The sequence below is a fragment of the Vipera ursinii genome, assembly GCF_947247035.1.
Source record: "Vipera ursinii genome assembly, chromosome: 3".
NCBI lineage: Eukaryota > Metazoa > Chordata > Lepidosauria > Squamata > Viperidae > Vipera > Vipera ursinii.
Window position 1 is genome coordinate 193,347,382 of NC_139516.1, and position 72,089 is coordinate 193,419,470.

The 72,089-nt window shown below is 35.8% G+C and overlaps 1 protein-coding gene across 3 annotated transcripts; it reads left to right on the forward strand.

Annotated features, from left to right (window-relative positions):
* Nucleotides 1-5,469: 5,469 nt before the first annotated feature.
* EMC2 (ER membrane protein complex subunit 2) lies at nt 5,470-47,612 on the forward strand. 3 transcript variants are annotated; one of them, XR_014491896.1, is made up of 12 exons: nt 5,470-5,535; nt 13,686-13,799; nt 15,945-16,009; nt 19,604-19,689; nt 21,121-21,178; nt 29,418-29,503; nt 29,649-29,708; nt 32,257-32,338; nt 32,981-33,091; nt 33,634-33,773; nt 35,652-35,756; nt 43,813-43,831. XR_014491896.1 is itself a non-coding variant. In XM_083357601.1 (12 exons), exons 3-12 carry the CDS (start codon nt 13,688-13,690, stop codon nt 43,897-43,899), a joined length of 852 nt encoding a protein of 283 aa, XP_083213727.1. In that variant the 5' UTR covers nt 5,490-5,535; nt 5,938-6,007; nt 13,686-13,687; the 3' UTR covers nt 43,900-47,612. The 3 variants fall into 3 exon arrangements, 2 of the variants coding, with proteins under 2 accessions (XP_083213726.1, XP_083213727.1); XM_083357601.1 differs by lacking the exon at nt 33,634-33,773 and adding an exon at nt 5,938-6,007 and having other exon boundaries at nt 5,490-5,535; nt 43,813-47,612; XM_083357600.1 differs by lacking the exon at nt 33,634-33,773 and having other exon boundaries at nt 43,813-47,611.
* Nucleotides 47,613-72,089: the final 24,477 nt, after the last annotated feature.

Here is a 72,089-nt window from a genome sequence, read left to right on the forward strand (position 1 = left end):
CATACAATGTGCAGTGTGTGTCTTTATGTCTGTATTAAAAACACACAAGAAAAGAAATCAAACCTCAGATTGCAACTGAAGTGTGATTATTTTCTTTCTTTTTTTTTGTTTGCTTCCTTTTTATTTGCAGATTGCCCAATAAACTAACAGCCTTTTATTTATGGGTAAAACATCTTCTACTAAGGCCACTTGCTCAAAATAATGTCTTTAAAGAATTATTCCAAATGCAACAGCTTTTTGAGGTATAATATTGTTGCCAAAGGGCCTAGTTAAATATGTTACTGGAACTTGTGCTGGATACTTCCAGATGATGCCTGTAATTCCTGCCACTTCTAATATACATGACAACTCTGAACTAAGCGTTCTCAGCTGTTGGTGACATAAACACGTACAACATTTGGATTTCAACTAAAGATTCCACGATCCCCAGATTCACTTATTTTATGATCCTAACAATGGTTTATTCATTGCATATTAGGCAACTCAGAAAGATAATAATGCTATTCTGGATTTTGAGTATGCGTGTGGTCTGTAGTTTTGTTATTTTGCAGTATTTTCTACAGTATTGCCTTAAAATCATTCAAGAAAACATATGTATCATTTGGGGCTGAATTATTTGAGTCTACATCTGTTGTTTTCCAGAAACAGCATCCTTTCCTTGGAGATGCTAGACTTTGTTCTATGCCTATTTAAATAAACCTTGATATCTTAAGCACACCAGGCATGTCTCTGTTAAAAATAATGAAAATATTTCTCAAGATAAAATAAGAATGCTCATAACTAGCCCGAAACATGGTTTTCAGCAATCTCTTTTCTGTTTTTAATTTACAGCCTAAATAAAATAGCATTCTGCTTGCAATTAAACGTGCCAGCAGAAATCAGAACCGGAGTTTTATCAACACTAGGATCCAATCCAGAAACAGTCAATTGAGGCAAATTTCACATGAGTGAACTCTTCTTTTTTTTAGGAAATATGAAGATTATGACCTCATTTTTATAAAGTTCCCATAAGATTGTAGAATAATAACAGTATCATAGAAACCTAGAGTTTCACAAAAAATCATGATAAAAAAAGACATCATTTTTTTTTGCAAATGTGAGCATTTGCAATGAAGAGAATTTTTATGCACTGTGATTCAGCTGCCAGCTTTCCCCCCATTTCCGTTGTAAAACATGGATTGCGTAGGTTAGAAGTGAATGGTGATGTGAAGTTTTTATATTTTTTTTCTATTTTTATGCAGAGCTTCTATGATATCTGGTCATTTTCTTAAGAGTTCCTTCATTGTGAAGTGGCTGAGAAAGGCTGCTGTAGATGATAATAGAGATAAATAGGGAGATATAAAATTCCCATTAAACTTTTCATTGATCATGGGATATAAATTTAACTAATAAAAATAATAAGGATCACATGATAGATCAACACCATTATGAGTAATAATGGTCATTCAGTACAGGTAGTCTTCTACTTACAGCACTTCATGTAGTGACCATTCAAAGTTACAACGGCACTGGAAAAAGTGACTTATGACTGTTTTTCACACAACCATTGCAGCATCTTCATGGTCTTGTGATCAAAATTCAGATGCTTGGCAACTGACTCATATTTATGATGATTTCAATGTCCCAAGGTCATGTGATCAGCTTTTGAGACTTTCTGACAAAGTTAATGAGGAAGCCAAATTCACTTAACAACTGTGTTACTAACTTAACAACTGCATTGTTAAAATAGGGCAAAACTCACTTAACAACAGTCTCACTTAGTAATAGAAATTTTGGGCTCATTTGTGGTCATAAGTGGAGGACTACCTGTAGTCAGTTAATTATCTCAAGACAATTTGATTAGAGCTTATAATAGTGATGACTAAAGGATCTTTGATTCTGCAGTTCATGAATTGACTCAAAAATTTTTTAATGGAAGAGAATTATTTGATTGTAGGGTGCTAAGCAATAATGTGGTTTCTTTGCTTTAGGCTAGTAGTTTATATAAACCTAGTTATTATAACTATGGAGATTCTCAGTCATCCAGTTCACGGTTGAAGAATATGACCTGGATGACTGAGAATCTCCATAGACATTTAGCTATGCACTTTGGGATGGACACCCTTTGAATGGTGCGGAAGTATGAACAGATTTCCAGAAAACATTACAGACTACAGGAACCATTTGCGCTTCAGTTTGAGATGCAGGCAACATAGACTCATCCCCAATAGCCTGTGCCTGTCTTCAACAGTGAAGGGACACAGGGCAGAAAGCATCCTGCAGCCAAGAAGGCTCTACACCCATTTGCACTATTCAGGTATTCCTGAGGACACAGATAAACCTCCAAATGGCCTCATTGACTCTCTAATGCAAATGACCAGCTGTCTGCAAGGAATATAAATCCTTCCATTCCCCACCATCCAGTCAGAGGTGAAGAAGCTTCTTGGATGAGAAACAAAGCATCTTCAAAGAAAAAGCCAAGAAAATCCAGTTGCCTCATGAAAAAGCATCTTTAGGACCTAGTTATTATGGTTTATAAGTTATTGGGGTTAATAGTATTAAAAGAATGAGAACTTCATTGGACTAAGCATGTGGCATAAATGTAGCCACTGTAATTGTGTGATATATAAATTCAGTAATAAACCAATCTGGATTTTGGTTAGATATGATGTATTTTTGGCATGCTTATGGGAAAAGGCTCCCAAACTGCTGAATACCATCTCTAGGGAGTTGTGCCCATAATTTTCCTTTTCAGCTAGGTCTTACTCTTTGAATTGATTAATAATGATTAAATTTTATCAACTATGTGTATTTAATCTTTTATTTATGCCATTATTTGCTCCTTGGAAGTGGCTTAATACAAATATATTTCATTATGAAAAGTAACAAAAGACTTATTTTTATATTAACAATACTATTACTTATACTAATAAATATTAATATTTGTTGATCAACAAAACTGTCCAAGAATAATATTTCTATAAGGCCTCCGCATCCCAGATTAATGGTGTTATTTCATCATGGATTTATTCAAATGTTGTAGTTTATTTATTTTCTGTGGACATGTTTATAAACATCTGCTCTAGATCACTGGCTTTTTTTCTCCACAGCTGATAACAAATGCAAGACATATTTGGGGGAAAAATACTCTATGAAGGAGTAAGTTACTGTATATTATAAAACCCAGATACTCTTTACAGAACAGCACATATTCTTGAAGATTTATTTATTTATATTTACTTAAATTTATTTATTTACTTATTTAAATTGATTATCTATGTACTCAAAAGGAATTTTGACAAGATGTCCAATGTTTGTAAGGAGTTTCCAGAGATCATTCTAACTAGCAAATTCAGTATTAGGAATTAATAGGATTTTCATATATTGCCTATGTGATCTAGGAGTTTCCTTTAAATTATACAATTGTAGACATCTGAGGATTTCGTTTGATTTTTAGACACATTTCGGACACTCAGCAGAATGCAATTAAAATCTGTCTCTGTTCTCTCACTAGGCCTTGTGTAAGTAAGGGGAAAGAGGGACTTTAATTGTGATGGAAGCAGCACAAGCGGATTATCTCTTTAAGCTACATTTTGAGTTAGGAAGATATGTGTGCATATTTGAAAATACACAGAAGCAGCACAAAATAGCTGTGATTTCAGGTTTAAAAAACCCACATTAAGTCCATAAAACAAACTGACCAGTTTTATATTGGCATGCTGCCATTTGTGGTTTGTAAGACATTGGTTATATCTAAACACAAATCTAGGGAACTGTAGCTAATTAAAATAGCTAACGTTCAGCCATCTTTACTGTACTTTAGTGCAGAGGTCCACACCCTTGGCCACTTTATGACTTGTGGCTGAGGAATTCTGGGAGTTGAAGTCCACAAGTCATAAAGTGGCCAAGGTTAGGGACCCCTGCCCTAGTGTCTTTCAAATTTGGCAGCTTTTAAAGAGGTATAGACTTTAACTCCCTGAATGTCCAGACATCTTGAGATCAACACGGTTGGAAAACTCTGCTGTAGACACTTCTCCAGAAAACCCTTTTTCAATGACACCGAACTCTCCTTCGGTTAAAGAAGATAAAAAGCTGATCCCTTCCCCACTCTATGTTGGCACAATGAGGGTCGGGTCTGCTTTGTCCACCCCCCTGAAGCTTTGCACCGGCACGCCACAGGGCTGTGTGCTTAGCTCCTACCTGTACTCTTTATACACTTATGATTGAGTATCATCTGACCCATCCACTGCGATAATCAAGTTCGCAGATGATACAACTGTGGTGGGTCTTATTACAGGTGGGGATGAGACAGCATATAGGATGGAGGTACAAAAACTATCCATATGGTGTAGTAACAACAACTTGCACCTAAACATCGGCAAGACAAAAGAGATGGTGTTAGACTTCCGGAAAAAAAGGAGGAACCTACCCCACTTCACATCGAAGAGAACTGTGTAGAGAGAGTTTCCTCCTTTAAATTTCTGGGAGTCTACCTCTGTGAAGATCTGACCTGGAAAGTTAACACAACTCAGGTGGCTAGAAAGGCCCAACAGAGGCTTCACTTTCTTAGGGTCTTGCGGAAGAACAGGGTAGAACAACAGCTAATTACCCTCTTTTACCGGTCTACTATAGAGAGCATCCTCTCGTATGGTATTGTGGTTTGGTATGCCGGTCTGACAGCCGTGGATAGGAGAGTATTACAGAGGGTAGTGAGCACAGCACAAGACATTGTGGGCTGTTCCCTGACACCACTGGATGACATCGCCAGGGCTCGTTGCCTTGGAAGAGTGAGGAAGATTCTCAGGGATGACTCACACCCTGGATGGTATCTCTTTACTCTCCTACCATCCGGTAGGAGATATAGGAATATAGCCAGCCGTACCAACAGGCTGAAAAATAGCTTTTATCCGTGGGCTGTTAGGCTTTTAAATGGGACATAATCTTATGCAGAATTGACTTGGGAGGCCGGTGTGTGGTGTAGTTGGTTCACATGGTGTGGTGGGATGGAGGGTTTGTTGTCACTGTGTGTTGGGGGGAGAGAGCAGGGGGGGAGAGAGGGAGGCTCAGCTAATCTCAATGTACACATGTTGTACTTTGACAATAAAGGTTTATTTATTTATTTCTTTATTTTATTTCACTTCCCCTGTCATCCTTCTATGTGCTGGTATCCTGGGATCTGCCACCAATCCTATATCAGGGGAAGGGTATCTCCTTTACCGAGCCATGGTGGCGCAGTGGTTAGAATGCAGTACTGCAGGCTAACTCACTGCTCACTCCGGGAGTTCGATTCCGAGCGGCTCAAGGTTAACTCACTCAGCCTGCCTTCCTTCCTTCCTTCAGAGGTTGGTTAAATGAGATCGCACCAGGGAACACCCCGCCTCTGCCCGACTGATCGAGCAAGTCCTCCGACCTAATCTCCTTCTTCCCGCCCTCCGCGAGCCCAGCCAATCAGATCGTGCTTCAAGCACGGGCTAGAAATCTGAAGGCGGGATCACGTGAGCCGGTCGCTCGGCAAGATGGCGAAAGTCTCTGAGATGTACGATGTGACTTGGGAAGGTAAACCCGGCGGCCGTGGAGTGGAGCGAGGGGGGGAGGGGAGGGAGACGTAAAGAGATGGGGTGCTTACGATGTTTCTTTAGTCGCGTGAGGGGAGTTGTTCGTAGCAACGGAGGGGGCTTGTGTTTCACCGCTTGTATTCGTCCCTCTGCTCTCCTCGCAAGGGAAAAGTCGTTTGGAAGCTCTTCCCAGGTCCAATTCTCAAAGATAACTTACGCATAATTCGGAGTAATTAACCCTGTAATCGCCTTCACGTCTTCTCATTTGCCCATCGTAGCGTGTTTCAAAAGTATACGTAACCCTTCACAGTTCTGTTTAGAAGAGAAGGAAAGGTGGTGGAGTCTGATCCACTCGGAAGTTACGGATATAAAATAACAATCCCTACTTTGATCCCCTCCGGAGACACTTGGCGTCTTCCATCCCAAGAATGGAAGGGGAAGAAATTATACGCTGAAGAACCTGAAGTGTGAAGGTGAAGTATTTCACGTTTTCCTGTGCTGAAGATTTTTTCCCCCTCTAGGTTTCTTTTCAAAGCTATCACCGCCTAGGAAGATTTTGTCGGGTTTTTCTGGGTTTCTTGAATGACAGACACTTACTTGGGTTGGCACACTAATGTGAGCCACAATGTTGCTTAGCATGATGTGTAAACCAAGCCTTTTCCTGAATCAAAGTTAATTGCAAAAATGTAATACATAATCAGAAGTGAATTCATGATACTCCCTTATAATATGCAATGAAGACTTTTTTTTGAACAGAATCTGTCTTGCTTTCAGTTATGGGACAGGCAGTAATAATGTAAATAGTATGATCTTGAGTCTGTAAAATTTGAGTGGAGAGAATGGATCTTAAAGTGGATAGGCTGCCTGCCTTTTTTCTTTCTTTTATATATGTATTAATATACTTACCAAAGCTCATTAAAATGAAATGATGGAAATGTAAGTTTTCAGAACAAACTACTTGGTGAAGTATGAATGTAGGCAAGCTATTCAGACAATTTTGCGTAAACATAGGCCTTGAATCTTATGTGGAATGCAGTTTAGGACACAAGACTGATTTTTATTTATTCAGAAGTCTGGGTATATACAGAACTGGGCACAGACCTGCAGATTTTATGTGGGATGTTGTTTTGGTACTTTTTCTGAATTCAGGATAGTTAATAGGTGATTTTTTTTATTACAGATGTATTGATTCTAAGCTAAGAGTGGAAAAAAATAGTTTCAAGTTCAGTTCCTACTCTATAAATACTGGTACAGTCTTTACAATGGAAATGCCGCAGCACTTCCTAAAGAAACGGCTGACTTTCATCTTTCTCCAAAGAGTCTGTGATAGCACCTGTTATCTTCACAACAGCCCTTTGAGGTTAATTAAATAAAAGTGACTACAGTTTGCATAACTGTTCCCTGTGAGACAGAGGAAGACATTGATAGCAAAATACTTTTGCCTATTTACCTGGAGGTAAAATATGGGACATTTTAGTTTTAGGATATTGTCTTTTTATTGTTATTTTGGGCTTGCTTTGGCTTGGGATCATTATGTGAGTTTGTCCAGGATAATAGATAGCTAATATAGGTGCAGTAGATAGGTGTTTTAACTGTAATTATTAAGTTAAATTTCATTATTATATTGAACCAGATTGGTCTATTAGTTAAAGCACCAGACTAGATGCCAAGAGACTGTAAGTTCTAGTCTGGCCTTTAGCATGAAAGTTGGCTGGGTGACTTTGGGCCAGTCACTGTTTCTCAGCCCTAATCCCTTCATAGGTTTGCTGTTGTGAGGAAATAGAAAGATGTTCACTGCCTTGAGTTATATGTAAAAATAATATAGGCATGATAAAAAAATTGGTGTGAGCTAGTAACTTCGAGTTGACCATAAATTAAGATTCTTCCACTTTATATTTGTAATGGCATGTGGGAATGACCTTGAGAGATGAGGGGAAGAGATGCTGTCTAGGGGGTGATCAAATAAAGAGCAGTGGGAGCCTGAAGTTGAATAATGTGCTAAGAAAGATAATAATAGTACTAATCTGCCCTAATTTATCAGGCGGTAAAAAGAAACAGCATGAGATTTGTACTTTCAGACTTGCAAGATTGTGTTAATGTAGCCTTACAATAATGTAGAATTAGCTCATGTGTTTCTTGTCAAGTCTACTTGATTTATATTTATTTTATTTATTTATTTAATCCCGTTTATATCTTGCCCTTCTCCGAAGACTCAGGGCGGCTTACAGTCTAAAGCACAAATCAATGTGCTTAGCAATAGCCTTCATTCTATGTATATGCCTGCTTATTAGGGCTTTCAACCCCCCACAAGCGGCATTTTTACAAAGTCAGCTTATTGCCCCCAACAATTTGGGTCCTCATTTTACCTACCTTGGAAGGATGGAAGGCTGAGTCAACCTTGAGCCTGGTGGGATGCGAACCTGCACTAATCGCAGGCAGCTGGTGTTACTTAAGGAGGCATTAGCCCACTGCTCCACCAAGGCTATTTTATTTTATTGCTATTTTATTGCTGTTCCACTTACTCAGTTTCTTACCACGTTTTCTTCAAGAAATAAAGCAAATTGTAATATTTTTTCCATTTATTTGAGTTAGCCATGTGTAAATATGATTTTAAGATTTTTATATATTTTAGGTATTATATCCATATATATATTCCTATAATTATATATTTATATATATTAGAGCAACTCATCCGGCTAGAAATCAAGAAACTGTTTCTAGCCCTGCCTTAATCATTGAAGCCAGCTGGGTGACTTTGGGCTTGTCATTTTCTCTTAGCCCTAAGAAGGAAATAAAGGCAAACCATTTCTGAAGAACCTTGCCAAGAAAACCTCAGAGACTTATCCAAACAGTCTCCAAGAATCGGACACACTTGAAAGAGGAAAAAAAAGTGTTGTGGGTGTATACATATACATACACACATATGTGTGCGTGTATGCAAGTATAGGTATTGTTAAGCACAGGAAAATCAGGAAGTCTAGGCAATCCAAAATCAATATAAAGGTTTACTGCAAGTTCATGTTCTCTACAAGAATCTTAACAGTCAAAGCAAATAGGTAATAGATAATGAAATTCAAGGTAGGCTTGACTTAGATCTCTTGTGGGCATGAAGGGATGGAAGACAGGATGCGTTTGATCCCTTCCTTGGGCTCAGCCTAGTCATCTCTTACAAGTGTTATTTATTACTGCTATACATGTAATTATACATCAAAAACCATAAAAACAGGATAGGAAAGACTAACTTTGCTATTAAGATAAATTAAGCAACAATTCTGTGTAGATAAACTGTACCAACTTATATGATCCTTGAACTTTGTTATTTCTATATGGATTTCCCATGTTTGAACCTATCTTGTGTATAAAAGTGAGATAATCCTTCACCTATCCACTATTCCTAATTTAAGGGGAGATCAGAGTTTATAGGAGATAGTTTAATAGAAAATAGGGGAAGCAGTTTCCATTAAGCACAATGTTTGTTAAATTCAAATGAGATTATTTTACACATATGTAAAATGGCAGATAAGATTTTATGCATGTGCAGAAGGATATGGAATGCAGGCAGATTTTATCTTTTTTATCTGAAATCCATTAAATTAAGGTTTACTACAGTCTTACAAATTCACTACATTTACTTCTCCCTCCCATTCCAACAACAAAATGCTCTGAGTAGGATTGACCATTTTCAAATTTAGTGTTGGATTTACTAAGAATTATATAGGGCATATTCAGAACTAGAAACATTTTTGAATTTACTATGACTGATACTGCTTAATATTAATCTATCTTCCCATTTATTTTTATTGAAAATATGCCATTCATATATTTGCAGAACAAAATGTCACGAGGTTAATGAAAGGCATGGGATTAATGAATAAACACATGGAGGTGGGGGAGAGGGAGTGAGTAATTTCAGATATTCTGAAATCACTCCATTGTTGCTGTTGTGTAAAGGCTAAGAAGTATCAATTCAGGCCTCACTTCAAACTAGTCTTAGGAAATCTGGTCCCTCTCAACCTTGAACTGGTTTGATGCCTTAACATTAACAATTTGCTGATTTCACCTATCAGGCCAAACCATAAATTATGTTTTACAATTAAAGCAGGTGGATTTATAAACCATACGATTTAATTCATTATTTTTATTTATTTATTTATTTGTTTTATATACCGCCCTTCTCCCGAAGGACTCGGGGCGGTGTACAGGGCAAGGTAAGTATACAGTAAAGCAATAGTAAAACAAATGAAACCCCAAAATCTATCAGGCCAGGCCGGCTTGCTGGAATAGGTAGGTCTTTAAGTCACGCCGGAAGGTGCGAAGGTCGGGGGCCATCCGGATTTCTGTTGGCAAGCAGTTCCAAAGGGTTGGCGCACCCACCGAGAATGCTCTCCCCCTGGGGGCCACCAGCCGGCATTCTCTGACCTGTGGCACCCTGAGGAGGCCCTCTCTGTGGGAGCGCACAGGACGGAGGGGTGTTGACGCTGGCAGTAGGTGCTCCCGTAGGTAATCCGGACCCATGCCATGTAGGGCTTTGTATGTCATCACTAGCACCTTGAATTTCACTCGGAAGGCAACTGGAAGCCAGTGCAGCTCACGGAGGAGAGGTGTAATATGGGAGTATCGGGAAGCCCCCAAAAGTGTTCGTGCAGCTGCACTCTGTACCAGCTGAAGCTTCCGAGTGGTTCTCAAGGGCAGCCCCATGTAAAGAGTGTTGCAGTAGTCAAGACAAGAGGTCACAATTATATAATTATATAATTATATAAATAAAATAAAATAAAAATTATATAAATCGGATCTGTCTCTAATAATAATACAGAGTTATAGAACTATATGGACTACTGAAGTAATGTACCTCATTTGGCTATGTTTAGCATGTCTGAATCCAGCTGATGTGACTTAAGAAACCTTAATACACGGTATAGCAGAGCATAATGTGTTAATCCAACTGATTAATTGGAAGAAACCAATACCATCCTTGCTTCTGAATCGTGTTATGACTAATTTCATGTTATTTTAACATTTGAGAGGAAGCCTATACTTCTCTAACCCTCATAAAGAAGGTAGAGAGAACATCCAAAGACTGGTGCAACTTTTTCTGATCATCTATATCGTTTTTAAATGAAATTAATTTAATTCAGGGTTAAATTATTACCTGAAGTGAATTCTATTACACAGAGGAAATGTCTTAAACTGTTACACTCATACATCATACTTTTAAATAAATAAACCTTAAGAGATATTAGATTATCCCAATCTTTAAGATTAGGAGAAAGTGAAAGTACATTTCAAAGACACATATATTCTTTTTTGGATTAGGACCTTTCAGAGTGGTACAGGGAGTCTGAAGAGAAAAGGAGGGAGGCATTTTTCATAAATGAAATTTATAGAAGGTGCCTCTTTACCAATTGTCATTTTGTAATGCCAACGTCCACCCTTTTTAGTGAGCCTTAAAAGAGTATCCAAACTAATATCTATATGTAGCTAAGTATAAAAGAATATTTAGCTTTCCTTAGCCTTCATTTTTCTGGAATTTCACATTTTTGCTTCAGTGTTCATAGCCACACATTTAAAATAGAGGTATAATGCAAATTTAGTTGTAAATGAGAAATTCTGTAAAGGAGATAAAATTATCAGCTTGAATTTGATGGTTGATTACTATTCTAGCATGAATGTGTATTGTACATTGCTGAATAAAGAGAACCATGGTGGAAATATTAAAATAAAACTCAGAGGATAATCTTTCTTTTTAAAAGCTTATATAAATATACAATGAACAAAAACATAACTAAAAAAACACTCAGAAATAATGTGTGAAGAAAACTATACAGGTGGCCCTGGACTCTCAACCACAACTGAGCTGAGAATTTTGGTCATAAATCATTGTGGTTATTAAGTGGGTCACCATGTGCCCTGTCTTGATTTTATAATTCTTTTACAATGATCATAATCATAAATCAAGCTACCATATGGTATTTCTGTTCTATCAGGTTACTACAAATTAGGCGTAATTTTTACAATCAGGTGCTATAGCTCTCATTTCCATTTTTGAAAGAATTAAATTTATTAAAGTAATTCTAGCTGTGAAAAAACTTTTACATGCTTTGATTGAAGTATATTATCTTGTAATCTCCCTTTTCAAAGTAATTCTTAATATTTCCAATAATTTTGAAAGACTCGCAACAGTGATGAGCGTTGCATCTAATTTGGTAATAGAGAGCCATGTACAGTGGAAAAGATTTCTTCCTGTTTTCTATGTATCTTCAACTCTGGTCCTTTAACTTATCTTAGGCATCAATATTTGTCATACTGCTGGAAATAATTTATTTATTTACCGGTATTTATTATTTATTAATTCGGTTTATATACCGCCCTACTCCCAAAGGACTCAGGGCGGTTTATAATGCTCTTTGAAGACTCTAGTATTAATCTGTGACAAAAATTCAGCGGGCAGAATTTTTCAAGTTACTTCAAAGTTACTCTTTTTCTTTTAAAAAACAATTATCAAATGACAAAACTGGATTGTCTCCTTTTCCCCCCTCCGTATTTGAAATCCTATAGCATACTCTAACATAGATTTTTTTTTGAATTGGAATTAATCTTACATAATAGATATTCTACCAGTGGTGAAGTAAATTCATGAACACGGCTTTTAATATTTTAATCTTAGTCTCCGTAATAGATACAATATTTACTCAGATTGTTTATGTCCATTTTTTAATTTCCAGGGATCATCTTGAGTCAGGAACCATTTAGCTCTACTCAGGCACATGAAACATAATATACAGTGGTTTTGTTGACTTTTAGAATAAAATGCAGTATGTTTCCAACATACTGAGTTGGTTTTTTTTATGTGGGAGAGGGAGGGGTGGAATAGGAGTAGATTGTAGAAAGAGGTTTATTTAACTTAAAACTCTGACCAACTAATTCAGAGATACGGTATTTCATATTAAATATCAGATAAAATAATTCTGCAAGTCTTTTGCATGTATTAATAATAACAGCACCAATAATAAGGCAGGCTCATGAATATTTGATGTTTTCTTTGGTAAGTACTGATTTTTTAATCATAAAATTGCTAGTCTAAAACAAATCTTCAGAGGACTCGGCAGTGCACAGTGATTTTAAGAAACTGGAAAGCCTTCATGATCTAGTCTATACTTTGATATTTTTAAGCTTTTTAAAGTTTTATATTGTTTAGCGGCATATATGACATCCATTATATTATTCTTGACATTTACTTTTATTAGAGCCGCATCTATCATAAACTTTAAAAAAATAAACTGTAGAAAGAAATCCTGCTCTTGCTCTTTTTCACGTATTAGATGATACCTTGTTAATTAAGAAAAACGAATATTTTAAAAATATAAAGTGTATACATATATGTTGCTTCATTAATTCTAATAGTAATATTTTTCTCCTATACTTATATTTTGATTTAGGAAATAGTAAGAAATATAGCTTTATGAGTTAATATTATAGTTTCATTAGTTTTATTAAAATAAGAAAATTATATCCGTTAGCCATTTAATAATTTATTCTTTAGAGAGTTCTGAAAACAACCTGAGAATTCTCAAAGGAAGTGTAAATGGGATGTGTGATAGTGTTGTCTTTTATCCTATAATTGGATATTGTCATTTTAAAATAAAACTGTTCGGCATTCAGAATAAGCTTATTTTACATTTGCAGCAAGAAATGGCTCCCAGAATAATTACCAATTGCAACAAATACTCCTTGGAGAGTTGAAAGAACAATATCATAAAATAGCAATTAAATAGTAAGATGATATTTAGAAATTTACACTTTCAGTTCTATATGATGTTTTTGTACTGCTATGTATTTTTGGCATCAAGAGGGTAGTAATTCAAAATCAGTTTGGAGTTTTATACTCTGTATAGGTTTAGTCATTCCAAAAAGGTAGAAGTATGCTGAACTATAGCAGTAAGTTTCCAATTTTAATTTTTGTTGAAAGGCGGTGTGAGGATAACACGAGAAAGAGAATTATACATATGTGTTCACATGACAGCCATAATCCAGCAATGATTATTTGTTTAAATGAGATATTGAAATAGAAATAATAGAACAATAGAAACAATAGAAAACAATAGAAATATTGAATACTATTGTTATTCTCTTCTAATTGTTTCTTTCTTTCAGAGATGCGAGACAAAATGAGAAAATGGAGAGAAGAGAACTATCGGAACAGTGAGCAAATAGTTGAAGTTGGAGAAGAGTTAATTAATGAATATGCAGCTAAGCTTGGTGATGACAGTAGGTCAAAACTATTTTACTTCTCTTTATTAGTTAATTTTTCTGATGTGCAGTCATATATGTTGTGTTCTATGTTTTAATAGTATCCAGTTAAAATTTGTATTTTGTAATAAAGGCCAGTAAATTCAGATATATGGATTTATATCAAATAAATATCAGATAAAATAATTAGTATACAGGATCCAATCTAGGTTAGTTACAGTTAATATACAGTTGATTTCTCCATCATGCCACTTTTTTGTGCCATTTTGATGCACAGTATGTCCATAAACTTTGAAAGCTTAAAATTGACCAGTATTCCTAGACATATGATTTTTACAAATATAGTGTGTGGCTAGGGAGTTTGTAGCTACAACAGATTAAGTTACTCTTTATTCATAGCTTTGGGAAATATCTTTCCCCACCCCTCTCAAAAAACATTAAACAAATTTCAACTAGTCAAAAGTTTAGGGATTTGAAATAGAGAAGTTTATTATTGAAAATTAAAGCAAGTTCAGAGACATGAAGTCAGTATGAAGGTTGCTTTTACAATAAAGTTGGGCAGTTCACAATACAAATTCTTCCCAGAAAGAAACTTGGCATTCCGTATTTTATACTAGAAGGGAATTGTTGAAAAAGATGTTTTAACGGAGCAATGTATGCAGTGCAGGGTAAAGCATCTGAGTGTACAGGGTTGAAAGATTCCTATGTAGGCTGGAAGGGAGTAAGAAAAAGATTTGATTTTAATTAATTTATTTTGTCTTAATTTTTTTATAGTTCAGTTAACCTAATTCACACAGTATGAGCAATTTATTTTTGGCAGAGGTCTTTGAACTAGAATATTCTTTATTTAATTTTAGGAAGTCTTGATCTTAGTAATACTTAAATTAAACAAAAAGTAGTTTTAGTTTTAGCATTCATTAAATGCTAAATCAAAAAACTTTTAATCTAGGATATTGCTAGAAGTAACCATGAGTAGTGAAATCCTTTTTTCCTTCACAAGAATAAGTGAATAGTGAACTTGTGTGGGATTAATTTCTATTTTGAACCAAAGTAAATTATGTTGGAAAGAGGGATCATCTTATCAGAACAGCTGAATATACTGATTGATCCTTTTTTGGTGAATTACTCTATGAATTTATAGTAACATCTTAATAACATTCATGAATTTAGATAAGACAACATTACTTTGATTACTTTGTTTTAATTCATTTGTGGTATATTTATTTCATTGTTCCAGAGGTTGCAGTAAATGAATTGTCATTTCTTGCTGTCATGCCCTTTATGGCCTGCATTAAACATATAGCTTATACTTTACTACTCAGAAAGCATTTTTATTTTACTTAGAAATTTCATCTATTCTCAGAATCCTTTCAGGTTTTACACAAGAGATTGCAGATATGTACTTGTCTATGATCTTTTTTTTTTCTTAATGGAAGCTAAACGCCCTGGGTTTGCATGGGAATTGAAAGATGTTCAGTTTATCAGATTGGGTTATTTTTAGTCAAGGGGCATAATCTGAATAGCAAATATATGAAAAAGAAGAAATGCAGTATTAACATGGATTTTCATTAACTTCTGTAGCCAGGGGTGAATAATTATATGACTAATAGCATTTTTTAATTCTTTAGAGCAAGATTTCTCGTTGGAGCATCTTCCATGAACTTTAGAATTCAATAAATACAGCAACTTAGGGATTTTACAAAAACATTATTTAAAGGAAATAAAAGAACATTGCACCTATATCAGCAAAGTTTTTTCTGAAAGCTATTATTTGCCAAAACCACAGACTGTTTTTTTTTTGGGGGGGGGGGTTGAGGCTGGGCACTTCTGAATCATTCCATAGTTGATTTGATATCCCATGTTGCTTTTTCAATTCAGCTTTTAAAATAAACCAGTGTATAAAAATACATGAGCAATGAAGTTAAAACATGTTTAGCAAATACTTATACTTTATTTATTTATTATGCTTCACTTATTTTGCCAAGTGTGGTTAGACACACAAGGAATTTATCAAAATATTCAGGTTTAACACTAGTGTAATCGGTTTCCGTAAGATTAAGTATACTAACTTATAAAAAGCAATATTTCCTACAGTTTGCTATGAGCTGATTAGCAGGTATGTGGGGGGAAAATCTATGCTTTACTCTATTTTGTATTATCTAGTTTGGATAATATATGAGCAAGTGATGATCGCCGCGTTGGATTGCAGCCGAGATGACTTGGCATCGGTAAGTGTTCCGACAGACTTCTTATGCAAATCCAGGAAATTTAATCTTTGCTAACGCAATAGGTAGGGATTCTCCTTGTTTTCTTTTGCAGTTCATTACTGAAGTATATTTCTGCAGTCTACCTTTAGGGCTATGTAAATCTTGTGAAATACACTAACTTCCCTTTAAAACATCCATGCCTTTTCTGAGATGCATATGACTGATTTGGAAACTGGCTGTGCAAGGACATATTTCCTAGGTGTCCAGGAGCAACATTCAAAAGTTTTGAATGTTTTCATCATGGCTTCCTGAAACTCCCTACGGAAGAAGGAATCCTATGAAATTGCATTTTATATCAAATAAGAAGCTGCACTGGAAAAGAGGAGTAATTAAAAACTCTGAACTTTTCAATTTTTAACATACTATTTTGAAAATGTACCGAATTTATTCTGGAGAGTTAATAAAACAATGTGACCAGACATTCATTTTTGTGAAGGACGTTATATTGAAATATTTGGAATTTAAAGCAGAATATATTTACTAGAAGAATATAATTACATTTATTTTTTGGACTTTTCAACTTGCATGTTTTAAAAATTGAGGGGACCTCTCAGTGCCTTAAGCATATTATTAATTCAATAGCTTAAAGGTGCATTAATTGTATGTCCCTACAAAGCTATTCCTTTTTCAGAATTATGTACATCGCTTCTTCAGATTTTGTTTTAAAATGTACTATGATGATTTCTTGTTCTATTTTCCATATGTTGGCACTCACATATGACTTAGTTGTATTTTTTTCTAATAACAGTAATGTGTATTCATTCAGTTTTCACAGTTTTTCTTCTCATTTATATGCAGGTTATCTAGCAGGATATATTGAGACTGATATTTTAACTTTAGTCCCTTTTCTATAAAGGATATACTCAAATATTTCATGTACATTTTTTTTGTTTACCTGCTATAGAAATGTTGCTCATTTTCATGGAAATATTTTTCTCTTTTTAGTCAAAAAAAGAAGAATGCTATAAAATCAGTTAATATGTTTCTTGAGTGAAAGAGCAGATGGATATTAAATCTGTACAGTGTTTCCAGTCCAGAATTTTGAATAGCATAATTGTGGACTCATTTTTGTCTTTTATGTATTCTTGAGCTTGTTCTTGGGCACTGCATTTAAATTTAAATATTTTTTTATTGTTTCATTATAAAATAAAATACAGAAAAAAGGTAGAAAACAAAGAGAAAAAGAGAAACTAAAGAAAAAAATGACTTCTGATGTTTTTCAGTGCAGTAAAATAAAAAAATGCAACCCCTACCTTTTACATTTTGCAACGTTTCAATCCATTTCTATAATTACAAAATTATTCTGATTTTCAAAACCTGAAATTAAAGGTTCATTTGTGTAGTTTTGAGCAAAAACACCAGAAGTAGTTTCAAATAGAAATGAAACTCAATAAATTCCTCTTTTTGATTAAAACACTCTCACCATATCTGTTAACTCTTATCACCTTTACCATCCACTCTTCAGTTGTGGGAATTAGTGTGATTTAGAAATTATATATTTTAAAATACTTGATGTTTTAATAAGACATACAGTGAAACCTCTGGTTGAAGAACTGAGTGAGGCTGTGTTGTTCCTCTCAATAGTTGGTTCCATCATAGTTCTCATTCGATCATTTATGTTTAAGTGTAATCTCTTTAAAATAAACCTACCACTGTATTTAGAAAAATTAAGCATATTTTACAGAGTGAAAGTAAGGAAGATTATACACATTGTTCATTGTTTCATTAGCTTATCACATTGTATTGGCCTTCAGTGATAATTCTTTCAAAGTTTTTTTAAATAAATTGGGACAACAATTATATATATTTGTAAGCTGAATTTAGGATAGCTCGTGATGGTAATTCAAATACTGTTTTTCACTGAAACCCCCAATTAGCTAAAATAAAACAGCTGTATAAACTAGCTTTCCAAAGATCAAAGCCAATTGTATAATTAGAAACAAGGAATAAAATCATGCTAAACGAACTCTGATTATATTAAGCCAAAACCACAGAGCACAAGGCCAGGTTTAATAGCAACTTTAACTTTTCAACACCACTTGTTCATTACCTGAGAATCTCTGTATATTGACTGAATTTTACCTCATTTATCCCTGTCCATTCCATACTCATTATAGGCAGTGATTTAATTACCAATATATGATAATATATTATTATTACTATTATTAATTTTATTTGTATACCGCCCTTCTCCCGAAGGACTCAGGGCGGTGAACAGGGCAATGCATGTTAAAAAACAAAATACAAAAATTAAAAGAGATTAAACAGAATGCCCACAACTCTTACAATAAGTTAAAACACAATAAGAAAAGTTAAAACACATTAATAAAACCCAACCCCATCCCATCAGGCCAGGCCAGCTTGTTCGAAGAGGTAAGTCTTTAGATCGCACCGGAAGGAGCGGAGGTCCTATGTATCTCAGATTGAATTATGGAGACCTTGGTACTCACTGAGTTTGGTTGTTTATAGACATTTGGTTACCCAAGTACCTAATATCTTCTACTCTGTATAAACAGAGAACAACCCTTCTAGCATTGAAGATGTTACCGACTCGGGTAACAAAAGTTTGCAAACAAACAAGCTCTGAGATCATCCATGATTTATTTATTCCTATGCTTCACATAAATTTGATATGGAATACACTGGATACACCAACCCAATCCAGTGGCTTTATTTAGATAGAAGTTACAGAAAGAAAATAGAGCTGCATAAAAAAAATAGTTATATTCCCCTCTACCCTTCCCCACCCCGCCCCATGTTCTTGACTTGGATGTGCTTTTTAGCTGTGGGCCTTTTGTTAAAGAGCAGAATCCAACTCTATTCTTTTCACCTTCCTTTGTGTCTGTAATCCCTCATTTAGTCTTTCATAGTCAATTCCAGTCTTTTAATTGGACTCCTTTGTGAGATCTTACCTTTACTACCACTTTTATTCCTTATGATCACATGTCTTGTCAAATGTCTTTTCTGTTGTAGTTTTTATATTTAGAATCTCTGGCTATAAGACATTTAACCTTTTTAGTCTATATAATGTTCATGTTTTATTATTTTTGATAGCTTCTAATCATGTCTCCAAGCACTGATTCCCCGAAGTAGTTGAATTTGGAATTTGTTTCTGTCTAACATGCTATATTGGATTTGCATTTAATAGCTGTGACTGACTTAGGTAAAAAAAAAATAGTTGTTTTCATTTTAATAGATTTACTACAGTAAATCCAAATTAAATGTGATATAAATTTTTATATAAAATTGTGCACAAAAAGCTGAATTACTGAATTCTGCTAGCAATATAAGTTGCATTATATGTTTGAAAAGGAAAAAAAAACCCTGATCTATAATTAGTTATACTGTGTTTTGGTTATGTTTGTAGTCATGGTTTGATCTATATAATGGCTTCTTTCAAATATTGTTGAAGTGTTAATTTGATATTTTGGTTGTACTGGGATGGATGATTGCCAGATGAATCTCTTAGTTACTATATTCAAATAAACATCACTCAAACATTTGAAAATTACATTCTTTACCTACTCATTTTTTGTGTGTGTTTTGAATTTATAGTATTGCCTTCAAGAACTAAGACGGCAATTCCCTGGGAGCCACAGAGTTAAACGGTTAACTGGTATGAAATTTGAAGCCATGGAGAGGTAACTGAATTCTAAAGAATATTTTCCAGATGCAGCCTTAAAAGACGTCTCCCAGAATATATAAATATAAAAGCTATGAAAAAATAAATTATGTAGTTGACAGTAAAGTATGATAATTATAAATAAAGATAAATGAGAATGGAAACATATTAGAAAATGTAATAGAAATGTATATTAAAAATTAAGATTATGAAGCTTCTTAAATTTAACTATCTTTTAGAGACAGTAGCTTGGTCCAATTTGTTTGACATTGTCCTGTATTATAGAACACTTTGTTGAAGAGTCAACTTATAATCAATTATATAAGCTGGAATGTTCACAATTTGTTTCCTTAAAGAAAAATAAATATTACTAGTTCTGAAGGAACATCTTAATTCTTTTTCTGACATCTTTCAAATTTGAAACAAATGGGACAATGGTCTCATTCATATTCTGTTTCTAATTATTTAAGGAACCTTTTTGAATATAAACTGACTAGATGTCAGACCATTAAATATTAAATTTATTTAACATTTCTGATGAAAAGAGTGAAGTGGGATAATCTTACATTTCTGACCATCATAGGGTCCTCATAATCATGTGATCATGCATTTATGACAATTGTATCATTTTACAGTGACATGTTTGCACTTAGTGCACTTTTCAACTAGCTTCTGACAAGCATAGTCAATGAAGAAGTTATCTCACTAACAACCCTGGTAATTCAAGTAATGTGTGAATGGAAAGTAACATTCTAAGTCTGTTGCAGTCATGTGAAGTTTCACTTAGAGATCATGTTGCTGGTCCCAGTTACGATTGCCAAGCAACAACTACCTTTTAATAGAATATGTGTGGCATGACTTGCTTTCTAGAGGATGAGAAGTTGTTATCAGGAGATGTCACTATTATAGTTAAAATAAGTTGCTGAAAATGTTTGAATCTGTTTCTGAAAAAGCTATGTGAAGTGAGAAGAGTCTAGGTATGAAGAAAATTAGACTCTAATAACACAAAAAATATAACATTTCAGTAATATCATATATATATTCTATGTCCACAATTCTAGCTTAAATTCTTAGCATCTCCATGAGTAAATCTGCTGAAGTCTAGTAAAGCAATAAAGATGTATAAACCTCCGGGCAAGTTAAAACAATTTATTAATCAATATAAGAAGTCTGCTCACACATGGTAACAAAAATATTGAGTCTGATTAAAATTGTACTTAAGTGCTGTAGTGTCTGTATTCTGTTTTGGAGCTTCAAATGCTCCAAAATACAATACAACTACTTCAGTGACTTCAGATGAACAACAACATATATATTTATGTCCATATCCATATGTTATTTTCCAGCAGGTTTGCACATCTTATTGGGTAGGGATGAATGGCTTTAAGTATGTAGAGATGTTAGAACTTTGTTAAATTTACCTGCAGGTGTTTTCTGTTCATATTTGCAGCTATGATGATGCAATACAGTTATATGACAGAATTTTACAAGAGGACTCAACAAACACCGTAAGTAAAATAGAAAAATAAGCATTGCCTTTTTTTTCTTTGCCTTTACATTGTAACATTTTCCTTCTTGTTAATACTTTGTGTTAAAATTCCAACATGAAAATCAGATTTAATAAATTTCTTTGATGAGCTGATGCTTCTTGCCTGTGTGGTAATAGAGCATGGGTGTCAAACTCAATCGTATCACATGACGTATCGTGACATATCACAATGCTTTACCTTTGCGGAGCCGGGGTGGGCATGGCCTGCTTGTGATGCATCTGGCCCGTGGGCCTTCAGTTTGACACCCCTGTAATAGAACATTGGAATGTTTTTATAATAGCCTAATATACTTGGAACTTTAATTAAATTTGTAAAAGTCAGACCATAATTTTATATAGTTGTGACATAAAAAGTATCAGCAAGTTTGAATATGAATAAGTTATTTTTATACTAACCATTTATGCTGCACATATGGTGAAGGTTAAAATCTTCAGAATCTTGAATTGGCTCTCGTGAATTAACTGAAGTGAATTAGGAGTAGGGGAGGCCAAGGTCACACCCATATACTCCTTTTTCCTTGCAACATATTAATATTGACTGGGAAATTGGTCTGCAAATATAATTATATAATTAATGTTGCAGCTCACCCATATGTCTACTGCTGATGGCAGATTTGATGTTATAAACAGATTTTGGCACCAGAATTTAGTGCCTAAACCAGCCTCATTATTGATATTTATATCAGTTTCCAAAATCAGGAGACCCTTATCTTTAGTTTGATTTAATGCTTTCTCCAACTGTCAAAGAAACTCAAAGAAACCTGATATTGCCATGGAACACAGGTGCCATAGAAACCATGGCCTTCTGTATTGTCAGTTTTACAGGGATATTTTTCATCAGTTGATTATCTGTCTTTGATTTAAATTTTTAGGGCATTCTCATAAATTTTGTTTGCATTATCCATTAAACAAACAAGATACTTTTATTTCTCTAAAAGTAGCAAACTTCTGCTGCATTATGTATAAGCTTTGTCTGCAAATGGTTGCTGATTATTATTATTGTGAGGGGATAGTTTTGTTCCTTCTCTTGAATGTATTGTTTCCATATATTTTATTGATTTTTTAAAAAACATAAATCACTTAATAGTTGGTAAACAGTGTGTTTGCTGGGTTTGCATTTGTAAAGAAAAATCATTAACAATTGGTTTCTATAATCCATAATCCACATAGTACATTTAGTTGATTTCCCCTTTTCCCCAAAATCTCTTCTTTGCAAACCTTGAAATAATCCAGTTCTTATTATTTTGATAAATAATATTACATATATAATTTTCCCCCTATATTCCTAGAAATAATGATCACATCAATATAATATTTCTTTTCTATCTAATCATTCTGGTTGCCTCATCTTATATCCTGTTACAGTCCTTATTTAGATTTGTTTCTCCCATAAAGTTCAAAGTATTCTTGCTGGTTAAGATTTTCTCAACAGTTAATTACATTTAAAGATTTAAATCCATTTTTCCCATATAAACCATCTCAACACTTTTACATTTCTTAAAGAATAGGTAAAAACAGTAAACAGAAGGAAAAGAGAGCAAGAGTAAAGAAACATAAAAAGTAAAATACTACTTAAAATATATATTCCTCCTAAGCTAATATATATTCATTCCCAAAATTTCTTATTTTTTAACCATAATTAAAAATATATTTAATATTTAAATACTCCATTTAATGAGTCTAGTCATCTAATCCTTTAACTCTTATTCAAAACATTTTTTATACGCTATAATTCCCTAAATTCAAACACATTCAATTATCTAAAACATTTTCTTCATCCAAGCCATTTCAACAGTAATCCAAGGAGTTCAAAAACGATTCTTTTTCCCCCTAAAGTTTATAATTCTCTGTCTGCAACCCAGATTGTTGTCTTTTTTTTTGTCACAGCTGTTCTTTGTTATTAAGGCTTGGAAGGTCACAAACACAGATTAGCTTTTCCCAGGTTTTGGTAAGTTCTCTGTGGAAATCATAACTCATAATCTTCATCCACCGCTAGGTGTCAGCATCTATTTAGTTTTCAATATGAACAGTGGTCTTTAAAGTGAGAGTCTTAACCATTCAACAATTTTAAACTTGTCCAAAGTTGAGCTTTCAAATTTATAAATTTATTTCACTACCCTATATTTTGATCCTCCATGGAAATTTTAATTTGCTGCTTCCGTTAGTATAAGGGTGGAGCGGAAGTCCCCCTCTTTCACTTTTGGAGGTATTTTGCTTCTTGGAGATCTTTTCCAGGAAATTAAGTGAAGAATAGAAAAGGGAAAATCAGATTCCTCACCCAGTTTCAACTACACTGTTTACTGTTGTGCTGGTTAGTTCTTTTGGACTTTGGTTGCAAGTAGCTTGGGCTGATTGGTGAAATACAGCCTTTCTCCTGTCGGGTTAGAAGGCTTTCCTCAAGATGAACGTAGCAACCGCCATCATTCCAGAGTTGCTGGGGCACCCTTCTTTATTTGCTGCCTCTCTGGGGCGGCTTGGACCCATAAGGGTCTCCAGGCGGGACAAAAAGTAGCCGCAGGGGTGCGGCGGTCAGTCCACAAGCCCACGACCAGTTGCTACCGTGCAGGACCGGAAGTCCCCTTTTCTTGAATGTATTTTTATTGGTCAATGACCAAATAATAAATAAAATTTCTGAGACCAGGATTGGTATGGACAAGAACAAATAAACAGAAATGTGACATTGGCTGAATTCTTTTGGATTGGGAAAATCATTCACCTAATATAAGTGCGCATCAGTTTTCAAGTTATTCTTCCTCTGAAGAATCAAGAAAGCAAGTTGGAGTTGCTTCAGCACTTTTAAAGGAACAGCAAGTGACTTCAGGAGTTGTGTTAACTTTGATGTCTCTATTGTCCAACTGAAGAAAAGTGAACCTCCCCACAATATCACCAGAGTGGGTTACTGCAGTGTGTTTTTTATGGGCCAAATTTAAGAACTGTTCATAAATTTCACTCAGTATGTAATGTAGTTGCAAGAACAGTGGGAGAGGCTAAGATTTTGTGTCATGTTACATCAGTTCAGAGACCAGCTTAGATCTCTGGTTGTGGTTTTTCAAGTCCTGAACAGTTTAACATGGGATTATTTAAAGAATAGTCTACAGCAGTAAAAACCTGTCCAAGTGTACATTCAGTGTGGAATTCTGCTTGTTGGTTTGACAGTAAGAGAATATTGCATTAATATGTACCACAAATTGGGCTTCACGTCTTTGGAACTCTCATCTAAGATATGCGTGTGCCCTTTTCATTTTAACTTGCTGATACTTATTTTCTGCTCATGCAAGAAAAATGATTAATTAGAATAGTGTTTTTTAAAATATTTGATTAAAAAAATATTACTGATTAGAGTGAGAATTACACCCAAATAATTCTGAGACTTGAAAATAATGGATTGTTCTGCAATATTTTTGTAATCATATTTAAAAAATCATCTTGAAAATAGTGAGAATCAAAAGTATTAATTTGTTTTTCCTTTTAGATAAATAGCTATTGTGTTAGATACAAGAATATACTGATCAGATAAATTATTAAAAAGTATATATAATTTCAGTTGCTTTAAAGAGACTGCTTTTAAAATTAATATGAAACATAAGAAATATTTGGTTGGAGACACTGAACTTGCATAAACCATGTTTGACTTATAATTAAACCTGAATTAAATAATGAGAGATTAAATTAACTGGAAGACATTTTCAAAATTTCAATATTGATGCTATGTTTCCTGCTAACATTTGTGCTTTCTGTCATGTAGAAATCCAGTTTCTCATATTTCCAATTCAGAAAATTGTACCAAAGCATCTTAAAATAGCCAGATCATTAATATAAAAAGTATACTATTACTTTTATTATATTGCTATAATATTGTAAATATTAGTCCTGAGTACCTTACCTTACTTAAATTTATTAATCTTGACTATTGGGCAAATGCCTTTTTCTCAGTCAAGTATGGGTACTTTGATTTTGTGTGCTGAAGAATGAAGGTTAAGTAAAACGTTCTGATAAATTGTCAGGTATTGGAGTTGTTTATATGTCATCTACCTGTTAATTATTTCCATGTGCACATATGGCTGCTGTAGGAAAATAAATGCTTCATGGTTTTAAACTGAAACTATTTCTGAGTTTGTCTTGGCACTAACCTGAGCTTAAAGCAGTCTTTTATGGTGTGCTGACACATGGAGTTGCTTAGATATATTAAACATTTTCTGTTGTTTGGCAAGTGATACATCAGCTTTTGTTCACATAAGTCATGTAAAGATCACGCATTGCAGGAGCTGACAGTTTGAGACAGGAAAGATAGGGGATGAATAAGGAATAAAAAACAACTTTACTCTACCCTACAGTATTTCCCATTAGAGTACAGAGGGTTGTAAACTTTACCTTATATAATGGAAAAGTACATCTTAAAGGACTTGTTGTATTGCAATTATGAAATGAAAATAGGGGAAAAAATTAAACGTTTAAAAAGAGGCCTTAAAATAGATTTCTGTATTAATACTAACAATTAAAGTCCTAATCCATGTGCTATTCAAGCACTTTCTTAATGGGAGTTGAAAAACAGTCCTGAACAATGTAACTTATGTAAGGCCAAGTTTTGTTACAGTCCATTAGCTTCAACTAAGGAATCCTTGGGTAGGAATTAATCTTTCTTTCCAACTTATGATGTATCTGATAGGTTTCCACTCTGGAACTTTACTGCTTTTAGAGCATTCTCTAAAAAACATTTCTGTATTTGTGCAAGGAAGCACATAGATTTGGAGTATGAAAGTAAATCATCTCATGGGAAAGTGAGCTGGAATGTATTATTATTGCATTTGTTTACAAATGTCAGTGTGGTGCCATTGTGAATTTCTGTCCCATCATCTTAAATATACTGCATGTAAATCTGGACTTACAGCCACAATTAGATTGGAATTTCTATGGCTGAACAATATGGTCATTAAGTGAGTCATCACATGACCAAAATGATTTTATGACCTTTTTTACCATGGTTGTGAAGCAAATCCATCTTTCTTCATTGCTTGTTGGAAGCCAGCTGGGGAGGTTGCAAGTTGCAAGCACGTGACCACAGAACGCTCCAACTGTTGTAAATGAGATGTAAATGAGACCCAAATTGCGGTCATGTGATCAGGGATGGTGCAGTGGTTGTAACTTCAACGTCAAGCCATAAGTCGCACTTTCAGTGCAATTGTAACTTCAAACAATTGTTAAACAAATGGTCATAAGTCAAGCAATACCTATATGGACAATGGACATATATGTAATTTTCAGACTGCCTTTTGTTGCTTTCATAAGCTGGAAGGTTTAAGCAAGCCAGAGGAATTGCAAATTCCAGGCTAGCCAGCAGATAAGTAGCTGCTTCTGGGTGGGATAGAAAGCCAAGGGGGTTAGAAGGGAAGGTTGGCGAGGATGTGGATGAGAGGTGCAGTGCGGGTCAGGAAAGTGCTGAGAAGTGTGTGCATTGGGGAGAGTGTGAAGAGTATGAGTGGGTGAGCAAGAGCAGGTTGAGGAAAGTGCAAGTGGATGTGTGAAAAACAGGGTGAGCAGGGTGCAAGGAGGTGCATGAGAGGCAAGGTTGAGGAGTGCAAGGGAGGAGTGCAGAAGAAGCACAGGTTAGAAAGGGTGCACAAGGGTGTGCAGGATAGTTAGGGAAGGGATGTGAGGAAGTGGGCAACAGGAAGTGTGTGCAAGGATGAGGGAGGTCAGGAAGGTTGCCTGAAGGTGTGACATAGATAAAAGGAGGGTGTGAGAGAGGAACAGAGAGGGTTGAGGTGGATGGGCAGGAGTACGCGAGTGCAGAAGGCTGAGGAAGAGGGTGCAGGTAGGGGAGACCTACCTAGTGACTTGTGACTGCTGATTTTTCCATTGACTTTCTAGAGAGGTTGGCGGGGAAGATTGCAAACCACAATCACCTGATTGCTAGCTGCTGTAGGCTAGTCATAATTCTGAGCCAGTTTCCAAGCGCCTAGACACGAGCACAGGGGTGCTGGGATTGCCAGAATTCTGAGGGCCAATCATAACCAACATCTGCTCAGTGCCATCATAACACAAAGTGGATCAACATACAAACAGTGCTTTGATAGACAACGGAATTCTTTTTGAATGAAAAGGAGGAAAAAAATAACTCAAGGTAGTTCTCAGGATTCTTTTCTTTTGAGAGGAGTTGCAAATATGTGTACAAATACAGTATAGAAGAATATCCCTGTCTGTCAAACCATATAGTACATAAATTGGTATATTTATTTACGAATATTGCATCTTTCTTATTTTTATAAGCAACTCATGGTGGCAAACATACCTAATACTCCTTCTTCCCGTTTTCCCCACAACAACAACCATGTGAGGTGGATTGAAATAAGAGAGACCAACTGGCTTGACATGACAGCTGGCTTTCATGCCTGGGACTAGAACTCACAGTCTCCCAGTTTCTAAGTCAGCATCTTAACCACTACGTCAAATTGGGTCTTTTGGCTGCTGGATGAACACAGATAAATCTTTCTCTGATTTCTCTAATGTATTCAACTGCTTTGCATTTAATATGGTCAGTATGGAAGCATTGTGTGGTGGGACCAAAAGAACGTGTGTAGGTTTAACTCCACAAGTGTCTCTGAAATCTATTTCTATGTAGTCAGTGCAATACAGCATTCACTTGGCTTGAAAAATTTCCTGCCGGTAAAAAATTATTTTTATTATACAGTACGGTATATGCTGCCCCTCTCACTATCCAAAGTGACTTTGATAAATAGAACATATTGCAGTGAATGGCTTGACTTGGTGGGTTAAAGTTGCCAATTCCTGTTTATACCAGTGCTTCTTCAACTGGGCAGTACCTATAATTTAGTGATAGTCTGAGGTATAATCAATTTTTATATCTGTTGGGATTTGGGTAGTAATGACGTCTATAGGATTGCTGAAAAAATGATGCCATGTATTCAGGAAACATATGATTTATAAGTGTGTTGCTCTTATGGTTCTAGATTTTTTTGAACTGACAATGACAACAGTATAAGGGAGAAAAGATGGGGTAGAAATTGGTCAGTGTGCTAGTGGGATGTCAGTTTATTAAGTACAGATACACAGTTATTAACTTCCCAAGTTTTAAATTCCAATTTCTTGGAATTTAAACTTGGAAGTCTGCAACTGAAGAAAGGTAGTATAAGGAATTTCATGCCCTATTTAATGCAGGCGATCTTAGAATGAGATATCGTACACACTTCACCAAGTCCATCGTCTTCTGATGTGATCAGATGTCTTTTAGTAGTTGAAGATAAAGATCAGTTTATACACGGATGCTTGGAAAAGCATATAATGTTTCTACTGGTAGGCAGCTTAGGAGCCTGAATGGCTTCTTTTTGTGTGGGAATACTGCGGTTTACAAATACAGCAGCAGTGACTGGAAAGTCTTAATTCCAGATCATTTGAGGAGGCCCCTACTTGTGTATTTTTGAAGGAAGAGCATTCAGAGATGAAAAGAAAAAAAAGCCTTCTCATGGCAGTGAGCTGTCCTCTCAGCTGCTGCAAATGAAGTTTGTTTTAAAAGGGGGAAGGTAAAGAATCAGCAATGGCACCTGCCCCAGATTGTTAGGGCATGCCTTTTGTTTACCTGTTATGAAGCTGTTAATTCAGTGGAACAGCTGCCAGACAACTTAGAATTTAAGTTCAGCTGATAGCAGTTGAAATGTTCTTAGAGTTGTTATACTGCCAGGAATCGTGTGCATAATATTGGCTACCTTTTTTCCCCCTGTGATTATTGCAATGTGCAGAGACCGCTTCAGCAAATACAAATTTCTGCTTTGAGATTTATGGAACATTGCTTCTAAAAGGTTCTTAAACCCAGAAAGAAAAAAGAAATATATTGGGAACCTGGAAGTACAGTGGCTGTCTCACTGTGAAACAAAATGCATAAATGGTAGGCTGAACAACTTCGGGGTTCTTTAATGGTTGTAATTATCAGAATCTGGACAACCACTTACGATGCATACGGTTTGTGTATATAAGTTAAAGCATAACATCAAAGCAAGAAAGGCATTTAAATCTCTCTGCAGGATGTCGTTGTGTCTGAATCTATGAAAACTCCTGTCATGCAGTTGCTCAGCAATGCAGTTTTTTTGGTCAATAAAATGGTTTGCAGAGTCAAATTGGCTGTTTCTCAAAAAACCCAAGAGGGGTGTACAAGCACATAATCCTCTGTAAATTTTAACCTATAGGCAGCCCGAAAACGTAAGATTGCCATTCGGAAAGCCCAGGGGAAAAACGCTGAAGCCATCCGAGAGCTGAATGAGTATTTGGAACAGTGAGTGTTTTATAAGAATACGCATTGTGTTGCTTTATCCTAATCTCTTTTTTAATTAAAAAGGCATTTGCATATGACTTTTTTTTTCTTTGCCTCCTTGCTGTTCATTTTATAGAATCTGTTTTCTCCATCTTCCTTTGTTCAGATTTGTTGGGGATCAGGAAGCCTGGCATGAGCTGGCTGAGCTCTACATCAATGAACACGAGTAAGTTGTTTGCGAAGTCTAATTCATAAAGGACTGAGAAGGGTTTTTTTTTCCCATACAAAAAGGGATTGCTTTCTTAAAGCGATTATTACATACTCTTATTTCCCAGTGGCCATTTCCCCCCTTTTTATAAAAAGTTTCTCATTTTTTTTTTATTAGAATGCATTTTTATGGACTTGTCAAGCACATTTTATTCAGCTGACATGGTTTTTGGTAGCTTGGTTAATAAAGGTTAGAATTAATGCCATATATTTAAAAGCATTTTATTAATATTGTCTGATGTAAGTACCGATCTCCTAAATTCAAGAAAAGGCATGCATGAACTGTATTTAAAATTTTATCACTCTTCTCTGAAGAGACAGGCTACATAGGATTTGCAGCAGAGACAAATATTTTCTAAACAATAAATAGAAAATAAGAATGTTGTCTCTTGGATAAATAGCAGCATGCACTCAAGAATGTTGGCACTTTTCTGTTGGAATCTTGAATGTTTTTGTTCACTTTGTATTGCTTTAGTGACAAGGGAAAATCCCAGCATGAGCGGATTAGTGTACAGCTTTAGTTCACTTTTTTAAATATATGGCATTAATTCTAACCTTTATTCCAAAAGGAAATTATTGTATATTTTTTCTCTCCAACTTTACTTCTTAGGCCAAATCTTACAGTGTTGTTGCTTTCTATGCATATTTCAAGGAATAAGAAAGTACAGTAATGAGGTTCTCAGAAGAAAAGCATCTATTTCTATAGAGTTAGCAAAAATTGCTTTATTTCTCTTTTTAAGAACATAGTTTAAGTTTGTTGAGTGTTGTTTGTTGGTTTATTTATTTGAATTTATATGCTGCCCATCTCACAATTAAAGCAACTTACACATTGCTTTTAGTGTATTAACAATATAAGTGCAATATATGTATAATAATTTATAATTAAGGGATTCAGAAACAAAATATTGTTTTCTTATTAGCCTCTTGTGGCATATTTCATTAACATTTTTATTATGACATACTCTGATATGGACTATATCCTACTTTATCAAATGCATGGATAAAACTGGCAGGTGACAATTAAAAATACATATTTCTATAAATTTAATAGCAAACTTAAACAGGCATATTGATAAAATTAGAAATTAAAAGGATCCAAAATTTTAAAACAGAAGTTAAATATTTTCACAAAATCCGTGAAGAATACATCATCTAAGTATTTTCTTTTTGGTAAAAATGTTAGATAAAATCAGCTTTAATATAAGAGATGATAAAAGCTACAGTTACATAAAAATATAATGGTTACATATATTATGTTTTTAGGCAGATTACAATTAAAGTGAACCCAAAAGGTAAAGGACAAGGGATGCATGTGGAATTTTGTGGAGGGAATGGTTGTCAGAATAATTAGTATTAGAAAGAGGAGTATATTTGTAGCTCAGTTGGAATGAGGGATCTTTGATGCACTTTAAGCTTGGTTGTTATTTTGCAGAGATTTCACTACCCAAACAAGGTAACATCGGTAGTATACTGCTGATGTTACCTAGTTTGGGTAGTGAAATGTCTGCAAGAAAGCAACCAAGCTTGTGCATCAAAAGCCCCTGGAATCAGTATTTCCGATTTTTCATTCACTCCTCCCCAAGCCAGATTCCAAGAAGTAGCACAGACAGACTTGTGAATTTTCAGGGTTCAGTAAATGCAACACAAGGGGTTAAGAATGTATTAAGATCTACAAATGAAATTCAGTTGTGATCGCTCTAGATTATAGTTATCAAGTTGCCTTAAACAAGCAAACAAGGCTTTTGGGGGTTTGTTATAATATTATGACAGATTCTTTGTTTGCATTTGTTTTTAGGTGCGGTTTTATAGGATAGACTGAAGTCTGATTTTGTAATAAAAGTTGTAGTTTTTGTTGTTGTTTTTTAAAAATGTGGGTTTGGAACACATGCTTAGTAGTCAATCTACGCTAACTTAACTGAGCATGCACTTTCTCTTGCTATCGTATGTTAGAAGTCAATTGCCACAGTTTTTGAAAGCTTGTAGAAGTTGAGTATATTTTATAAAAAGCATGTGTTTGAAGGATGCGTATTGAATCTTCAAAATACATAAGTTTAGTGACATTATTGATCATATTTAGCTTACACAAACTACTATAATGAAGCATCACTTAAAACCACATTGTATATGAAAACACTATGTACTATACTGTATTCTTCATTTTTTCCCATAACTTTGAGAATTGAGAAATTTGGTACTATACAATCCTGAGAAATTTCTCTTCCTTTTGCTAAACAGAACTTACAATTGAAATCTTCAGTAATATTGTGAACTGCAGATGCTCCAAGGACTAATATATCTGCTTGTGGATAAGATTTTTGTGAATCCAACCCAATCCAATCTTATCCAGTTTGCAAAACCTTACCCACATAAATTTCTTTGTCACTTAAATGCTTTTTCTTTTGCCTGTTCTATAAAAAAATCAATCTATTTTTTAATATTGTTTTCATCCTGACATTATTATAAACCCCCGAATTGTCTGTTTTTCTTTAACTCTCTTTTGTCTTCAGTTATGCAAAAGCTGCCTTTTGCCTGGAGGAACTCATGATGACTAATCCTCACAACCACTTGTATTGCCAACAGTTTGCAGAGGTGAGTATTTTAGAAGACTAGGAGAGCTAGTAATTGTCCCAAAGGAATGGTCAGTTGGAAAGATATACTCTCTTCATAACTTGTTTGTTTGTTCTCTCCTGTGGCTAGCATTCAATTTCTTCTACCGTGATTTTCCATCCTTTTCCCCCATGACATGTCCCTTGTTTCCGAATTCAGAAGCCTTTATTATTTTTTAAAAATAATACATTTAAATTATTTTTTAAAATCTTAAATTTTAATTAAGTTTTTAATCTTTTAATCTGTTATAATCTATAAAAGGAAAGCCCACGAAATACCTTTCTTGTATATTAAACCTAACTAATCTTATATATTTGTGTTATACAGTCCAATAAAACCACTAATAACTGGAGTGAGTTTATGTAATTATAGGTAAAAATAAGACGCAAAATGGAGACTGGTAAATACAGGCCAAATTACTAGATAGCTCTTCAGATGGACCCCTGACAATGCCTGAATTAAATATTTAACATCAACTGTCTCAACTATCTCACCTGGTAAAAATTTCTTTTTAGGGGGAAAATTTGCCTAACTTTTCTATATATGTAATGCATGATAAATTATATATTCCTTTAAAAATGGACATCTTTAGAAAGCCTGTTAAAATAAACGTTTAATTTACAGGTTAAATATACTCAAGGAGGGCTTGAGAACCTTGAGCTCTCACGAAAATACTTTGCACAGGCATTAAAACTGAACAACAGAAACATGAGAGCATTGTTTGGTCTTTACATGGTAAGTCCAGAAAGCAGGGTATTTTTGTTCAAAAATGATTTGCCTTGTTATTTAAATTTGGAAAAGGAAGGTTTCTATTTACTAGTAGAAAAGAAAAAAGATTCTCAAGATCTATTGTGAAAAAGCTTGGATTGGCTCAGTTCTTTCTCTACTAATAAGTAGATTTACTTAGCATTAGTAGCATTTATATTTTCTATCCATTTTGTTATTGTTTGGCCAGCATCAGCATTTTCAGCAATGAATTGTAGTGGTGCCATAATCACGCTATAACATTTAAAGTGGAACTGAAGAGTTGTATTTGTTAATTTATTCTACAGTACAATATATGCAGATTTTCTGATAAATTAGTTTGCCTTAAACTAATCCATTGGAAAGATGACTTTGAATAGCTTTGACTTTAAATGTCTTTTCAGCTAACAGCTAACCTAATTTGCATGAATATATCTTCTCTTAAAAAAACATAAATACTGTTGCATTGTCCTATTCCATTGTAATATTGTGGGCATAAACAGTGAAATATATACTTGTAATGTTGTTTACAGGCACTTCTTGACTTACCACCGTAATTGGGACCAGAAATCTGTCATAAGTCATTATGACCATAAGTCAACGCACCCATGTGATCCAAAGCAATTTGGTTGATGTTTTTAACCCTTGGGAACCATCTAGAGTCACTTGTCAAGTGAGCAGCCATATAAATTGAACACATACAATGTGGAAAAAAATTATTTGATCCCCTGCTGATTTTGTATGTTTGCCCACTGACAAAGAAATGATCAGTCTATATTTTTAATGGTAGGTTTATTTTAACAGTGAGAGACAGAATAACAACAACAAAAGTTATAAATTGATTTGCATTTCAATGAGTGAAATAAGAATTGGATTCCCTATCAATCCGCAAGATTTCTGGCTCCCAGGTGTCTTTTATACAGGTAACAAGCTGAGATTAGGAGAACTCTCTTAAAGAGAATGCTCCTAATCTCAGCTTGTTACCTGTATAAAACATACCTCTCCACAGAAGCAATCAATCAGATTCCAAACTCTCCACCATGGCCAAGACCAAAGAGCCGTCGAAGGATATCAGGGACAAGATTGTAGACCTAAGGCTGGAATAGGCTACAAAATTATCACCAAGCAGCTTGGTGAGAAGGTGATAACGGTGTGATTATTTGCAAATGGAAGAAACACAAAATAACTGTTAATCTCCCTCAGTCTGGGGCTCTATGCAAGATCTTACCTCATGTAACTTCAGTGATCATGAGAACGGTGAGGAATTAGCCCAGAACTACATGGGAGGATCTTGTCAATGATCTCAAGGCAGCTGAGACCATAGTCACCAAGAAAACAATTGGTAACACACTATGCCATGAAGGACTGAAATCCTGCAGCACCCACAAGGTCCCCCTGTTCAAGAAAGCACGTGTACAGGCCCATCTGAAGTTAGCCAATGAACATCTGAATGATTCAGAGAAGAACTGGGTAAAAGTGTTGTGGTCAGATTAGACCAAAATCGAGCTCCTTGGCATCAACTCAACTCGCTGTGTTTGGAGGAAGAGGAATGCTGCCTATGACCCCAAGAATACCATCCCCACCATCAAACATGGAGGTGGAAACATTGTGCTTTGGGGGTATTTTTCTGCTAAGGGGACAGGACAGTTTCACCACATCAAAGGGATGATAGACAGGGCCATATACCATCAAATCTTGGGTGAGAACTTCCTTCCCTCAGCCAGGGTGTTGAAAATGGGTCGTGGATAGGTATTCCAGCATGGCAATGACCCAAAACACATGGCAAAGGCAACAAAGGAGTGGCTGAAGAAGAAGCACATTAAAGTCCTGGAGTAGCCTAGCCAGTCTCCAGACCTTAATCCCATAGAAAATCCTTGGAAGGAGCTGAAGGTTCCAGCTGCCAAATGTCAGCCTCGAAACCTTAATGACTTGGAGAGGATCTACAAAGAGGAGTGGGACAAAATCCCTCCTGAGATGTGTGCAAAACTGGTGGCCAAATACAAGAAACATCTGACCTCTGTGATTGCCAACAAGGGTTTTGCCACCAAGTACTAAGTCATGTTTTGCGAAGGGATCAAATACTTATTTCACTCATTAAAATGCAAATCAATGTATACCTTTTTTGAAATGCATTTTTCTGGATTTTTTTGTTGTTATTCTGTCTCTCACTGTTAAAATTAAACTACCATTAAAATTATAGACTGATCATTTCTTTGTCGGTGTGCAAACATACAAAATCAGCAGGGCATCAAATAATTTTTCCCTTCTGTAATAAATACCTTTGTTTCAGAAGTTGTTCCATGCGGGACTGTTTGCCAACTACAAATTCAAAGAAATCCAGAAACTAGCTTTTTGTATTTTGGTGGACAAATCTACCATATCTATGATTTTTGTCCAACAGAATCAAAATACTTATTTATTGATTCTGAATTCTGATTTAAAAAGTATTATTTTTTCAGCATAGATGATAGGACAAGATTCAATATGTATAGTATATTTTAGTTAAATTGTCAAAAAAAAAATCCTGATTTGTTTCCTGTTGTACTTTTAGTCTGCCAGCCATATTGTCTCCAATTCCAAGGCCAGTGCAAAAGTTAAAAAGGATAATATGAAGTATGCAAGTTGGGCTGCAAACCAAATCAATAGAGCTTACCAGGTGAGTGTTTTGTTAAACTCAATAACATTTGTATATTAGTGCAGAAAAGGAAATTATTTACGATGATTGTAAAAAGCCACTCACATACATATTTGGGTATGACCTATATAATACAATTTTTTAAAAACCCATTCTTTTTGGAACCATGAATACACAATAGAAACTATTTAATTTCTGAATGTGTGAATGTTGTTATCAAAAGGACATACTGAACAGGAACAGAATATCCATCCTACCTGTATTTTATTTTATTTTTTCAGCATTACATCTTTATAAATCATTTTATTCCATATTTCATAAGACACAAAGTTATTTGCTAACTGTTAGTGTCCTTTATTAAATGTACTTCCAAAAGGCTTTATTACTGTATCTTTGGTCTATTTTCTTGGGAGTGTACCCTAATTTTATCTACATCAACTCTGTAGGCAGAGAGACAGTGAACTTGTCCAGAATTCACCCAGTGAGTTCCCCCATTCTGTCCATTGCATTGATGTATTCTTGTCTTAAAACCCTGAGTAGAATCTTTGATTAATCAGGTTTGTATATTTGTAAATGGAAAACTACTAAGGCGATATATTTTGAACAAATATCTAACACTATGTTCAAACAATCAAAATGATACCTGTGTACATGGAAAGCACCAATTGCCTATATTATTGTTAAAAGGAGGCAAAGGAGTTCAGTTATATCATCAAAGACTTGGCCAGGTGCTGACTGTGGAGCAGATTATGAATTGTTTAGATGCAGTTTCCAAGTTAAGCCAGTCAGCTTCCACAAAATGATCTTGAATATATGCTCACCATTTTCAAGAAGAATATTGGGAATTGCTTTGAAGTCCTGAATCTCACTAATAGAGAATCCAAGAAATGATGGAATGAGCTTAAAGAAGCTGTGAAGGATAAATGTGAAAAGAAACTGCCAGTAAGGTAGAAAGAAAAAAAAGCTAACTGGTTATAGGAAAAAACTGTGAAAATTGCAAAGAATACATAGGACAAAAACGTTAGAAAAGTACTTAAAGAATTTCAAACAATTCTCAGAAGAGACAAGAACCATTATTATAACAGTTGTAAAGGCATTGAAGATGCTGATAAAAGAAAATATTTTGAGGGTGGAAAGAGAACTAGAAAAACAAGAAAAGTCTTTCAAAAGAACTCTGAATTCAGAAGGAACTTGCAACTTGAATTGGTAGGCTAAAACAGAGGTCACCAACCTTTTCATTCTGGCGACACGGAGGGAAAGGGAGAAGCTGGGAAATGTGTGTGAGTGTGCACACGCGAAGGAGCCACGCGCACCCACACGATGCTAGCAGCTTTGCGCAGGTGCTAGCCACCACTGCTAGCACCCGCGTACATGTGCAAAAGGGCCCCACGCACCTGCACGGTGCTAGCATCTCCATTTGCGCAGGTTCTAGCTGCTGTTAGCCCAGCATGCATACGCAAATGGGCTGCGCAATCCATGCATGCACTAGCGGTCCCATTTGTGCCAGCATTAGCTGCTAGCCTCGTGCACATGTGCAAACATTTTTTTTAAAATTTTAATCCCATTTATATCCCGCCCTTCTCCGAAGACTCCGAAGACTCAGGGCGGCTTACAATTTAAGCACAAACCAATGTGCTTAGCAACATTGCTGGCGCTAGCATGAGTGGAGGTGAATGCGCACACGTGTGTGCACTGGTCCACCTGTCCCATGGCCCAGTGGCCACTAGGCCACAGCCCGGTAGTGGGCCACGAGCCATGGGTTGGGGACCCCTGGGCTAAAGCACGTTAATAGTAATCAATTCAAAGAGATCAAATAAAGGTGCAAGCAGTGTATTGTTCAGTAGGTATGTCAACATTTAAATACATTAGAAGATGTTTCCTTCTTATAAGAATCTCTGGAACTAGCAGTTAAAATTAGATCAGCATTGCAGTCATTACCCGGGAGGTAGGCTGCAGGAACTGATAAGACGATCAGGCTCAAATTATCCTACTTTGAAGGCATTATATGAAGACAAAGTTCTCTGAACATTCTAATGCTGAGAAATATGAAAAGAAAGAGAAGAAAAGGACAAGATAGATGAAAGCAGGGACAGATTATCATGGAAAAAATCTTTATGGTCATTAGGAATTGACAACAACATGATAGCACATAATCAATTGTGAATAATGCATGGAATGCTTGATTGATTTATATTGCCCGCTAGTTCTTGAATAACAAGATGATTCCACTCCAGCATTCTTGATTTTGAGAGCCTTAGCATCAGCATATTGCAGTGTGCATGAACCACAAGTGTTTCTTCATATTGCTATAAATATCTTCAATTGCTGGCATTCCTATAATGGTGCACTGTAGCAATTTGGTTTAAAAGGTAAGAAACTTATCCGAGTTTAATATAACAGCCTTTTGCTTTGGGTTAATTAATTCATTCTTAATCATTGACAGTGGATGCTCTGTTTTTACATTAATAAAGGCCAAATATCAAACACACAGTTTCATAATCTGCAAATCAGTTTTCTTAGTGTAAAAAGTATCTTTATGAAACAGACTTTGAAATAATATCTGTTAGTAATTTGTAAACCTTCTAAAATTCAGTTCTTTAAAGTTAGATACTAAGAGTTACTTATACACGTTATTTCTAAAATCAGCAGTACAAATTATAAAATTCAATTTATATTTTATAACTATGGTGCAATTCCAAAGCTATTGGGAAGTTATGTTGGAACTGAATCAAAATTATCCTTAACTGGCTCCTCTTTCAGTTGATATTTAACAGAACAGTTGCATTGTTACTCAACTAAAATATACTTAAAACAAATGTCAGCATTTCTTTGTGACTTCATGTATTTATGATATACTGCATACTTCAGCTGTATTTTAACAGAAAAGTGACAGATACCACATCCAGCTAAAAACTGAAAGGGGAATTTAAATATGTGGGATAAAATTACATAAATGAGAAATTGGCTTGAATATCAAATTTGCACACAAACCCCCACCCTGACAAAAGTTGCCATAAGAAACTGCTGAACAAATACCAAACTTTACTTGACCTGAGTGCACCATGTGGTTTTCCTGGTCTGTATATTTGTATTTAAAGCTACTAAAAATGTAAAAACACAGCAAATGGACTGAGAATGCAGGTATTGTTCCTTTGAAACATCTCTGTTGCTGAAGTTTGCCATCTTGTGATTAGAGCAATGAAGTATTCATATTCAAGAACTGAAGTTTTAAGGAAGTAAATAACTACACCAATAATAGGTTAGATTTATTGGATCCTGAAGCATTCCCGTATGCACAGAAAAACTGTGTACTGGTTAAAGCATCAAGATGGAAACTGGGAGGCCATGAGTTCTAGCCACGCCTTGGGCATAGAGCCAGCCAGGAAACCATGGACCAGTCAGCTATTGGTGATCAGCTATAAGAAGGAGACAATGGCAAACCACTTCTGAGAAACCTTGCCAACAAAACTGCAGGGCTTTTTCCATGTAGTTGCCAGGATTCAAAAATTGACTTGATGGCACAAAAGGTTGTAAAAGACGAGGCATGTCATTACCTTAGAGCAGAACTTTTATATAATTAAATGACCTTAACATGGTCAGAGCACCACTAAAATAGAATGAGATGTTGGAACACCTAAATCTACAGTAGATTTTTTTGTTTCGTTTTGCTTTCTGAAACTACTTTGTGACTTTGTTAACCATAAATTCAAATTATAAGTATTTTCTTATCCTTCGCTGTATTAATTTATTAATATATGCATAAAAATTATGTTTAAAATTTTTCATTGCCTTTTTCTGTTGAGCTGGAACCAATTACCATATTTTTCCGTAGAAAGAATAATCCGATCATTTCGTAGGATTCCTTAACTGCACTAATCAAGACCTACCAATACATTATAGTTTATAGGGCAATCTTCAGCTTACAACCAGAATAGGACTGGAAAATTCACCGGTACAGACGGTAGGCGAGGCATCATGGGACCATATCCAGTTTTACTATCTTTTTTCAATTGGTCGTTAAGTGAGACATCACATGTCTGCAACTGGCAATCTCCTTCCAGCTTCCTCATTGACTTTACTTGTTGGAAGCTGGCTGGGAAGGTCACAAATGATGATTATGTGACCAACGGATGCTACAATTTACAGAAATCCAGGCTGGTGGCTAAGCACTGGGATCATGATATGACCACGGAGACACAGCAATAGTTGTAAGTGTGAGGGCCATTTTAAGTCACTTCTTTCAGCACCACCATAACTTCAAACAGTCACTAGACAAATGGTTGAACTGAGCCACTGCCTTTGGTAAGGCAGTATAATCTACCTCACAGTATCAATTGCTGCGAGATGAGCAGGGTGTATCCTTTTACCCTCAAATCCTGCTAGTTGGCTTCTTAAAAATACTTTAACTATTGCATACTAGAATGTTGGATTATATAGCCCTTGATCAGATTTTACAGGATTACTCTTACACTCATGAAGAGTTGATAATGATGGGCTGTTTTGCCAGCGTTTCCTGTAATTTAATAAGATGTCGGAGCATTCTCAGATGTTTGTTTGTAGCCATATGGTATAGATTTAAAGCACACACAAACATCTCACCTAAAGAGCATGCCAAATTAGAGAATGTATATAATTTAGAGGCATTTTTTCACCAACCATGTATACCAGTCAAACTGTTGAGAGAAAGTGCAGTTACAATGGTATAATAAAACATAATGTAATAAACTAAAATATATCTGTTACTTACATTGAGAACTTCTTCTCTGTCTCTGTGTGTGCAGCACCAAAATGAAATACAGTGTATTGTTTCAGTTGTGCCAATGCCACTCAGTGGAGCAATTTTTCAGATTAACAGGAAATGTTATGCTTTTTAATAACCCATATTTGTTTTAATGTATTTAAAGATAGACTAAATCAAAGATTTCTGAATGCATTTTGGCAATCAGCTTTATTTCCCCTTAAGTTGAAATCCAAATCAAAAATTATCCACAATATCTAGTCAATTTCTAAAGAGAGTAGAGGGGAGTAATTATATGTAACCTTTTGGTTTCCTTTTATTTTCTTTGAAATCTTAGGCTATAGAATCAAGATTTCTCTTGTTTAAAAATATTCAGAAGGTCAAAAGCGGGTTAATTTTGTTACCTTTATTACCTGTAACATTACCTTTTGTTGATGGTTCATGAGATGTTTAATAAATTAATTATAAGAAAACAGTCTCTTATTGAGGGCAACATTAATTACGTGTGTGTGTGTGTGTGTGTGTGTGTGTGTGTGTGTGTATATATATATATATATATATATATATATATATATATATATATATATATATATATATATATATATATATATATATATATATATATATATATATAAAACAGCTTTTGATCAATTGAATTGGCAATTTTTGATTAAAGTTTTAGATAAAATGAATTTTGGGGATAAATTTTTGCAACCAATTAGGGCATTATATCAAAAACAAACTGCCCGGATAATAGTTAACAATAGTTTGACTGAAGTTTGTAATATTGAGAAGGGCACAAGGCAAGGGTGTCCGTTATCGCCTTTGTTATTTGTGTTAACATTGGAGATATTATTGGTAAAAATGCGGAGCTCGGAAAGAATTAAGGGTATACAAATTAGAAATCAGGATTATAGATTGAGAGCGTTCGCAGATGATCTGGTTGTGACGATGACCCAGCCGGAGAATTCTGTTGTGGACCTGATGGAGATAATAATGCAATATGGGAAGGTTTCTGGATTTAAAGTTAATGCACAAAAAACTAAAATTCTGGCCAAAAATATGACAGTATCGCAAAAGGCTCTTTTAGAAGGATTAACTGGATTTGAGATTGCTAAAAGGGTCAAATACTTGGGGGTGTTTTTGTCACCCTCTAATACAAAGTTATATAAAAACAACTATGAAAAATTATGGGGAAAAATTCAAAAAGAAATGGAGAGCTGGGAAAAATTGCAATTGTCTTTGCTGGGGCGAATCGCAGCAGTGAAAATGAATGTCCTGCCTAAATTTTTATTCTTATTTCAAATGATACCGGTTCTTAAGAAAGATTCTAATCTGGAGGAATGGCAGCGAGGTATCAACAAATTTGTCTGGGCAGGGAAAAGGCCACGAGTTAAATTTAAGATTATGCAGGATACTCGTGAAAGAGGTGGTCTTAAAATGCCCAATCTTAAATTATATTATGAAGCTGCTGCGTTAGCAGGAATAAGTGATTGGATTAATTTGACACAAGAGAGATTATTAAATCTTGAGGGCCACGACTTGTTGTTTGGCTGGCATGCATATTTGTTGTATGATAAAAAGGTAGATAATGTGTTTAAAGCGCATATTTTAAGACAGGCATTGTTGAGAGTTTGGAAGAAGTATAGACATAAGTTAGATTGTAGGATACCATTGTGGGCAATCCCAAAACACGCAATAGAAAATATAAATGTTGGTTTTAAACATGATCTGACTACGTATAAGGAGATTTTAAGTTTGGAAAGAAATGTCTGGTGTCTGAAACCGTACACTCTCTTGCGAGATGAGAAGATTGTTCAAACTTGGTTCCAATATATTCAGCTACGGGCCAGGTGGAAAGAAGATCAGAAAATTGGTTTTACAATGACTGATGAAAATCTGATAAAGCAAATTAGAAAGCAGGGTCCAGCACATATCAAACGGATATATCTTGCATTGATAGAAATTGACTCAGAAACAGAACTTGTTAAAGATTGTATGATAAAATGGGCCCAAAACATCCAAGAAGTTATTACAATGGACACGTGGGAAAAGATCTGGGTGAGGAACGTAAAATTTACACAAGCTCAAAACTTAAGAGAGAACTTTTATAAAATGTTTTATAGATGGCATTTAGATCCTAAGAAGCTTGCAAGTATGTATCCGAATTATCAGCCTAAGTGCTGGAGGTGTGGCGATGAAGATGCAACATATTTTCACATATGGTGGACTTGTAAAAAGGTTAAGGCCTTTTGGATAAAAAATTGGTGGAACATGCAGAAGATTTTCAAGCAAAGGATAAAGTTTTGTCCGCAACTTTTTTTGTTAGGTATAATTACAGATGCTACGGTTGTGGACACTAAGCTGATGTTGAATTTAATTACGGCAGCAAGACTCTTAATAGGTCAATATTGGAAGAAGGAGGAACTGCCGACTGTAGAAGAATGGATTTTAAAGGTTTCTGACCTGGCAGAGATGGCAAAGATCTCGGCTTACTTGAAAGATCACTCGCAAGAACGTTATATTATGGAGTGGAGAAAATAGATTGAGTATATCCAGAACAAATATGGGACTAAAAAGTTTCATGTAGTATTTGAATAAGTCTTCCTTTCTTTTTCTTTTTTCCTTTTTTTTATATTTAATAGTAATAGTGTTTGTAGTTATCCTATATGAGCTAGAGATAGATTTTAGAGTTTATGGTTGTTAGCATATGGATGTTTATAATTGTTTTTTTTTTTTGTTTTTATACCTTGTACTTAGCTCTGGGAAGTCGGGGGGGGAGGGGGGAGGGGTAGGGAGGGATGGGTACGGGAGGGGGAGGGGGGATTGTTAAAGATAAAATGTATGTTAAAACTTTTCAATAAAAAAAACATTTGAGAACATTACAGTTACACAGACAAAATAAAATTCATCTACAGAAAACTAGGAGAGTAAAGTATGAATGCTATGATCCCATATATGCACGTGTGTATATATGTGTGTGTTTGTGTGTGTATACACATGCTTATTAACATTTGAGAACATATTACAGTTACACAGACAAAATAAAATTCATTCATCCATAGAAAACTGGGAGAGTAACGTATGAATGCTATGATCCCAGTCAATTTCTTCCCTTTCTTTTACTGCCCCAATCCTCACCTCTGATAATCATTTTAAAATGTTTAAACACTTTTAAATGTAGAACTTAAATCAAATTTTGCTGAAGTATATTTAAAATGAATTTAAATAAATAAGGAAGCAAGCAAGCAAGTAATTTTTTGTAATTATTGAAACCTAGGGCTACCTTTATTTGCATGTGTTTTTCAAAAGATTCTTCTTCGCTTTTGTTTTTCATAGTATGCTGGCCGTAGTAAGAAAGAGACCAAGTATTCACTGAAAGCTGTAGAAGACATGTTGGAGGCCCTACAGATTACTCAATCATAAACCATAAGAAGGATCACCGGTGATAGATTTTTTTCCCTCCAGCTCCATTGCTAAAATTCTGTCCTCACCGACTTAAAAGTTCATTTTAAATGTCTCGTTATGTTAACAGTAGTTAATGTCAGTAAAAGTTGCTACCTTGAATGATGTGTTTTATAAAAATATAAGATTTCTATTTATTGCTTCTATGATGAAAAGTCACTAGTTAATGAAAAAAGTAAATTCTATTGAATATAAGTCTCTTCAGACACGGTAGAGTAAATGTTTAAGCGGTAACTTAATGTAGAAATAAATGATAAAGCAGCATTACTTCTTGACTTATGGAAGTCTAAGAGACTTGGGCAAAATAGGAGTCGTGTATGGTACATGAACTGTTTCATAGATCAGACTTAAAAGTTCATCATAATGATCGAGTAATATTCCCCTGGGTATTTTGTATTGCACAATATTATTAGTATGACTGCAGCATTGATTTGTGAAATAGTAGAAAAGTGGTAAGTGCTAGACTTTGAGCTATATGGGTTGAGTACCACCTGTAAGGGAAGCCTTATTGTTGAAGTTACTTTCATGCTGCTGATTCTAACCTGTACCTGAAATGGCTCCTCTGTTTATTTAGATAAATGAAGACATTCTTAAATATAATAATGATAATTGATTAAGCTTGTATGCCACCCAACTCGTAACAGTCAAAAGAAATTACAATAAAACTAATAAATGATAAAAGATGGCAAGAACAAAATGGAATTAAGTCATGCTGAACCGACTTTAGTAACAGCTTTGGAAAAGGTATATATCATTTGCCGACTTGGATTCTCTTCAAAAGTGCCGAGTTATAGAGATTTTATTATGCTCCTATCTGAAAATTTATAGAAAAATATACTCAAGGGGATGGTCAGACATTGAATTTCTACCATGGCCTTACTAATGGATTCCCACTTTACAACAAATTGCGTTTATTATTGATTGTGTTGCTGGCTTTTCAGTGTAGAAGGGCTTTAGGGGGAATAATGGTTTCTTTTCATTTGGAACATTTTAAAAATATTGTGAAAAAGCATTTGCTTCCTTTCAGATTTTCTGAATTTGTACATATCTTTAAATATTTATGCTTTCTAGGGAGGGAAAAAAGGAGTTATACGCAGCATTCTGGTATGGAAAAGTAATCACTGCCTTAAATTCATAACCATTTAGCTGCAGTAACTACAACACCCTTTTCCTATAACTGCTTGTTGCATAGGAATTTTTGCTCATTGCTCCACAGCAAACAGCTTTACTTCATTTTTAAAAATGCCTTTGTGCTTTCTCCACATTCTTTGTCTAAATGCCAATTTCCATGCAATAGAAACTTAGTTCAAAAGAATGAACATCTGAGAATGTGAAATCTTGTCTCAAAATTGAGTTATCTCAAAATTGAGTTAATACACATAATAAATTCCAAAATGAAATCTGTTGTAGGACATTACAAGCAGCTGCTTTAATGGAATAATCTCATTGCCTACCTAAGTTGATGATTCACTCAAGTCTTTTCTGTATAAATGCAATGGAATCCAGTAAATCTGAAATGTTGTTTTTGACTGAATAAATCCAAGAGGTATTGAAGTTCTTGATACTGATATTTTGATACTGAATACCGTTAGGTGAAATGGGAATTTAGACAAAGTAGGAATTTCTAATGAATTTATTCCATTCAGTCAATGTGCATATGAAATTTATTAATTACAACATAATTGATCAAAAGTAATTATGGGATGCTTGATTGTAAGATTCAATAATTACTTGTAGCATTCTAGGTATTTCCAAGGCTAGAACCAGAACTCAGCTCGAAATACAGTTTTTAAAAAATGTTATTAAATGTTTCATAGGGCCATTCAGTCATAAAAAATATTTCATTGAACATATCCCAGTTTTGGGGGGTGAATTCTTTTCAAGGTGCAAAAACAGACATTTCGAAATATGTTAAAAGACACAGTTTCTTTCATCTATGTCAGATGAAGTTCATCTGCCAAGCTGCATTCAGACTGAAGAGTCAAAAATTGTGTTTAAATTCTAGTCGTTATTTTAGATGTAAACAGTGCTTGGATTAATAATAGATATTAGAGTATGTGTTTTAAACTTTTACTGTATCCATATTTGTTCAACTGAGAAGAGGCGAAAAAGATCAAATAATAGGATTTTTTTTAAAAAAAATGGATTAGAAATCAATTTGATATTTCAATTAACACATTAATTTTAATTAATTGTAAGTAGTCCTTGTTTAGTGACTCATTTAAGGGGGATAGGAAAACTGGCAGAAAACTAATCACAAGTTAAATGAATGCATTCTGTATCCCACACCCCAAGTACCATAGTTTGGGCATTTTGCTTTTTGAAACATGTTTAACTTGGACCTGACTTCATGGTGAGGGCTAGCTAAGGAAGGGAGAAGACTGTAATGATGCATCTGCAAGATTTTAAGCTATGACATAAATCATTTTAAAAAGATGGCAGCATAAGGGGTAAGCCAGATTTTCTTGTCTGCACAGAGAAAGGCTGGGTAGAAGTCTACAGGGTTAATTTTATCTGACGGATTTGTTCTGCATATAATCAATATGCAACTTGAATAAACATTATATTAATAAATAAAAAATGCTGTTTCTCAATGTGGGATGGACATTGGCATTCAGTTTGATATGCCTTTTATACTCTAAGATTATTGACACACCTTTAATTGGTTAAGCATTCATTAGTTTGACTACATAAATAAAATATTTTGTTTGGAAAAAATGTAGAAACAAATTACAAAACATGTAATTTTAATGACCGTTTAAAAATTATTGTTTGTGTATTATTGATTCATCAGACCTGACTCTTAATGCAAAGGGAGCTGAACTGAAAAAAATGAGATATAAAAATTTGGACTTTTGTTTTCTCCTTCAATAAACTTCTGCCCATTTAAAAAAATGTGGTGGGGGGGAAAAACTATGTGGATGAATGCCTCACAAGCTATAGTCCAGTTCCCTGCATACATCAAGATAAAAAGGTTCCAGTTCATTAATGTACTTTGTAAATAGACTAAGTGTAAGGTAAAGGTAAAGGTTCCCCCTCACATGCGTGCTAGTCATTTCCGACTCTAGGGGCCAGTGCTCATGTCTGTTTCAAAGCTGAAGAGCCAGCGCTTGTCCAAAGACGTCTCCGTGGTCATCTGGCCGTCATGACTAGACGCCAAAGGTGCACGGAATGCTGTTACCTTCCCACCGTAGTGGTTCCTATTTTTCTACTTGCATTTTTACGTGCTTTCGAACTGCTAGGTTGGCAGAAGCTGGGATGAGTAACAGGCGCTCACTCTGTTATGCGGCACTCGGGATTTAACCCGCCAAACTGCCGACCTTCTGATCGACAAGCTTAGCGTCCTAACCCACTGAGCCACCGCGTCCCCTTCACTAAGTGTATATAAGTCTAAAAACTAATAAATAAAACTGTTGAAATATCTTGTATCTTCCTAGATGTACTTAGCTTAGGTTTTGGGTTCTGATAAGGAAATAATGAAGAAAGAATTCATTTAGTGTTCCATCTGCATAATTTTTGGGTGGTGATTTAATTCAATTTGCCTCTGTTATCACATTTTTACAGAGCCTTAGACATTTCATTTTATTTCTCCTTTGGCACAGTTGCCTTTGTGACCGCATTCATGCTTGCGGTGTATTGTATTATAAGGTTACGTGAATTTCAGACATTTTACAAAGGAAGGACCAAAACCCTTAACTCCATTTTCTTTCCTAACGAGAATTCCATTGCTTGCATTTTCCATCCACCCAAGAATATCACTGAGTCCTTTGCCATGAAGTGGTTTATACTGTAAGAGAAGATTTCATAGTAATAAATTCTACAACCCAGAACTTGCAAGTTAGCAATGGCAGTACACTAATACAGTTTTGTGCAAACGATGCACTACCTAGTGGAAGCCAAATTACATGTATAGTATTTGTATTAAAAATATGGGCTCTGCATTCCTTTTTATTGAACTCCTAAAGAACAATTGAATTTTTACCAGCTGCATTGCACTGTTGGCACATGGTTACCTTGTGCTCAACGTAAACTTCCTGAATATTTAACACATCCTACTGCCAAGCCAGTTCTCAGTCCTATAGTTTCTGAGGCCATGGAATTCAGCAGCAAATCATCCAATTATTGTTTAACTCCATCTCATATCAGTCCTAGCCTTTTAATATTTCCTTCCCGAATGAAATAACATAGAGTGCTGAATGCACTCATTAACCACAGAATGTGGAGTAGTTAATAAATGAATATTCAAGTGTTATTGAAGTCCAACTGCCATAATTTATAAGAGTATTACTTTTATGAAGAAAGACCCTGTTTACTGCAGGGTCTGTGTTTTTGTGTGGTGGTAGATTTGCTGCCACTTATTCAAAAAGGCAAATAACCTCAGATTCAATGGTATAACCATTCCAGCTAAAGTACTTTACAACTGTACCTAACTTTTCCCATTTTGCTGAGTTAAAGTTTGGTTGGTTGGTTGGCTGACTGGCTGACTCTTAATTGTGTGAAGTACAGCAACTCAATATTTCCAGATAAGCAAAACAGGATTTGCAATATGTCCCTAAATCATTGTACAGCTTAGGGATAAAGTTTCACAAATCAAGTTGTAATGATTCTGATTAAATGAAAGCATATCTTGTAAATAAAGTGGCATCCATCCAAGCGGGGTTGTAAAGAATGGCATATCTTGCAATTGGTTGCCACAAAGAAGAGGGCGTGCAGCTATTCTCCAAAGCAGGCAGGACAAGAAACAACGGATGAAAACTAATCAAGGAGAGAAGCAACCTAGAACTAAGGAGAAATTTCCTGACAGAACAATCAGTGAAACAACAACCTGCCTTAAAAAGTTGTGAATGTTCCAACACTGGGAGTTTTTAAGAAGAGATTGAACAACCATTTGTCTGAAGTGGTATAGGGTTTTCTTTCTGAGTAGGTGGTTGGACTAGAAGACCTCCAAGGTCCCTTCCATAATAATAATAATAATAATAATAATAATAATAATAATAATAATAATAATAATAATAATAATAATAATAATAATAATATAATAATAATAATAATAATAATAATAATAATAATATAATTACATCCTCAGTTTCTCATACTCATTGTAATTCTACAGCTTATATTATTTTAGATTTATCACACTTTCATGGACTTGTTCCTTGCTATTACTCATGTAATGAATAGAGCAATTCACTAAGCAATGAAATCTGAAGGAACTCCAAAATATAAATCTACCAGAAAGATTTTTTTAAATGCAGGAATACTTGCAAAAGCTTTACACTTAGGTACTTTAAAAAGTTGTTAGGACTTTGGTTAAATTTTAGCTTCTCTGTCTCTGTCTCTCTCACTTTTCAACCCCCCTTTCCTCTTTGGATTGGGGCATCTTGGGGCTAAATTTGGATTCATAGTTAAACTTGTTTTCAAGTTTATTCACAAAGGGGCATTGTCCAATATATTATGATATATTTATGGTGTGAGCTGCCTGTAGCAGAGATGAAATTAGAAACTTCAAAATTTTGTCTCTTATGGTGCTTTTTTTAAAAAATGGTTTTCCAACTCCGGAAATCAAGCGCCATGAATTTTAAAGAATTATCATTAAGGCTGCTCTTCCATAATTTATGCTAAGAGGTTTTGGCCTGTTTACATATTTTGGAATTTGGCGAAATTAGTAATGTGATAGTCCATTTTTAGTGAACATATCAAGCAATAAATGCTTGATGCTGTTTGGGGAGAGATCTGTTCTTTTCTCTGGGGAGGGCTTGGTGGTGGCCCTGAAATGGCCAGGATCTTCCAGTCCAAATTTTGTAGTGTTCGGCAGTATGTTTTAACTCTGAACTAAACCAGATGCTGATCAGTTCTGTTCTTATTATCGACTTGATGTTGAGATGGTAACCAGACCCTTATTTGCAATGTTAACATTTGGAACAAATTAACAGCAGTTAGGCTGAAATGAGAAACCCCCACTTTACTAAAAAGGTTCAGTACATGTAATGCTGTAAAATCAGAAAGCCTGAAGTGTGTTAACTAGAAATAAATAAGTTAACTGTCTGTCATGCGTTCCTCACAAGGGATATGTTGTTTCCACTTTCCATGCCCATTTTTAAAAGGATTTTTAAAGCGCTGTTATGAGAGTGAGATCAACCACTATCATCTGGAAGAGTCTGATTCTTCAGACAATTTCTGTCTCATGTTCCCACCATATAGGAAAATGGGAAATAACAACAACATAACTCCAGAGTTAGATTTCTGTTAGTTTTAATGTAACCACCAAGAGCAACAACAACTATATGCGTGTTGTGGTGGGGTGTGGGGGTGTAAAACAAAACATTAAAGATTCTGTCTCCTTTTTATCTTTCTAAAAATGTTTGCAGTGAAGGAATAAAAACAATTTTGTAATGCTAGTTTATTTCCTTGATTCCATTGCCTCTGTTGACACTTCGTATGTTCTGAGAATATTTCAGCCTATTTTGCAGTGGGCAACCTAAGTCACAGAAATCTGTATGGTATGGTTATCATGTATGACCTGGTCACTGAAATAAAGTTTTTTCCCCTCTAAAAATATTATAAAGATTAAAAACCATTAAAACCTGGCTTTTTTCACAGGCATTAGGAACCAGAATATTGTGCCATTGTGTGGCTTAACAGCACCTACAATCAAATGGTTAATATTCAACTCCACCAGACAATATGCATCACCACTGGCACATTGCATCCCACTTCTGGGCACTGGTTTCCAGTACTTAGCAATATCATATTGCTCCACATTAGAAGACAACATGCTCTTGTCCAACCATGGTGAGAGATGCTGAGCAACAAGGCCCCCTTATTCACCAGGATAATGCACAGCCCATCATAAGATTGAAATCATGTAGGCCAGCATGGAAAACCATCTTAACATCTACCAAGTTTAATTTCAAGAAAGCCTGGAGAAAGGAATGGTCCAAGTTATCTTCTTGTGACCTGACCATTAGTGATCCCTGTACCAAATCACCTGATTTAACCTACCCTGCTCTGGTCAAAATTGAACAGAATTAGATGTGATATTGGAAAAAGTTCCTGTATCATTGGGGATGGAAAGATTCCCCTTGTTGTAATAGTGCTGATATGCAAACTATTAAATGTATTGTGCAAGATTGCCCATGATGTGCATTCTCTGGTTCCATAGAAGATCTGCAACACCAGAGGTGATCACTTGGATAGCTGAATTGGACATCCAATTATGAGCCACTGCTGTACCCTGTAGAAGTCTTTTATAAAATTATGTGGATTGTGTGTATATGTTTACTTCTCTTCTGTTATGTTCTTGTTATACACTAAATAATAATAGGGGCCAGATGAGTGGTGTCCCCATCTGGTTGTTACGTTTTGGTGCTCCTTCACCATTTTATATTTATATATTCTACATGTTTTAATGTTATATAATTTGAACATTTTTGCTCATATGTTCATTGTTTTCATGCTGTAATTTATATCACCCAATTTATATTACATTGTTTAATCTAGTTAATTTATTATTTAACTAAAATAACAGCTCTGTTCCCATAACTAATTTTTTAAAAATCAATTGGGCGAGAAGAGGAAATTAGAATGTGATGGAAACACCAAATATATAGCAATTGACCTAGCCAATCAAATGCAAAGGAGTTAATTTACTCCCAAATAAACTCAACCTTGTTCAGTGTCAGCTTAACTCTGCTTAATTCTATGCTGTACATACACCTTAATTAACCATTAAGGATTAAGCATTCTTTTTTATGTCAGTGATTATGAAAAAGTGGATTAAAATGGATTAAAAAAGAACAACTTGCCAGGAGTACATTTATTTAGAGACATACAGGTAAAAATAATTGAATTGTACAGGTAAAGAACTAAGGTAAAGGTAAAGGTTCCCCCACATGTGTGTGCTAGTTGTTTCCAACTCTAGGGGCCAGTGCTCATCTCCGTTTCAAAGCCAAAGAGCCAGCGCTTGTCCGAGGACGTCTCCGTGGTCATGTGGCCGGTATGACTAGACGCCAAAGGTGCACGGAACGCTGTTACCTTCCCACCATAGTGGTTCCTATTTTTCTACTTGCATTTTTACATGCTTTCGAACTGCTAGGTTGGCAGAAGCTGGGACGAGTAACAGGCGCTCACTCTGTTATGCGGCACTCGGGATTCGAACTAAAGGCTCAGTTAAAAAAGCTATAAAAAGATTAGCGATTTTTGTGATCTTTCATCAGTTCAGTTTCATGAATGTTTGGCCCAACATTCCATCATCAGCCTTTCATTCCAGAGTTTTAGGCAGGGCTTCTGTTTTGTTCTCCACTGAATCTTGATACCTTATTTATTCCCCAGTTTTAACCTCTACCCCCACCCCCTCAAATCTACTTAATACTCTTCAAATTGAGAAGTTCTCTGTTATTAAATTATAGTCCCTTCTGCTCAAGTTCTTATTAAACTGAGGTCACAAAAGAATCCAAATCTATTATGAGTTTTATGATCCCATATTTATTTGCCACTGAAGTGAGCAGAGAATTATGCAATGTAAATACTATTACTAATAAAAATGTATGCAACTGGACAATCCTTGATGGCTGGCAGGCCTAAGAAACTACTATCCAAATTTACATCTCTATATTTATTTTTAAGTGCTGTGAAAACGTACCCAATATAAAAGAAATTATTGTAAGTGCAGCCAAGAGCCTTGAACAATTTCCAGAAAGGCTTTTTCTATATCTGATATAAAGTCCCTGTCTATCCAATTAATATGGAGTTAACTTTCTGCTAATGCTTACCATGACCCTTGGTTAGATACATATCATTTTCATTTCAAAGTTACCAAAACCCATTTCAAATTAGACTTCTTTCTCAAAATGTCTCATTGGTCAAGTATGATCCCCTTTGTCTCATTGTTAATCTTCTTGCAGATGTGGCCTTTAAGGTCCTACTTTGAGATGCAATACTAAACCAAACCCAGCCACTGTCTTGGGATATAGCTGTCTGCCGAGTCTTCTCACAGTTCTGTGAATGGCTTGAAATTTTACCTGATAAATAGGGTAATCAGGAAAAAAAAATCTGATTTTACCTTAACTACTTCCCTGTCACATTTTTCTAATTTAGGGCAGGTTTTGGATTACTGCTTCTAAAATTGATGTAAACTTCCAATCAGTGGTTAACATTACAAGCTAAAGATTGTTCCATAAAGGCACTTCAATAAGAGGATGGAAGGAGTCCACGAACAAGGCTTCTCTCAGTCCCGTTGTACAAAACATAACCTTTGGGCAAATTTCCCATAAAAGGCCATGACCTTTGTAACCTTGCTGGAAAGAACTCCACTGTGAATCTGTATCTCTGTTTGATGGAGAAGAATGAAGGAAAGCAAGTTAACCAATCTTAAAAAATGAAAAAAAAAAACAAAACAAAACAAAGCTATTTCAAAATGTAATTGAGCCAGTGATTGCTATGATTCCTGGGATGAGGATATAAAGAAAACTAAATGAAAAATAATTATAAGAGGAGAAGGTTGAAATAATTGGTAGTGAAAGTTACTTCACTTCTGCAAATCATCATTTGAGACGGATGTATTGAGATGTACTTCAGATAGTTTGTATGACAGCATTCATAATCTTTTACTTGGGGGCCTTTTAAAATCCCAAGAAATCTGGATAACATCAGGTTGTCTGCCCTTTATTAGATAGTATTCATGGGATGAGACTCTAAGGAATGTCCACACTTTCTTGACATACATTTTCAGTCTGTGTAGAGACAGATATAGTCCTCCTCCCATAGTAATCTCCAAATTTACTTCAAATGTTCACATCAAGTAAAAGTTAGATGTTTGCATTTTTCTTTGAGAATTTTGGCTACTTCAGTCAAAATGCTTTTGGCTTCCCTAGAAATGCCTTGGGTATTTTGACGAAGGAGGAACTGTCAATTGTTTTTGGTGGAATTCAGTGGTAGACCCAACGCTTAAAATGAACAAATTTTGTAAGTTTGCCTGAAGCCAATAGAGCTTCAGGGCTTATTGTAAATGAAGCTCCAGTGTGAATACGTTTCTGTCTCTTTCTCCTATAAATGCATAACAGGTTATGAGAACTCTTCTATACATAATTGGGAATGATCTAAGATATTTTCTTATAAGGAAATAAAAGAGATAGAGGTCTATTCATGGATATAGTACTGAATTTTGGGTGAAAATAAGGCAACAATGGAGATTACTCACTGACTGTGGGAGAAGAGCATGGAGGAATCTTGAAGTAAGCAGAATCTGTATGCTCTACTTATTTGTCTCATACTAAATTTAAAATTGGTTGCCTGGTTTTTGGTTCACTAAGTTGTTCAAGAGAGTCAGTTTCATGTTGTTGTTAAGCGATCAAGCTAGCGACTGGGAAACTGAATTCTAGTCCTTTCCATAAAGCTGGGTGACCTTGGGCAAGTCACTTTTTTCAGTCCTAGGAAGCAGACAGTGACAAAACACTTTTGAAAAATCTTGACAAGAAAACTTCAGGGACAAATCCAGGCAATCCCCAGGAGTCAAAGTGACTCAAAGGCTTATGAAAACTCTAGCCTAGGTAGTTTATAAATGGTTCAGGATGTTGTGTGAATCTAAGTAATGGGTTAATTGAATAAGCCATATCATGCAAACTTTCACATATGTACTGACACACCTAAATGCACACTAGGACAAAAATATGTTGATTGCTAGGTGAAGCTAGTCACTCTCAGCTCAGCCCATCTAACATGGTTGTTGTGGAGAAACAAGAACAAGGAGTATTAGGTATATTCTCTGCCTTGAGTTATTTATCATATAAAATAATGGTAGGATAAACAAACAAACAAACAAACAAACAATTCTCTTTGTTATTTATTTACTTCCAACTTACGAAGTCCTAGTACTCTACGTCAACAAATACAGAAAGAAAATGCGTATATTCTAAAAGAAAAAAAGAGTCAATACTCTGGTTTTTTTCCAAAATGTTTAGGACTATATATTCTGGGCTTTTTTCTCCAATGTTATCTTTCTACAACTTTTATGATTGGCTAAACTGAAAGGTGTTAATTTTGGCCTGATGGGTGTCTTGAACCCAAGTCTTTGTCTTGTAGCCACTGCTCTGTAAGGAATTGTAGGATTGTTAAGCACCAGGTTCTTTGCTTTATTTTCATGCTGAAACTTGAAAACCTTCTGTCAGATTGGTAGGGTCAAGAGTCCCTAGGAAATCCCATTTTGATCGAAAGCTATTTGGAATTTGATCACTGCTGTTGTGCCAATTTCTCCTTAACTGGAAGGAAGGAAGGAAGGAAGGAAGGAAGGAAGGAAGGAAGGAAGGAAGGAAGGAAGGAAGGAAAAGAAAGAAAGAAAGAAAGAAAGAAAGAAAGAAAGAAAGAAAGAAAGAAAGAAAGAAAGAAAGAACAGAATTGCTTCATATCACATCCCCAAATGGGAGATAAAAATGAGGTGTAAAGTATATGTAATGTGGCTTGTACTTAAGATCCGTAACTGGAGAACTTGCTTGTTAGATCTGCCAAGATGCTAAAGAAGAAAATCTCTTTGCAAAAAGGTAAACTGTGGAAGGAACTGACAGTGATATGTGCTAGCTGGAAGAGGCTCAGCTTTATTTTTTTAAGCCTTTAAAACATTGGCATAATTGTATACTTTGGATTTAGGTCTCCTGATAATGATACTTTTTGAACCTCATTTTTGGTCTGATTCCAGTCTGAAACAAGCTAATACAAACATGAGTTCAGCAAGATGTCTGCATTCACGTGGGATGGTAGAGTGTGCAATGGGGAGAAACATTTTCAGTTCAATAATAGATGAAAATTGCAACATTTGTCTGCCTGGCTGAAATCTCTAATAACTTTTTTAAAAAATCTAAGTCTACATATTCTATGGAAGAGATGATGGTACGTATACCCTTCACTCAGTTTTTATTCAACCTGTCAGTCTCCAATAAGATTTAAAATATATTTACCAGAATTCCCAGTCAGTTCTAATCCTTCAAACGGATACTACGTGTCAGGTCCCAAGACCCAAGAATGGTATGTGGAGTTTCTTCTGAGTAGTTTTATTGTTGTTTACCTACAGACAGAATCTTGCCAGAGTGAAGCAACTATTTCCATAACTATAGATATACTCTGTGAACTGCTGGGGGGGGGGAAGGCATCTTAGCCCTCTTCCTGCCTACAAGACATTCCAAGCTTCATTGTCTCTTTGCTGTCTGGAAACCACACCTTTCCTCCTGGAACTCCAGATTACATTCCACCACACTAGTTTACCCAAGCATCTGCCTTGATTCTTGAATATATTACCAAACCATGTTGCAGGAACAGGATCTCTTGCTTCATGTTCTCCTCCATTACAGATAAAATCTCTGCACATCATGTGAGAGTGAATGTAGAATCATGTATTTCATGTATTTCAAAAATATTGGGAGAATTTGTGGGGTATCACATGGAGGGAACACCAAGCAAAGTATATTTATGCATTTGAAGATGCCAGATATTTCAATACTTTTCATTAAAGACAGTATAATGAATAATACCAAGAAGGATTTCAGTATTTTAGGACCTGCTTTAAGCGCATCAGTTTCTGATAAATGCAATTTTGTTTGTTCTAAAGAGATATATCTCTTTGGTAACAATTCTCAATGGAAATCTGTACTTGTTAAACCATTTCAGTATATTGAAGATAATTTGTAGATGGCAAATCATCACCATGTTCTTCCAGTCGTACAAATGTGGCCTTTCTTCTGATGTATTCAGTTCATCTAAGCCAGACATGTCAAACACAAGTCCCGTGGGCCAGATCCGGCCCGCGAAGTGGTTTCATGTGGCCCCTGAAGCCATCCTGGAAACAGTGAGGGAACGGTCCCCACTGCCTTGGCCCTGGCCCAGAGACCCTCCTTTTGCCAGAGACCCCCCCAGATCTGTCCCACTCCTGCCCAGGCCCCCATAGGCACCCTTGATGCCAATGATGTAGAGCTGGCCACGCCCACCGAGTAGGCCATACGCACTCCAGCTGCGCCCACCCAGTAGGCCGCGCCCACCCTGGCCATACCCACCAGGCCCCCCGAGGGCAACCACAATGCTGATGTGGCCCTCAATGAAATTGAGCTTGACACCCCTGATCTAAGCTTATTGGAGTGTTACTCCTTCTGAATCATATTAAAAGAAGAGTTCTTATATGATGGAGAAGCAAATTAAATTTTATTACTGTCTGGTCTAGCATCATAAACTCTGGTGCATGCTGAATAATAAACTACCCATTCCCTCCTTATGTGTGAATTCAATTTGTGTCAAACATTCATCATCTAAATTTATTGCATCATGTGATAGTTATTAACACATATTGAGCTATTGCTACATAGGAATGTACCATGAAACATAACCCATTTTCTTATTGCTAGTGTAGGTTTTCCCCCCCATTCTAGACATTTCAGTGAGTTGGATCCAAAGATGCTTTCCATTCAAGGAATGAACTTTTCTATATAAAGGATATATTGTATATCCAGAAGAGCTTCAACCAATGGAAATGAAGAAAAGTCTTTATAGTGACATACAGCTTTCTTTTGGCACTATTAGAGATTCAAATCAATACTTTATGTTGTATCTAAAAATAAACCAGCAACCACTATATATCTTTCTAATATGATCTAATATCACATGTTGGTTATTGCCACATTTTATGCTAACTATAGCTTCTGTAAGTAACACAATCCTTTCTTGTTGACTGTATCTTTTTAAAAGATTTTTAAAAAAGATACAGTCTTTTTGAACCCTTTACAATTAAAAGGACACATTTTTATTTGTGTTCCTGGTTTTTGTGATGGTTTCTTACTCGGGTTCTCTTTGTATTTAATCTGATGACAAGTTTTGTTTATGCTTATGAATGTTCGAAGCTTTCATTACAGCAATAGTTGTCAAAAATAATTAAGTCTTCAAAGTCTGGATATTTTGCCTGGACATTCCTTTGTTCCTGGAACTATTTTTTTTCCTTTTCCTTTCCCTGAATTAGGATTTGTTGTAACAGCTTGTTTAATGTTACTTTTCTTAAGGAAGTTCTATATTTTCTCTAAAGAAAATAGCCTAAGCATTCTAAACTGACTTTCGCTTGCTTTCTTTTAGTCAACAAAGCAGATTAATTTTAAAAGAGGAAATTGCGCGCTCATTACATTTTAGGTTTTTGGTGAATTTTTTATATTGAAATTTTTCATTGATTTAAAAACACAATAACATTTTTATCTTGCATATTATATATGTGATATGTGTGTATTTATGAGTATGTGAGTAAAAGAAATTTATTTATTTTTCTTTGTTAACAGATGATTGATTTAATCAACTTGGTTTGCTAAACACAGGTTCGCATTTTGTGCCAGAGGAATGTGATTTGTTTAGCTTTGGTTTAATGTTATATAATCCCAGCCACTGTGGGTTGTAAATGTTGCCTTATAGTTAAGCTAATTTTACAAGCTCAGGTAATTGTGGTTTATCCAATATATAATCATTAAGCAAACAATGGCTCAATGTAATTGTTGCTGTTGTCATAAAGTCTGGCAACATACAGTATGTAAAACTGAATGAATGTAAAAATGAAAAAAAATATAGAAATAACACAGAAAGTGAAGTATACAGGATTTAAGTGTAGAACAGTTAAAACCTATTCTATCCTCTCTTTTCACACATATGCAGTCAACTTTAATTTTGATCTAAGGAAATATTTTGAAAATATAATTTAAGTTGCCAGGAGGAAGGAGGAAGGAGGAGGAGGAATAAGGAGGAGAAGGAGGAGAAATAATAATAATAATAATAATAATAATAATAATAATAATAATAATAATAATAATAATAATAATAATAATAATAATAATAATATAAACTGGGATATTCAAGACCCCACTTAATTTAGTGCTCATGGCGGCTTAGTGTACATGGAGTTTTCCCACTTCCCAAACAGGCAGCCACACTTTTTACCAGCTGCAGTTTCTGAACTGTCTTCAAATGCAAAGTTGGAAATAATAACTATGGCCTAAATAGAAATCTAGCACATCTCACTGAAGTAATAAAAATTATAGTTGGGGTCCCATGTGCTTTGCTTTGCTCTTCTTTTCTTCCATTGACCATCCATTGTTGATTCACAGGAACTCCAATGTTCTGCCTGCCAACAATGTTGCTCTTAAACTTAACAATACAAACATCAAAAGAAAAGATTCCTTCAAACCAAGGTTTGTCTTCTATAAAGGTATATACATAGTTACCCTAGCAATGCAATACAAGACCATATGTTCACAATTTTCCTGGGGGGAAAACTGATACTTCCCCATTTAAGGGCAGGCTTAAGTGTTACATATGATCTTAGAACAATATAAGTAGTCAGACATGCCACATTTCCTAATGCAGCTCTTTTTATATGCACTCCAAACCTATGTGTGAGAAAAGGAGTTTTGAGTAATATGTTAACTTCTGTCCATTACACTTTCAATGATCGTGCTTATTCTTATTTGTCCTTATTCTTTAAGTAAAATTCATGTAAACTATAATAGTTTTTTTAATTAGATCCATCAGATAGCTGGATATTTTTTTTCTTTCATGGCCTTCCTTAATGAGGAGACTAATACAAAAAATTTAATCATATTTCTAAATTCTTTTGTTTTGATCTTTAAAATTATGAGTCTAATTCTGTGTTTACACAATACAATTATTATTATTTTATTCTAGTTACACTTTTGGGAAGGGCAGGGATTGGTTAGATTATGTTTCAGGGTATTATGGTTGGGTTCATTCAACAAAACAAAATTAAAATAATCTGTAATTGTGTATGAAAGCAACTACAGTTATAGAGAATATGTCCTTCTCTTTGCTATTTGGATGTCCCAGAGATGCTTTGGTTGTGGTACTTCTGAAGACCACCATTTTTCCCTGGGTATTTAAATTGTTTTCTATTATATTTCTTTTAAAGTGCAAAATTCTTCTGCCTTGACATCACTGCACTTGCCACTCAATAAAACACTATGTTTATGTGTGTTTCTGCCATTGTTAATTTTATTTAATTCTGCTGGATTGCCATTCTATTAGTTTGCTTTTATGAGTTTCTTTTGCTGGCTGCTATGCCATGAATACATGTTTTTACATTACATGGTCATACTGGAGTAAAAGTATTTTAATAAAGATGCAACTTATATACATACATAACATGTATATGATTTATAAATAAAGAAGTTAATATTGTACCAAAATTTATTCAGATATGACGTGTTTGGCTGGGCTATCCTTGAATTCAACTCAATTACTGTAAAAGCTTGACTTGGAATGTTTTATTTATAAAATGGCAAACCATCACCCCTTAAAGATAAGAATCTTTTTAAGGCTTCACTATTGCTTCTCTAGACCTTCTGAAGAAGTCTCAACATTCCTGCAAAACCATTAGCACCAGAAATACCAAATTGATGGCAGCCGCAACATACATAAAAAATGAAGTGAACCTGATTTATAAGATTCATAATTCCATATTTCAAAAAAGGGCTTTGATCTCAAAATCTGTGAAAACAGGGCATGCACCTTCAAGATTATCAATGCAGATAGAACTCTTTCAACTTTTTGTCTGGTTTCAAGTTAGGTATTTAGAAAGAAAACAATATTAGCGCAACAGAGAGACCCAAAATTACCTATCTCACCAACTGTCTCATTTTAAAAAAGGGAAAACATCAGCAAAGCAAAACCAAAACCAAAACCCCAACCACACAATATTAAGTGATCCATATTAAAATTCACCCTTGCTGTTTATTAAAATCCTGTCATGTACCTCATGTTGTTTGGCTTGTTTTGAAATAGTAAAAAAGAAGGTAGATGAGGATAAACCCCCAGGAGGGTAGAAAGCTGGGATATCCTTTATTAAAGTAGGCATATTTCAGATGAAAGCTCCTTCAAGCAATTAACAACAAGCAGAATTCCTAAAGGAATGAAGTATTTTGTTGTTGTTGTTGTTATTGTCCTCAGAAAACCAGCAACAAGTGGTTTGAAAGGTGTTTGGCCCAGAGCCTGGATGCCATTGTAGGAAACATCTTTTCTTTTATATTGTCCATGTTTTAATTCTCTTGGAAACAGGAACATTCAGAAAGAAACATCTGATAATGTTGCTGTTGTTAATAATGATAATGATGAAATAAGGCACAAGTTCTTGTGGGAACAGGATGCTTTTGATGACTCCTTTCCCATCTGGGGGTCAAGAACTGAGGCATGTAGGAAGCCCTTGATGACTTCTTCCCCCACCCGGAGGTCAAGTACTAAGGCATGTCCTCAGTCACCCCATTTGCCTGTTTATTATTTTAGTTATTACGTATTTATATCTCTCTTTTTGGAGTGTCTCACAACAATAATTGAAGACAATATGCACAGAACAAAAATGTTAAAAGTGAACCATTAGATGAACCGTGATATTCAAAATATGAAAGCAACATGAAAACTTTCATTCCTTCCTTTCTTCTTTTTTTTAATAGAGCAATGCTGAATAATGAATGCCCAGTGTTTTATTTTACAACTATTTTATATACAATCTGTCCACGAATCACCTAATCCATTTTTTGTCACCTTGTCCTTTTTTTTTCTTCCTTTGACCTTTGAGGAATTTTAAAACCCATTAGTATCAGTCAACACTTGAACAAACCCATACATGGTTGCTTAATGGTCATTGAACAAACTTGGCACAATTAATATTTTTTCTGATTGTTTTAATTTTTAACCAATGATGTGCACATTTCTTTATTTTCTTTCTGCACTTTGTCATATTTTTCTTTTTAAAAAATCAGCTAGCAAAATAAATCTATAGAATTACAAGCAGCAAAACTAGCTAACAATGAACATCATTCTTTAAGAACCTGATGAATATTTTAACAAATATGTAATAATAATGGGATTACATTGTTGGTTAGCTGATGTTTTATGCAAGGTTATCTATTTAAAACAGCAATCCCAAAATTGTATTGTGGGAAGAATCCAGAGGAAGAAATATTTGGGGGAATATTAAAAAGGCAGAATATATTTCCCCAAAGGATCTTAAAGGCAGTAAAGCAAGCCCAGTTTTTCTTAATAGCCCCAAGCAGAAACTCGGCAGAAACCAGCTTTTAGAAATGCAGATGTAATAATCCATTCAGGAAAGTTGAGGCCAGGAAGCTAGAAGCTATGAGATTAGGAAGACAAAGACCTCTAAAATCTATATACCCCACCCAAACTCTAAAAGTCATGACCTTTGGGGATGTAATAGAATTAATTCACCAATACCAAAAGGGCACACTCAGACTCAGGTCAAAGTACATGACACAGGAAATACAAAGCCTCAAATAGGAACAGGAAACAACCTCAAGAGCCCCAGAAGGTATAAAAACCCACCACTCCCAGCAACATGTGGTCAGCTTTCCCAGAGCCATGCTTTTGTCTGGTTCTGCTCTTCAATAAACTACAACCTTCTTTCTAAAGCAGTCTCCATTTTGTTTATTCCCAGCTTGGACTGGAGCCTGATGAAGAGCCTTTTTCAACTTATCCTGTAAAACAAACAAATAAATAGTTATACCCACAGTAGACACTGAAGTAAACTCTGCAAAATTACCTTTAGAGCAGAGGTTACTTCAGTGTTAATAGACAGCTTTGAAGTTTAATTTTTCTATTAGAACTGTGATGGCACAGTGGTTCGAATGCAGTATTGCAGGCTAATTCTGCCCATTGCCAGCAGTTCAATCCTGACCTGCTTAAGGTTGACTTGTCTTCTATCTTTCTGAGGCCAGTAAAATGAGGACCCAGATTGTTGGGGACAATATGCTAACTCTGAAAACTGCTTAGAGAGGGCGGCAAAACACTATGAAGCAGTATATAACTCTAAGTGATATTGCTATTAAATACTTTGTTTTTATGTATAGTAACAGAGGACAGGCCAAATTGGTTATAAATTGTGGACTTGCTTTGCAAGGGGGAGAAGCTAACATTATTGCAATATCTTCATCAGAAATGAACCAGGCAGGATAATATGTGTATTTTTTAATCTTTTTAATGCACATTTTTAAAATGTTTTGTCTATTTTTATTTATCTTTTTGTTTGTATTTTTCCCCTGAATTTCTAATATACATATACATGCACACACACACACACACACACGTGTGTGTGTGTGTGTGTATACATATACATGCTAAAAATACGAAACCTGGGTACATTCATGTTGAGAAAAATAGTCGAACACCAGGATGAATATAAACAAACTGTTTAATAAACTTAGCTTTCGTCGGCTAACTGTTGACGTCATCAGAGTAAAATGCCAGAGATTTGGGAGCTTGCTGATGAAACTGGCTGTTTTTGCGCTCTGCTCATACCCGCCCCGGTTGACCATATTATTTCTAGTTGTCTTGCATCCATCCATGTGCTTCTGGATTCGGGAATATATAGTAATTTTGCCACATCTTCCTAGCAGGAAACACACTTATCGTTCCTAGTTCTGTGGTTTGCATCTTTCATGCAGAGAGATTTTCAGTATTCAAAGGGGGAGTGAGAATGAGTTGAACTAACTGTTTAAATATTGTTATAAAAAGAATGACCAGGTCGTCATTCAAAAATAAAGTGTAATAAATATGGGTAAAGAAATACAATCTCCCTCAGTTATGATATGTTTATAGACAGTGTTTTTTTTGTAAGAAAAAAGGTTCCAGAACTCAGTCCCCAACCCCCGGCAGGCCATTCCTTGATTGGCAACCTTTCACTCCCCTCCCAAGCCGGACTGCCATGCTAAAGTGGATGAGATGGTTGGGGTAGGCCCAGTCTCCCTCCACCATTTCAGAGTGATGATGAACAGCTCTGCGGCCACTGTGTGCTGCTGGAGAGGCTTTCTTTAAGCTTCGCTCCACAGATCACCTGCCTGGGTGCAGCCACCACCTCCTTGTCCTCCGCCAACTCTCCCGTGGCTTGATCAGGTGGCACAAGCTGCCTCTCTCCACCAGTCCTTTGTTGCCTGTCTCACGGAGAACGGAGAACACAGCATCTCTGCACAGGGATGCAGAGCAGAGAACAGCACTTGCTTGCTGCCCTGCATTGTCCCATATCTCTCTCCTCCCTTTTGGAAATGGCAGCCCCATTTCCTGCCGCTTCTCCTCCCGATGCAGCTCCTCCCTCTTCCCAAAAGCAACCTGCTTTCCCGGTCTGGCGTGTTTCTCTTCTGCTGCAGGGAAACGGAGTTTGTGGGACTAAAAAAAGTTCAGTCAGACCTTCCAACTCCTTGTGAGATCTTTTTTTTCTGCAAGAAGTTGGAAGGTCTGACTGAACTTTTTTTAGTTCCACAAATTATGTTGAAAAAAGGTGCCGGAATGCTGTTCTGTGCGTTCTATGACAAAAAAGCCCTGTTTATAGATCATGGCTCCTCTTTCCTTAATGTTAATGTTCATAAAGCCTACAACCTATTCAGTTCCTATAACAACAAACTTGATAGTTTTAAACATTAGAAATATCTTCTCCCTTCCTCCCTCCCTCCCTCCCTCCCTCCCTCCCTTCCTTCCTTCCTTCCTTCCTTCCTTCCTTCCTTCCTTCCTTCCTTCCTTCCTTCCTTCCTTCCGAAGTTTTGAGACAAAATGTTTTACTACAAGGGAAAATTGCAGGACTCTACACAACCCAATTTCATCTATATTTTCCACATAGAAGCACGGTGGAATGTGTACTTGGAGAAGAAATGGAAGGAGTATCTCAGCAGCACCATTAGTTCCCTGAGAGGAGGCAGCCCAGAGAGAAGCCCAAATTAAGACACTGCACAGTCCTGAACTGGGTGGGGGAGGGGGGGAAAGGTTCAAGTTAGCCACACCCTACAATTTCCCAGGATATATCTTGTAATTATAAGGTTATAACTTTAGTCTGGCAAGTTTCTGTGTCATGGTTTCAACAAATGCAGTACTTCAAAGAACTTCAAGGCATTGTTTACCATAAAGAATCTTTTATTATACTCGCATAGCTTCGGGACATACATCCCCTGAACACATCGTATCAACCACAATTCCCTCCCTTAATTCAACATCATAAATCACATTCTCCAATTAGTTTAAAATGCAAACTTTCCCTCCTATTTAACAACCCACCACTTATTACAAACAGTCTTGAGATACATTCTCCCTACTCCCCCCAGCGTCCACTAATTCTAGCTCTAAAAGTAATATATGAGTTAAAGGAAGGCTACATCTCCTATGTTGTCAAGCAAGAACATCCGATGTTAGCAACACTGACATTCTGTCGGTTAGGTATAAGCAAATAAAGAATTGGACTCGACTGAATTTCACTGTGTCATTTTTGGGCTTGGAAATGACAGTTAACCCCAACAAAAATAAAGGAAACTATTTCATCCATTTTTGGGTAGGCAGAACAGAACATTTATTTTTGTTTTGAAATCAAGTCACAGAAGTTTCTTTTATATGCCTAGAAGTCACTGTTCGTATCCTTGCACTGAATGTAAACTCAGTTTTCAGCCCAACATTTTTTTTGTTTTGTTTTTGCATACATTTGCATGCCTTCTTATTTTTCTCCTCAAATGGCAAGTCCTAGACAGATCGGCAAGAAAAGATCACTCCCTGTCCCACCCAGGACACCTCCCTCAAGAAACTGTCAAACCCATGTTGTAGAAAATATGTTATGCTAAAAAAAAAATCACTTGATTGATGTCATGTCTTGGAAAGCAGCAGTGGCAGCCATAAGTGCAATTTTATTCACTTATTTGTTTAATTAAATGTGTTTCATCTACCTGTCCAAGGCAACTTAGGAACAACTAATTGCAAAAAATAGAATTAAAATTTCAGGCCTAAAGGGACATGAGATCCATAAATTGTCTTTTGCAGGGGTAGTGTTGCATATACACTGTCATTGTTATTTTGCCATTTTGAGAGACAACACAGAGAAAAACTGTTGCGCGTGGCCTAAAATAAATCCAATGCAAAATGAAATAACTTCAGCAAAGAAGAAATGCCAGTTATTCCCCTGCTCCCCCCCCCCAAAAAAAAGATGGGGGAAAAACAACCTTTAAAAAGTCGCAATCCCACATGCTTTGCATGACTGTGTGGGCTTCAGACAGTGAGAGATTATGAGTAAATAAGACTAAAACATGAATAAAACCAGATGTGAATAAAACCCATTAGTTAAAGCATTCCTCGCTCACTGCTGTCGCTTAATAAGGAAACCAACATTAGACAGCTATCAAGGATAAGTATCACTCTCATGTGGCTGCAGCTGATTTATTCTGTCTTGGTCATAACATCCATCAGGATACACCAAGAGCAAATTCAGGAACCATCTGCCAGTAGAAATTATCAAGTCACTACATCATATAGCCTGTGTGATTAAGGCCTATAAAGCTATGGTAGTTAGTTTCTCAGTTGTTATCGCTTTCTCTCATTGTCCCCTAAAATGCAAATAAAAATGTCAACAGGAAAATCCAACACTCATATTAATCAAAATGCATTTCAGCAACACTTCAGAGAATCTTAAGTCTGGAGAAATCCCACAAATTGGATGCTTTCAATAGAGATGAGTTGGTCTGCTTTATTATGTGTTCATCAACTGTACTGAGCCCATATGAATCCAATTTAACGATTGACTTGGAATTTGAGAAATTGTAGGTGAACACATCTGGATTGGTGCAGGCTGAAGAAACCTGACATACTCTGTATTGGTTTTAGGAACGTCAGTGGGCCTATTTGATGGAATTCATAACTATTCTGAAAATTTCAATCAACTACAATAGTTGCTTTTTAGATTTAAACCCTACCTTTTTACAGCAGGCTAACCTGAAATCTAATAATAATAATAATAATAATAATAATAATAATAATAATAATAATAATAATAATAATAATAATAAGAAGAAGAAGAAGAAGAAGAAGAAGAAGAAGAAGAAGAAGAAGAAGAAGAAGAAGTAGTTGGAAGGGACCTTGGAGGTCATCTAGTCCAACCCCCTGCTCAGGCAGGAAACCCTATACCATTTCAGACAAATGGCTGGCCAGTCTCTTCTTAAAAACTTCCAGTGTTGGAGCATTCACCACTTCTGGAGGCAGGTTGTTCCACTGGTTAGTTGTTCTAACTGTCAGGAAGTTTCTCCTTAGTTCTAGGTTGCTTCTCTCCTTGACTAGTTTCCATCCGTTGCTTCTTGTCCTGCTTTCAGGTGCTTTGGAGAATAGCTTGACTCCCTCTTCTTTGTGGCAGCCCCTGAGATATTGGAACACTGCTATCATGTCACCCCTTACCCTTCTCTTCATTAAACTACACATACCCAATTCCAGCAACCGTTCCCTATATGTTTTAGCCTCCAGTCCCCCAATCATCTTTGTTGCTCTTCTCTGTACTCTTTCTAGAGTCTCGCCATCTTTTTTACATCGTGGTGACCAAAACTGGATGCAGTATTCCAGGTGTGGCCTTACCAAGGCATTGTAAAGTGGTATTAGTACTTCACGTGATCTTGATTCTATCCCTCTGTTAATGCAGCCTAGCACTGTGTTGGCTTTTTTGGCAGCTGCAGCACACTGCTGGCTCATATTTAAGTGATTGTCCACTAGGACTCCGAGATCCCTCTCACAGTTACTACTATTGAGCAAGGTACCACCTATACTATACCTGTGCATTTGATTTTTCCTGCCTAAATGTAGAACCTTACTTTTTTCACAATTGAATTTCATTTTGTTAGATAGTGCCCAGTGTTCGAGTCTGTCCAGATCCTCCTGTATCTTAAGCCTATCTTCTGGAGTATTGGCTATTCCTGCCAGCTTGGTGTCGTCTGCAAATTTGATGAGTTCCCCATCTATCCCCTCATCCAAATCATTGATGAAGATGTTGAAGAGCACTGGGCCCAGAACAGAGCCCTGGGGCACCCCACTACACACTTCCTTCCATGTAGATGCAGTTCCATTGAGGACCACACGCTGAGTACGGCCTGTCAGCCAGCTACGAATCCATCTGGTGGTGATGCTATCTAACCCACATTTTTCTATCTTATCAAGTAGTAGGTTGTGATCTACTTTATCAAATGCCTTACTGAAGTCCAAGTAAATTATATCTACAGCATTCCTCTGGTCCACTAGTTTTGTCACTTGGTCAAAGAATGCAATAAGATTTGTCTGGCATGATCTATTTTTGACAAACCCATGTTGGCTTTTAGTGATAACTTTGGTCGCATCTATTCTAATTTTGCACCCAACAACCTTGTGTGGTAGACTGAGCTGAGAAATATAGCTGAGAAATGGTGAATATTCATGCAGTGGATTCTACTTTTGTTCCAACACCACTATACCATACTACTGTATCTTATTTCAGTTTCCTTTAATTGAAATCAGGAGATGGCTGTTAACATGGATTTGAGGATTAGAATCTTGCAGTTACAATGAATAAACACTTCCCACGCTGATGGAGGATAAAGGGGTTTTTACAAAATTAAAAAAGAGAGCAATTTGCCAAACTTAAGGAAACCAGTCTTCTTCTTGATGGAATTTCTTCAGGGTGTGATATTAGTTTTAGGTAAAGGTAAAGGTTCCCCCGCACATGGGTGCTAGTCGTTTCCGACTCTAGGGGCCGGTGCTCATCTCCGTTTCAAAGCCGAAGAGCCAGCGCTTGTCCGAGGACGTCTCCGTGGTCATGTGGCCGACATGACTAGACGCCAAAGGCGCACGGATCGCTGTTACCTTCCCACCGTAGCGGTCCCTATTTTTCTACTTGCATTTTTACGTGCTTTCGAACTGCTAGGTTGGCAGAAGCTGGGACAAATAACAGGCGCTCACTCTGTTACGCGGCACTCGGGACTCGACCCGCCAAACTGCCAACCTTCTGATCGACAAGCTCAGCGTCCTAACCCACTGAGCCACCACGTCCCCCTGATATTAGTTTTAAGGTTAACTTATTGTTGTGATTCAGGGTCAGCCTGTGGGTTCGGCAGTTGGGTCGGATGACTCAGAGGAGGAGGAGGAGGGGGGTGTTGAAGACCTTGCTGAGGGGGTTGAAGATCTTGCTGATGAGAGCCCTCAGCCAGGCCCCTCCCACTTGGTCACCACGGAGACCCAGCTGTGTGAGCCTGACAGCGTGGATGAAGATGACCCACAGCTGGCCCTGTTCAAGGACGCCCGACGCAGGAGGCAGTCAATTAGGAGTAAACAGAAGAAGGCAATGGGGCTTCTCGGAAGGAGGCAGAGAGAAGCCACGCCCTGAACTCTATATAAGGGGAATGTGTGGGAGGGCTGGTTTGCTGAAGGCAAGCGCTTGGATAGTTCGTGTTTCTTAAAGCTCCTGTTTCTTGGTTCGTGTCTTGTTTGTTTTTGTAGCTATAAATTTGGCAGGCGTAATTCCAGCCTCTTGCCGTTTGTAAAGGGGTTGTCCCTGCCTTTTCTGCAGGGCCGGTAGCAGGCTGGTACAGAACACTTATGGAAGATTTGATTGCTCAGTGGTTAAAGACGCTGAGCTTGTTAAATAGAGAGGTGACAGCTGGGTTCGAGATCCAAGCTCTGCGCAACAGGGTGAGCTCCCACTACTCGCCCCAGCTCCTGCCCATCTACCAGTTCGAAAGATCAATAGGTATAACTTCAGTGGGAAGGTAACAGCTTTCCGTGCGCCTTTGGCATAGAGCCACGCTGGCCACATGACCACGAAAAATGGTCTTTGGACAATCTTGGCCCCCTTGGCAAAGAAACGGAGATGGGCACAATGCCCTAGAGTCAGACACGCTTGGCAGGAACACTACCTTTTTTTATTGCAAATCCAATATTCAATAGGGATAAACATTGAAGAAACAAGATGGAGGAAATTCATCAATGGTCAAGATGACGCAAAGAGAAAAAATAATATTGGCACAATTTGCCTTTTCCCAGATTGACAATGTAATTTTGTTTTACTTTATTAAATCCCTTCTTTGAAATGTTTCCATCAGATAATGGATCTGAAACTGAAATTGAAAAATAAGATGGAAAATTACTACCTGGCTATTATATTTTAACTTGGAATCCTACAGCAAAACAGAATGGTATGATTTTTTTTGGAACTGTATAAGAAGTTTAGGGTACAGGATACGGTAATATTTTCAGCAAACAGTAGGGCAGAATTATTCTTTTCATGCCAGCTGGTAGAATACTCCCATGCAACTAGATGATTAATGTGGAAAACAATTTAATTGATTCAGGACATTTCTAATTTAAGAAGGGAGAGGAGAATTTTTTCTTCTTCTTCTTGTGATAGACAAATGTTTCAATATCACCCTCTTCTGGATAGTTTTAGAAAAAGCAGCTTATGTTGTAAGCAACCTACATGACTCAGTTGATTCTGAAGTATGCATGAGAAAAGAAATTTTTTAATAAAAACAAATGTTTACTAAAATTTAAGTTAAAAGACAGGAACAATTGGCCTGGTTACTCTGGGTTTCTATCCTGGGTTCCTTGTCTTATAATCAAGGAAGAAACAAAAAAAGAATTTATAAGGTAACAACATATAGTTATTAGAATTGTGATCCAGAAACTAAGTAATCCAGAAAGTAACAGTCTTGTTCTTTGCATAGCTGGTAACACTTAACCAACAACCAATTCAAATGATAATTAAAAATACAGAATAAAAAAATATAGTTAGGTAGTTTTTGAGTCCAACAGCTTCATTAAAAAATCCTAATTTATAAACAATAAAATCATTTTACGTGCATGCAATTTCATAGGTAGCAAAATAGCCAATCAAGCGTTTCAACCTGTTAACATTAGTCAAGACATGACAAAACTAGGAAGCTCATTGGTGCAATTAATCGATCATACTAAATCATAAATTAGCCACACTGATTGTTGTCACACAATATACTCAGCTACAGAGAAGTCAACCATATTTTACTCTAGCTATTGAAATCCAGTCCCCATTCTCATTTATAAGATGCAAAGCAATCACAGCTACATATCTATTTGACATCAGAAGCTATTCAGATACCATCTTTCTAACCTACTCTGTTGATTACATGGTAATTTGGATCACACAAGTTGTTTGGTCACTTTCTTTTCTTCCTCATTTCTTCTGTAGAGCTTGGCTACCAAACTCCTTGTTTATTCCTTGGGCTAACTGAGAAATAATTCAACAAGCCAATGTTTTATAAAAGTATATAATATTGTCACATGAACTTTGTGCACAATTTTGGGTCAGACATGTAGCCTAGGTTCATATGTGATTCACCAGTATTCTATTAATAGTTCCAGAGATTCACTAGAATGGACACAGACTTAATTTTTGGAACTTATTGAAGGAGGTAAGGGACAATTGGGAACCTTAAGTCTCTGAATGTAGCCCTGAAAAACCAAAACCACTTACAAAAATCAAAAGTAGCACCTTCCGTTTTTGGAACACAGTTTTTGACTTCATGTTTAAAGCCCTCAGGGTGATGGAAATGGCACATTTTTGATGTGAGCTATTAGATTTAGGGAACAATGTATGTCTAGTCTAATAAAGAGAAGGGTTCATATCATAGCAGTCTTGCAATACTTAAGGAGCTGTCACAGAGAAGAAGGAGTTAACCTAGTCTCCAAAGCACCTTGGGGCAGGACAAGAGGTAACAGATGAAAGATCATTAAAGAGAGATCCAGTCTAGAACCAAGGAGAAATTTCCTGACAATGAGAACAATTAATCAGTGGAACAGCTTATCTCTGGAAGTTTTGGGTGCTCCATCACTAGAAGAGACTGGACAGCCATTTGTCTAGAATGGTATAGGATATCCTGCTTGAGCAAGGGTTGGACTAGAAGATCTCCAAGGTCCCTTCCAAGTCTATTACTCTGTGTTCTCTGTTCTATGTTGTTGACTCTGATCATAGTTGGTAATGTTTAATACATTGAAATCCTTATGATTACAGTATATAACTTGCTGGGTATAATGGCAATTGCCATCCAACTCATCTGCAAGGCAATGGCTTGGAAAAGATTCTTCTTAAGGTGTTGAAGTCCTCCCGTGTTCTTCCTTATTAATCTTCTTAATATTTATAACAATTGACCAAACCTACAACTTCCACGAGAATTTCACAAGAGGGTGCTGTTACATTACAGTGCTCATAAAAAATGATCTTTCTGCATCTTTTATGAATCTCTTTAACCTTTTGTAAATTTTTAAATCTGAAAGATTAAATTATCATGCAATGATAATTGCAGTGATATATAAGGGGAAGAAAAATAGCATTT

Bases quoted from the DNA above. Each gene is read 5' to 3' on its own strand.
- EMC2 (XM_083357600.1), top strand. From the start codon at position 5,496: ATGGCGAAAGTCTCTGAGATGTACGATGTGACTTGGGAAG. The intron at 5,536-13,685 runs GTAAACCCGGCG...TCTTTCTTTCAG, and splicing joins GTACGATGTGACTTGGGAAG to AGATGCGAGACAAAATGAGA. The intron at 35,757-43,812 runs GTGAGTGTTTTG...TGTTTTTCATAG, and splicing joins AAATCAATAGAGCTTACCAG to TATGCTGGCCGTAGTAAGAA.